Source organism: Rhincodon typus, chromosome 12 (genome assembly GCF_021869965.1).
Source record: "Rhincodon typus isolate 14 chromosome 12, sRhiTyp1.1, whole genome shotgun sequence".
Lineage (NCBI taxonomy): Eukaryota > Metazoa > Chordata > Chondrichthyes > Orectolobiformes > Rhincodontidae > Rhincodon > Rhincodon typus.
In genome coordinates this window covers 57721247-57793335 of record NC_063343.1, presented here as the reverse complement: position 1 = coordinate 57793335, position 72089 = coordinate 57721247, and the positions used below count along the sequence as shown (strand labels likewise).

At 40.4% G+C, this 72089-nt stretch overlaps 1 protein-coding gene across 5 annotated transcripts; it reads left to right on the top strand.

Annotated features, from left to right (window-relative positions):
* The first annotated feature begins 26967 nt into the window (after positions 1-26967).
* g3bp1 (GTPase activating protein (SH3 domain) binding protein 1) lies at positions 26968-57831 on the top strand. 5 transcript variants are annotated; one of them, XM_020512504.2, is made up of 12 exons: positions 26968-27074; positions 28894-29010; positions 30830-30911; positions 33290-33463; positions 35092-35182; positions 41740-41833; positions 44369-44549; positions 46808-46909; positions 49500-49602; positions 53811-53939; positions 56060-56178; positions 56661-57831. In XM_020512504.2, exons 2-12 carry the CDS (start codon positions 28916-28918, stop codon positions 56925-56927), a joined length of 1437 nt encoding a protein of 478 aa, XP_020368093.1. In that variant the 5' UTR covers positions 26968-27074; positions 28894-28915; the 3' UTR covers positions 56928-57831. The 5 variants fall into 5 exon arrangements, with proteins under 5 accessions (XP_020368093.1, XP_020368092.1, XP_020368091.1 ...); XM_020512503.2 differs by having other exon boundaries at positions 27033-27109; XM_020512502.2 differs by having other exon boundaries at positions 27037-27305.
* Positions 57832-72089: the final 14258 nt, after the last annotated feature.

The window sequence follows — 72089 nt, the reverse complement described above, 5'->3', positions numbered from 1 at the left end:
TCATCTCTGTTTTACATCTGATGCCCCCTAGCCTAAAACTATGACCTCCTGTTCTAAATGGCCCCATTACAGGAAACATCTGCTCTACGTCCACTTTTGTCAATCCCTTTAGGATGTTATATACCTTAATTAGATCTCCTTTCACTCTTCTAAACTCCAGTGATTGCAGGCTTGAACTAACAAAGAAGACATGCAAAGATACAACAAGGAATACGGCACAGGAACAGGCCCTTCGGCCTGCCAAAATTCACCAACATATGATGCCTTTCTAAATTGAAAACCTTTTGCCTCCATGAGGTCTATATCCCTCTATTCCTTGCCTACTCATATACTTGTCAAGATGCCTCTTAAACCTTGCTATTGTATCCGCCTCCATCACCTTCTCTGGCAGCACATTCCAGCACTTACCACCTCGTGTAAAAAACTTGCCCTTCACATCTCCTTCAAACTTAGCCCCTTTTACCTTAAACCTATGCTCCCTTGTAATTAGTTTTTTTCTACCCTGGGAAAAAGACTCTGACTGTCCATTTTATCCATGCTTCTCATAAATTTGTCAACCTCTATCAGGTCACTCCTTATCTTTTGACATTCAAGTTAAAACAAGCCAAGTTTTTCTAAACTCTCCTCAAAGCTAGTACCCTCCAAATCAGGCAACATCCTGGTACCCTCTTTAAAGCCTCCACATCCTTCTTGTAGAGTGGCAACAAGAACTGTACACAATATTCCAAATATGGCCTGACTAAAGTTCTATACAGCTGCAAAATGACTTTCTCAATGACTGCTCAATCTCTCCTCATAAGACAAGCCTTTCACCTTTTGGAATTAATCCAGTGAACTTTCTCTGAACTGGCTCCATTGCAATTACATCCTCCCTCAACTGAGGGACAAAAACTGTACACAGTACTTCAGATGTGGTCTCACCAATGCCTCTGTACAACTGCAACAACACTTCCCTACCTTTATACTTCATTCCTTTACCAATAAATGCTAAAAGTCCATTTGCCTTCCTTATTACCTGCTATACCTTTGAACCCCCTTATTTCTCTAGTTGACAGCATCTGATAGCACAGTGGCAGTTTCCACGAGTGTATTCGAGACACCCCAACTCTAATCACTAAATTTCTCAACATTTCCAATACCTCTAAATAGTAAGACAACTTTTCAACATCTAGCAACTATAAATTTCCTCCAACCAAATATTGAGAAGACCAAAATTACTTTCATCATTTTCTGTTATAAATGATTTTCCTTTGCCATAGATTTGATTCCTCTTTTCTGCAACTATCTGAGACTGAATTAGATAATTACCAACTCTGATATTGCAGTTAATCCTGTAATGAACTTCTGGTCACATATGGGCACCATCCTTAGTCCTCACCTGTTTCCACCTTACTTGATTTCAACACTGCTTCAGCTCATTTGCTGGAGAAAAACTCACCCATTCCTTTGTTCTCTCTAGACTTGACTGTTCTAATGGAATCTGGCTGGTACTCATTTTTTTATTATTTCACAAGAAGTTGAATCACATCTAAGGCCAATGTTTACTTCCCATCCCTGAGTGCCCTTGAGAGGATGGTGGTAAACTACACTCTTGAACCAATGCAGTCCATGTGGTGCACATACACCCACAGTACTGTTACGAAGGGAATTCCAAGCTTGTAATCCAGCCACAGTGAAGAAACTGCAATGTAGTTCGATGTCAGGATGGTGTGTGGCCTGGGGTCGGAGTTGCAGATAGTAATGTTTCTATGCATCAGCTGTCCTTGTCTTTCAAAAGAGCCTTTGTGAATTGCTGCAGTACATCTTGTTGATGGTATAGAGTTCTGCCACTGTCGGTTAGTGGTGGAGGGTGTGAATATTTAAGGTGATGGATGGAATTGATTGACACTTTGACCTAGATGCTGTTGAGCTGTTTCATTTTTTTAAGTTGCACTCATCCAGACCAGTGTGCTTCATCAGACTCCTGACTTTCACCTTGTAGGTGTTGGACAATATTTGGAGAGTCAGTAAACAAGTAACTCACCCTTGAATTCTCGACCTCTGACCTGCTCTTTTAGCCACTGCATTTCATGGCTGGGAGACAGCAAGAACTGCAGATGCTGGAAGTCTGAGTCGACACAGTGTGGGGCTGGAGGAACACAGCAAGTCAGGCAGCATTAGAGGAGCAGGAAAATCAACGTTTTGGGTCAGGACCCTTCATCACGAGGGTCCCAACCCGAAACGTCGACTTTCCTGCTCCTCTAATGTTGCCTGACTTGCTGTACTCCTCCAACTCCACACTGTATTTCATGGCTGGTTCAGTTACATTTCTAGTAAATGATAACCCCAGAATGTAATAGTGGAGGAATCAGTGATGGTAATGCCATTGAGTCTCAATGGGAAGTGGTTAGATTTTCTTTTGTTGGAGATGATCATTGCCTGATGCTTGTATGGGACAAATGTTACTTGCACCTTCCATACAGTTAAGTTCATCAAAAACGTTGCTGCTAACTCTAATGCAAATTTATGTCATCATTACCCATTATTCCTATGTTCTTTGATCTATGCTGATTCATGTTTAAGCAATGCCTCAGTATTAAAAATCTTCTGTTTTCCATGATCTTATAGCTCCCTATCTCTAACCTCCTCAAGCCTTAAAACCCTCTGGGATTATTGTGGTCCCCTAATTCTAAGCTCTTTTCAGAGTAAACTTTACAAGAAGGATGAAGTTCCCACCAAGTCCCTCCTGTATCCCCCTGGGAAAGTCAGGAGACAAACAAGTCTGCACTTGAAACCGGTTCACTCCAGAGCCATTTAATGATAGTCTGGCCTTATATTGGCATGACGTGGGTCATCTCCCCACACACACACCTGCAACCCACCCCCTCCGTTTGAGCAGTCCTTCCTCTCTTGTTGCAGCAGTTCCCACTGCTGAGAGTACAGTGGTTCCCTGAAGAAAAGAGACCAGGAGCTTAGAACAAGATGATTCCTGTGGCCAACTGGCAGCCCTGATAAGTAAAATTGGAGGGAGGCAGGGTGGGCAGGGAAACAGGAAGAGGTAACACAATGAGGGGGAAACCTTAGGAAAGGAACTCCAATAGATTTGTAAGTTCCTACTGAAGTCATACATCCAGGATTTATGGATTTAAACTGATGCGTTAAGACTACCAAAAATGCCAACTTTTCTTGCCTTTAAGGTTGCTATTTTATTTTGAAAATTAGTTGAGGGAACTCGAAATTGATGATGCATTTCTTCAAAGTGGTCTTGATACATTGCCAGATAGCAGACTGTTATCTCATTGTCAGGAAATCAGCATATCTGGTAATGCAACAAAAAATCTTAGTCCATAAAATGTACGAAGTTTCCCATCACCAGACCATGATCTCTCAGGATTCTGGCTTGCCTCCTCAAATGATGGACCCAATATGGGGACATTCCTGGTGGTATACTTTGAAATCGGCTCCTTGGGGTCCTGGAACATCTACAATAAATAAAGATCATAAGTTAACAGAAGTTATATTGAGAAAAGGAGGTTTGCTATTTGTTATAACAATGACTTCCGTCTGTTTCCATTTATAACAATCTGTTCCAGTTAGTTATTTGCCTAACAATATCCAAATGCAAGGAAGTGGAATGACAGTTAGTGCTACAACTGATTAATGGTAATTCTACATAATTGTCAACCTTGCGCCTTTGTTTTGCAAACTATACCACAGCACAGGCTATAAAACTAGACTTAGGCGAGTATCTTGCCAAAGAGGATATATTGAGGCCCACGCTCAGAGATCCTGCACTTCAACTTCACCATGGCAACAAAAAAATATACTGAGGCCCAGGATGGGGGCTCAGCATGTCAATTTCAACACAAAAGCCAAGAGGGGGCACAGAAAGAGCTTATATTGAGAGGGGAATTTTAGTTCAATAGCTACAGCTTCAAGTGACTGCTGACTGGGAAAAAAAATCAAAAAGTAATATCGCAGGGAAGTGGCGAGTTGATTGGCTTATGATTTTAAAAAGTGTTTTTTTTTAGAAGAAGGGATTAACTGAGAAACAACGGGAATAAGTGAAAGTCAGGACTAATACAAAGTAATATAAGGAAGCAAAGTAGGGCAAGGGAAGTCAAGTTAGCCTAAAGGAAGCAAGTTTATAGTATTCTCTACAAACATAGTTACTCCCTTCTTTAAAATGAAATTATTAAGGGAAGTCATGGCAGCAGAGCTTGCACCTGTGATATGCTTCTCCTGTGCTATGTAGCAAATCATGTAAACTTTAGTTGTGCACATGTGGTCACCAGGCACAAAGTATGTCCAGCTGCAACTACTGGTTATTCAGAACTGAAGGTGATGGTGAATTCATTGTGGAATATCAGCAACGCTGAGTATGTTGCGGATAGCATGTTTACTGAGGTGGTCACACTGCGGGTGAAGGCCGAATAGGCAAAAAGGGCATGGGTGACGACCAGACAGAGAAGAGGAAGGCAGGTAGTGCAGGAGTCTCTGCAGCTGTCCTCCTTCCAAACAGATATGCCATCTTTGATACTTTTGGGTGGGATGACTGTGCAGAGAAAACAGTGGGAGCAAACTTGGTGGTACCCTGGGTGGGTCTGCTACACAACAGGGGAGGAAGAAGAATGTCAGGGTTATAGCGGTAGGGGATTCAATTGTAAGGGGAACAGGTAGGCATTTCTGTGGCTGCAAAAGAGACTCCAGGATGGTATGTTGCCTCTCTGGTGCCAGGGTCAGGAATGTCACTGAATGGCTGCAGGTCAGTCTGAGGGACAAACTGACAGAGATTGTGGTACATATTGGTATCAATGACAATGGCAGAAAAGGGGATGAGGTCCTGTAAGGAGAATTTAGGGAGTTAGGAATTTGAGTAAAAAACAGGATCCAAAAGGTGGTAATTTCTGTACTACTTCCCGTGCCATGCAATTGTGAACACAGAAATATGAGGCTAGTCCAGATGAATGTGTGGCTGGAGAAATGGTGCAGGAGAAAGGACTTCAGATCTCTGCAACATTCAGACCATTTCTGGGGGTGGTGGGACCTGTACGAGGTGCACAGATTGCACCTGAACCAGAATGGATCAGCATACATGCAGGGAGGTTTGATGGTGCTGTTAGGGAGGGTCTAAACTAACTTGGTGGGGGATGATGAGTAGCATCCTGAGAGAAGGTTCAACAGGGAATATACAAGGCCAAAATAAGAAGAGACAGGAAGTGAGGCAGAAAGGTATAGAAATCATAAGCCAGTTAAAAAATAAGCACGTTTGGCAAGGGTGGATGATATTTATTTTAATGCAAGAAGTCTTGATGAACAAGACAGATGAGTTGAGGGTATAAATTAAAACATGGGGGTGTGATATTATTGCTTTCACAGAAACATGGTTGAGAAAGGGGCAGGATTGGCATCTGAATATTCAAAGATATAAAGTATTTAGGTGAGACACAGGAGGTAAAAGAAGGGGTGTCACAATATTGACCAGGGAATGAATTACAGTGCTAAGGTTGGGATGACAAACAATAAAACATAATAGAGCAGAGGACCAGGACCTTTGGGTCACCAAGCCTGTGCTGATTCCTAATCCTTATTAAAACCCGCTACATATTGTCCATATTCAGTTTTTTATCCGTCTGTTCACCTCTCGTTAATGTGTCTATTGAGAAATGCCTTAAATGTTGCTAACATGCCTGCTTCCACCAACTCTACTGGCAGTGCATTCCAGGCACCCACCACCCTCAGTGTGAAAGATTTTCCCCACACTTCTCCCCACGTTTCCCCTCCTACCTTGAACCATTTCCTGTTGTAGTTGACCTTTCCACCCTGGGAAAAAGCCTCTGACTATCCACCCTATCTATGTCTCTCATAATTTTGGAGACCTTTATCAGGTCGCCCCTCAGCCTCTGTCTTTCCAATGAAATGATCCGAGTTTATCCAACCTCTCCTCATAACTGAAACCCTCCAGACCAGGCAACATCCTATTAAACTTTCTCCGTACCCTGTCTAAAGCATCGCGTCCTTCTCGTGTGTGGTGACCAGAACTGTGTGCAATATTCCAAATATGGCCTAACTAAAGTTTAATGCAGCTGTAATATAATTTGCCAACTTTTATATTTGATGTCCTGGCCCATGAAGGCAAGCGTGCTGTATGCCTTCTTGACTACCTTATCCACCTGTGTTCCCACTTTCAGGAATCTGTGGGCTTGTACGCCCAGATCCCTCTGTATGTCAACGCTCCAAAGGGTTCTGCCATTCATGGTATAATTCGCATCTGAATTTGATCTTCCAAAATGCATCACTTCGCATTTGTCTGGATTAAACTCCATCTACTATTTCTCTGCCCAAATCTACAATCTATCTATACCCCATTGTATCCTATGACAATCTTCCTCACTATCTACAACTCCCCCAATTTTGGTCTCATCTGCAGACTTACTAATTAGACCACGTACATTTTCCTCCAGATCATTTATATATATTTAAAACAACAAAGGTCCCAGCACTGATCCCTGCAGAGCACCACTAGTTACTGATCTCCATTCTGAAAAGCATCCTTCCATTGTTACACTCTGTCTTCGTTGACCAAGTTTTGTATCCAACTAGTCAGCTCACCCCGGGTCCCAGAAGATTCTACCCTTTGAACTAGCCTGCCGTGAGATACCTTATCAAATGCCTTAGTAAAGTCCATGTAGACAACATCGACTGCCCTTCCCTCAATCATTCTTGTCATCGCCTCAAAAAACTCAATCAACTTAGTGAGACATGACCTTCCCTGCACAAAACCATGCTGGCTCGGTTCCAAATGTGAATAAATCTTTTCCCTCAGTAATTTCTCTAACAACCTCCCCACCACTGACATCAGGCTCACTGGCCTGTAACGATCTGGATTTCGCTTCTTAAACAAAGTATCAACATTGGCCAATCTCCAGTCCTCTGGAACTTCACCTGAAGCCAAAGAGGATGCAAAGATATCTGCTAAGGCCCCAGCTATTTCTGTGGCCTAAATTCAAGCCAATTTTGTATCCAGTTGGCTAGCTCCACCTGGATCCCGTGTGATCTAACCTTACTAACCAGTATACCAATCTAGAACCTTGTTGAATGCTTTGCTGAAGTGCATATAGACAACATTTACGGCTCTGCTTTCATCAATATACTTTGTCACGTCTTCAAAAAATTCATGTGTACATGAAACTCTTACTGAATATGTGGATGTACCTAGTAGACACGGAGCAATACTTGACCTTCTGTTGGGAAATAAGGCAGGTCAAGTGACGGAGGTGTCAGTGGGGGAGCACTTTGGGGCAAACAATCATAATTCTATTAGTTTTAAAGTAATTATGGAAATGGACAGAACTGATCAAAAAGTCAAAGTTCTATTTTGGAGTCATGTCAATTTTGATGATATTAGACAGGAACTTTCAAAGTTGATTGGGGGGAGGCTATTTGCAAGTAAAGGATGATTGGGAAGTGGGAGGCCTTTAAAAATGTAATAGCAAGAGTCCAGAGAGAGTATGTTCCTGTTATTGTGAAAGGCAAGGCTGGTAGGTGTAGAGAATGCTGGATTAGTAGAGAAATTGAGTCTCTGGTCAAGGAAAAGAAGGAAGCATATGTCAGGTATAGATAGCAGGGATCAAGCAAATCCCTATTAGACTATAAGGGTAGTAGGAATATACTTAAGAGGGAAATCAGAAGGCAAAAAAGGAGACATGATATAGCTTTGTCAAATTGAGTTAAGGAGAATCCAAAGAGATTCCATAAATACATTAACGGCAAAAGAGTAACTATGGAAAGAATATGACCCCTTAAAGATCAACATGGCTGTCTATGCATGGAAACACAGATGGGTGAAATACTTAACAGATATTTTGCATCAGTATTTACTGTGGAGAAGGTCATGGAAGCTAGGAAATTTGGGGAAATAAATAGTGATGTCTTGAAAAGAGTTTATGTTAGAGGAAATGCTGGAGGTCTTAAAATGCAAAAACGTAGATAAATCTGCAGGACCTGATCAGGTGTTTCCCAGAAATGCATTGGAAACTAGGGAAAAATTTGCCAGGCCCTTGCTGAGATATTTGTATCACCGATTGCCACGTATGAGGTACCGAAAGACTGGAGATTGGCTAATGTGGTGGCATTATTTGAGAAAGGCTGTAAGGAAAAGCTAGCAAACTATAGACTGCTGAGCCTTACATCAGTGAAGGGTAAGTTGCAGGAGGGGATTCTGAGGGACAGGGTTTACATGCATTTGGGAAGGCAAGGACTGATTAGGAATAGTCAGCATGGCTTTGTGCGTAGGAGCAAGAGGTAAGCCAGGAAACTACAGGCCAGTCGGTCTTAACCTGGTGGGGAAACTATTGAAAGCAATTCTCAGGAACAGAATTAATTTGCACTTGGAGAGGCAGGGATTAATCAAGAACAGTCAAACGGTTTTATTAAGGGGAGATCTCAGAGTCATACAGCATGGAAGCAGACCCTTCAGTCCAATTCATCCATGTCAATCAAGTTTCCCAAACTAAATTAGTCCCATTTGCCTGCACATGGCTCATATCATTCTAAACCTTTCCTATTCATGTACTTACCCAAATGTCTTTTAAATGTTTTAACTGTACCTGCATCTACCACTTCCTTTGGCAGTTCCTTACACATTTGAACCATCCTTTGTTTTGAAAAAGTTGCCCCTCAGGTCCCTTTTAAATTTATCTCCTCTCAAGTCAAAATTATACCCTCTAGTTTTGAATTCTCCAACCCTAGGGAAAAGACTTTTGCTATTCACCTTATCTATGCCCCTCATGATTTTATAAACCTCTATAAGGTCATCCCTCAACCTCTTATTATCAATTAAAGATGTCTCAGCTTATCCAACCTCTCCTTATAACTAAAACCATCCAGTCCCAGCAACATCCCTGTAAATCTTTTCTGCACTCTCTCCATTTAATATCTTTCCTACAGCAGGCCAAACAGTACTGTACACACTACTCCAAAAGTAGATTCACCAACGTCTTGTACAACCTCAACGTAATGCCCCAACTCCTAAATTCAATGGTCTGAACAATGCCCACTCTGTCTACCTGTGACACAACATTCAATGAACTATGTACCTGGACCCCTAGGTCTCTCTATTCTACAACTCTCCCCAGGGGACTACCAGGTCATGTCTATCAACTTGACAGAATTTTTTGAAGAGGTGACCAGGTGTTTAAATCATGAAAATAAATATGACTTAAACCAGTTAGACTTCAGCAAGGCTTTTGATAAAATCCCACATGGAGACTGATACTGAAGCTAAGAACCCACTGGATCCAAGGAAATTTGGCCAACTGGATCCAGAATTGCCTTTTTTCCCCTTGATGGAGGGATTAGTGAGTGGGGGGGCATAGATTTAAGATAAAGGGCAAAATGTTTACAGGGAATGTGAGAAACAGTTTCACTCAGAAGGCGATGCGAATCTGGAACTCACTGCCTGCAAGGTTGGCGGAGACAGAAACCCTCATAACTCTTAAGTATGTAGATGTGTACTTGCAATGCCAAGACATACAAGGCTGTGGGCCAAGTGAATGGCCTGCTCCTGTTCCTATATTTCTAGTTGCTGAAAATGGGTGGCTGACGACACAAAGCTGGGTGGAAGGGTGAGCTGTGAAGAGGATGCAATGTGATTTGGACAGGTTGAGTGAGTGGACAGATGCACAGAAGAAGCATTATAATGTGAATAAATGTGAGGTTATGGTAGAAAAATAGGAAGGCAGATTATTACTTGAATGGCTGTAAATTGAGAAAGGGGAATGTTCAATGAGACCTGGGTGTCCTCATGCACCAGCCGCATAAAGTAAATGCAGCATGCAGTAAAGAAAGCAAACTGTAGTTGGCCTTCATAGTGAGAGGATTCGAATACAGGAACAAGGATGCATTGCTGCAGTTAGGAAGGCCATTGATGAGGGCACATGTGGAATATTGTGTGAAGTTTTGATCTCTTTGTCTGAGAAAGCATGTTCTTGCCATAGAGAGAATGCAGCAAAATTTACCAAATTGATTCCTGGAATGGCAGGACAAACATACCAGGGAGTTTAGAAGAATGAGGGAGGATCTCACAGTAACTTATGAAAATCTAACAGAACTTGACAGATTAGATGCAGGAAGGCTGTTCCCGATGGTGGGGGAGCCTAAAACCAGGGTTTATAGTTTATAGTATAGTATAGATAAAGGCGTAAATCTATTAGGACTGAGATGAGGAGAAATTTCTTCATCCAGAGAGCAGTGAGCCTGTGGGATCATCAGCCGCCATTTCCGCCACCTCCAGCGAGATGCCACCACCAGACACATATTCCCCTCCCCTCCCTTATCTGCCTTCTGCAGGGACCGTTCCCTCTGGGACACCCTGGTCCACACTTGCTTCACCCCTAACACCTCCCCACAGCCCTACGGCACCTTCCCCTGGGCGAATGGGCGAAGGTGCAACACCTGCCCATTTACCTCCTCCCTCCCCAGTATCCAAGGGCCCAACCATACCTTCCAGGTGAAGTAACAATTCACCTGCACTTCTCAGAATCTAGTCTACTGTATTCATTGCTCACAATGTGGTCTCCTATACATTGGGGAAACAAAGCGTAGACTTGGCGACCACTTCGCAGAACATCTACGTTCTGCTCACAAAAAGACTCTGAACTGCCTGTTGCCTGCCACTTCAACACACCACCCTGCTCCCTGACCAACATCTCTGTCTCTGGCTTGCTGCAGTGTTCCAGTGAAGCCCAATGCAAGCTGGAGGAACAACATCTCATTTTCCGCTTGGGAACCGTATAGCCCTCTGGACTGAATATTGAGTTCAATAATTTTAGGGCCTAAACTCTCCCATGTCCCAGCCCCCTACCCCACACACCAGGCCTTGTTACCACATAGCCTGCCATTACACACCCCCTGTTGTTAGTCACTAACAGTCCCCATTAACAACTATTCACCCTCCCAGCCGGATCGTTAGCAACTCCTTCGTCAGTCCAACTGTCTTTCTCTTTCTTTGGGCTCTATCCCATCGTTTACTCCCTACCCCACCTACCTCCCTATTTTCTGCATATAAACTGATGTGTTCCCAGCCACCATCAGTTCTGAGGAAGGGTCACCGGACCCGAAATGTTAACTCTGTTTTTTCCTTCACAGATGCTGCTAGACCTGCTGAGCTTCTCCAGCAACTTTGTTTTTGTTCCTGATTTACAGCATCTGCAACTCTTTCGGTTTTTATGTAGTCTAAGCAGAGTTTTATACATCAACAATATACTGTTAACCCTTTGAAATAAATACCAATATTTCTTTTAAATTACTTTTTGTATGTGTCTGTTGGTTTGTTCTTTTGTTATTAAAGCTCTCTGCTCCTCCACAATATATAGTTACTCACAAATCAAAAGAAGTACACTGATTTATTTTTCTGAGTCCTAAGGATGACCTCACATTTGCCCACACTGAATTCCTTCCATCACAGGTTCGACATTCACTTGACCTATCAATGTTCCTCTTAAACTTTCTGCTCCATCTATATTTAATGTAATTAGTAAACTGCCATAAACAATGTCTTGACCTATATTAGGTAATTGATAGAGGTTGTCATGAAACTTTTAGCTTATTTAAATGCTTTGTCAGATATTTTTGAATGATGCGAGTCAGGTGAAATTCTGGACAGTATAAATTTATACTTGTGATCCTTCAACAAGTTATGGACCTATACAAACTTTCTTAGGGAGGATGACAAGGTGAAACTGACATACCTCCCTGAGGCAAGGGAGAATGGTTAAAAAATCAGACGCTTGGCCACTGTCGAGTTTCACAGATTGCTAGAACCAAGTAGAATGGAACAAGTACAGTCTTGAGAACAGGAAGCTACTACCTCTCCTCTTAGTTGGGGAAAGAGTAGTTGGGACCCAAAAATGGAAAAAATGTAACCTAATATTATACAGTACAGCAGGTAGGAAAAACTATAACGAATTCCTAATTTTAGCTTTAAAATCTATTCATATTGGTGTTCTTTATCTAATGATGTCTTAACTGCCCTCATTAAAATCATTTTATATGTCAATTTAATATTTAATATTTGTAGGGAAAAGGAACTTGTTAATATATATCCTTAGAAAACGTGTACAATGGTCCCGTTCCTCTTTATTGTTCCTGACCTAGCTTTGGTAGGGCTGAGAGGTGTCACTCTTCTTGAGCTTAGCTTTGTAGATCTGGTTGCACTGGACCCTGATGATCTTGACTTATCAGTACATTCCGAAGATTCTGAACTTATTGTGGATACTGAAGATTCTGTGCTTTTTTTGGATGCTGAAGACTTTGAAGCTTTTTTGGGCGCTGAAGATTTTGAACCTTTTTTGGCCGCTGAAGATTTTGCACATTCACAGGTCTCAGATTCTTTCTAAAATGAAAGGAATTCCTGAACAAAGAGAAGATATAGCAATGTTCTCCCTAGATCAAAAGGTTTATATGACAAATTGTTTCTACACAAAGATGTACAAATGAGAAAAAAAACACACACAAAGTCTATGCTATAATATTTTAACCTATAATTGCAGTAGATTTTGATCTTTAGTTATAACATATAGAAATAAATTACTTTCTTACCAATTTTTTTCTTACATATAAGTCCTATTCTGTGCTGACTGTCACTGCTTCAATTGAGAAATTGAAATGGAGTATCAGAGCACAGACAAGAATCCATGATCCATAAATGCAGAGCAGGAGGACTCGATTACAAGAGGAGAGGATAGTGGTAGGGACCTACAGGATTATTGTCTGAAGGAAATAGGAGCAGTTGAACAGGGAGGTCAAAGATCAGAGTCTGATCCTGAGTACTTACCTCTTAGCAGTACAAGATGTTGGTTAATGACCTCACATTAGCAGTTAAGGTCAATGAATGCATCTTCACAGGACTTCTTATAGCTACAAAACCAACCTCCAAAATTGCTCATTGCACTATACTCCAATCACTCATCCAACAGAACTCCCTAGTAGTCAGGTCTCAAACTTAATATTCGGATGCTTAACCTCACACATTTAATGAAGCCCACTGGAGCTCCGTGCATCTGGGGTCACAGGAGCATTGAGGATGATTGTATGTTCCTGCCTCCTGTCCCTTTTTGATTACTACCTCATTTTTATCCTGCTATATGACATGAAGTGCAAGCTGCAGAGTATATGATTATGGACCTTTTGTCTTGAGCAAAAGGAAACACCTCTCTCCCTCATCCTAATTTACCCTTCTCATTTTTTGTTTTCAGATTCCCATGAACTGTGACTATGCAGTAGCAGGAGGAAAAGATACTAGAACTGCGTGAATTTTAGAGGCTCATCTATAGTCAGCATCTCTATCTGATGAATCACAGGACATACATGACTGGATTGCACCCACAGCAGGGTAAAGACTAACTTGGCTGGCAATTCCCCAGAAAGTGAGGTCATTGACAGGTTCGTAGTCTCACCCTCACACATTTGACATTGCTGGAAACATCACATCTATGTCTCCCAAAGTATACATACTACCAGATAATCAGGGCGAGAACATGGTAAATTGGAAAGGTCATTGGACTAATAATCCAGAGGCCAAAGCAAATTCTCTGCAGGCATGTGGTCAAATCTCAACATGGCAGTAGGCATAAATTTAGAGTGGTTTCTTGTTTTCCTTGCTAGGATTAAGGACGTCTCTAAATGTTTCAAGCATATTGTTAAAGGTGAGATTGAGAAACCAGAAATTATTGTACACATTGGTAGGAATGAAATTTGCAGTGAAAAGATTAAAGCAGTACAGAGTGAATTTAAGAGGTTAGGTAGAAGATTAAACAATAGAACCTTAAAAGTGGTAATTTCTCGTTTATTCCCAATGCCAAACTCGAACAAGGGAAGGAACAAAAGGATAAAGGAGATAAATCAATGGTTGAAGAGTTGATGCATCGTTCAGGGATTCAGGTTTTTGGATAATTGGAATTTCTTTTGGGATAGAAAAGACCGATTCAAAAAAGATTGGTCTAATCTGAACTGGAAAGGGACATTTGCTTATTCCATTAAGGGAGACTTTATACTACAGAGAGAGGGAGTGGAGGAATTCCAAGTAGCGGTGTGAATATAAGGATCGATTGGAAAGGTACAAAATGTGAAGGAACACGTCAATTAGAAATGAAAGACAAGAAAGAGTAATTCTGAAGAACTAAACTGCATTTATTTCAATGCAAGGTGTCTTACAGGTGGGCCTGATGAACTCAGGTCATGTTTAAGAACATGGGATTAGGATGTCATAGCTACAGAAGCTTGGCTGAGAGATGGACAACACTGGCAGCTCAATGTTCTGGGTTTTAGATGCTATAGGAAGGATAGGACAGTAGGCCGGAAAGGTGGGGGAGTGGGGCATTTTTGATTAAGAAATACGTTACTGCTGTAACTAGAGAAGATGTTTTTGAAAAATTGTCCAGTGAAAACATATGGATAGAAATTAGAAATAAGAAAGGAAAATGGGCCCACCAATAATAAGAGGGAAATTGAGAAACAAATCTGTAGGGAGGTATATGTAAGCACAATAAGGTTGTAATAATGGGGGATTTTAATATTATAAACATTGACTGGAGCTAACATAGTGTTAAAGGTTTGGATGATGAAGAATTTGTCAAATGTGTTCAAAAAAACTTTCTTTATCAATATGTCGAGGCTCTGACTAGAGAAGGAGTAAAACTAGACCTTTTGGGCAAAAGACAGGGCAGGTAACTGAAGTAAAAGTGGGGGAACACTTTGCGTCTAGTGATCATAATTCAATTTGTTTCAAAATGGTTATGGAAAAGGATAAGTCTTCCATAAAAGTTAAAGATTTTAATTGGAGTAAGGCAAATTTTAATGGTATGAGACAAGAACTTCTAAAAGTTGATTGGAGTAGATTGTTCACAGGTAAAAGGACGTCTTACAAGTGGGAGGCATTCAAGAGTGTGACGACAAGAGTTCAGAGGCATTATGTTCCTGTTAGAGTGAAGGGTAAAGCAAGTAAGATTAAGGAACAATGGATGAATAAAGATAAATAAATTCTAGTCAATAATAAAAGAAAATCTTATTTTAGATATAGACAAGTTCGTTCAACTGAATCTCTTAATCAATATAAACATTAAGGGGCATTCTTAAGAAAGAAATCAGAAAAGCAAAGAGTGAATATGAGATAGTATTGGCAGATAAGGTTAAGGATAATCCAAACAGATTCCACAAATACATTCAAAGCAACTAGATAGAGGGTACAGCCTCTTAAAAATCACGGAGGCTGTCTTTGTGTTGAACTCCAGGAGATGGGAGAGATACTAAATGAATATTTCACGTCAGTTTTTACTTTGGAGAAAGAAATGGACTCCAGTGAATGCAGAGAAATAAACTTTGATTATTTTAAAAAAGTTCACATTACAGAAGGGGAAATTTGGGAGGGCTTAGAAAATACAAAGGTGGATAAATCTCCGGCACCTGTTCTAATGTATTGTAGAACGTTGTGAAAAGTAAGGGAGGAAATTGAGAGACCCCTTGTAGAAATATTTGCATCATCTATAACTACAGGTGAGGTACCTGATGACTGGAGGGTGGCTAATGTTGTACCTTTGTTTAAAAAAGATTGTAAGGAGAAACTGGGGAACTATGGGTCTGTGAGTTGGACTTCAGTTGTGGGTAAATTGTTGAAGGTGATTATAAAAGATAAGATTTACAGACATTTAGAGAGGCAGAAATTGATTATGGATAGTCAGCATTTCTGTGAGGAAAATCATGTCTCACAAACTTGATTGAGTTTTTTGAGGAAGTTACCAAAAAGATTGATAATGGCAAAGCAAGTAGATGTATTCTTTTTGGATTTTAGTAAAGCCTTTGACAAGATTCCGCATGGTGGACTTACATGGTAACTAACTTAGTTAAGTTAGGTCACATGAGATTCAGGGTGACCTTGCCAATTGGTTACACAATTGGTTTAACAGCAGGAGACAGACAGTGATGGTGGAGGGTTGATTTTTGGACTGGAAGCCTGTGACCAGTGGTGTTCCACAGGGATCGGTTCTGGGTCCTCTTTTGTTTGTCATTTATATAAATGATTCGGATGAATATACAAAGCATGGTTAGTAAGTTAGCGAACTAAAACTGGTGGCACAGACAGTGAAGAAGGTTTTCTTGGATTACAAAAGGATCTTGATCAAATGGGTCAATGGGCTAAAAAATGGCAGATGGAGTTCGATCTGGACAAATGTGAAGTATTGCATTTTGGGACAACAAACAAGGGTAGGATTTATACAATTAATGGTAGGGCCTTGGGTAGTGGTGTAGAAAAGACGGACCTAGGGGTGCAGGTGCATTATTCTTTGAAGTTTGTATCACATATACACCGGGTGGTTAAAAAGGCATTTGGCACACTTGCCTTCATTGATCAGTCCTTTGAATACAGGAGTTGGGAACTCATGTTGAGGTTGTACAGGACATTGGTGAAGTCTCTTCTGGAATACTGTGTCCAGTTCTGGTCGCCCACATATAGGAAGGATATCATCAAGCTGGAGATGGTTCCGAAGAGATTTACCAGGATGTTGCAGGGTATGGAAGGCTTGAGTTATAAAGAAAAGCTGGATAGGCTGAGACTATTCCACTGGAGCATAGCAGGTTGAGAGGCAACCTGATAAAAGTTCATAAAATAATGAGAGATATAGATAGAGTTAATGGTAGTTGTCTTTTCCCTAGGATGGGGGAATTCAAGACTAGGGTGCACATTTTTAAGGGGAGAGGAAAGAGATTTAAAAAAGATATGAGGTGTAATATTTTTACACATAGGGTGGTTTGCGTGTGGAATGAACTTCTTGAGGAAGTGGTGGATGAGGGTACAATTACAATGTTTAAAAGACATTTAGATAGGTGCATGAATAGGAGAGGTTTGGAGGGATATGGGCCAGGAGCGGACAGGTGATATTAGTTTCGTTTGGAATTATGTTCGGCATGGACATTGGACCGAAGGGTCTGTTTCTGTGCTGTCTGACTCTATTGGTCTATGAGAGCTGCCGAATTTGAATTCCATTAATAGATCTAAAATATAAAGCTAGTCTCCCAATAATAGTGATTGCGACAATTATCTCAATTGGCCTATCTGGTTCACTAATCTTTACCTTGCATGGCCCAGATTTGACTCCAAACCCAGACAGGATTTATATGCATTTGTAGAGGCAAGGAATGATTTGGAATAGTCAGTATGGATTTGTGCAAGGGAAATCGTGTCTCACAAACCTGATTGAGTTTTTTGAGGAAATAACCATGAAGATTGATGAGGGCAGAGTGGTAGACATTGTTTACTTGGACTTTAGTAAAGCCTTTGGTAAGATTTCAAATGGTAGACTAATTAGAAGAGTTAGATCACTTGGCAGTCAGTTCAAGGATAGTTAGGGATACTGTACAAATGGTGGCCATGCCAGCAATGTTCACAACTCAAAATAATAAGGGAAAAATACAATTACCGCCAAGTCACCTAGATCAAAGCTTCCCAAACTGTGGTTTGCAACACTCAGAGAGGTTGGTCGACAAAGTCCTGGGTTAATAATATCCAGTGCAACAATGGCAGCTGTGGAGCTCCAATGAAGTTCTAACAGCACTTTTTTAAACAGGTCTGTGACCTAACTGTCCAATCTTTTTGACCTAAGTCCTGTCCTGAAGAACTAAGTACATGCTTTTCAATTGAAAAGCTGATTGATAACACTGCTTTCCCTTATGTGGTTCTGGCAGGTTTCTCTCAGAATTCACCCTCTCACAAGTCTGGGGTCTTGGCAACACTTTAGCATCAAAATGGTGTCACAATGAGAAAACATTTGAAAGTGCTGACCTAGATAGCACAAGGTCAGAAATCACACAATACCAGGTTGTTGTGCAACAGGTTTATTTGAAAACACAAACTTTTGGAGCCTCACTCCTTAAAGAATGTATCCAACAAGTGCATAAACACATTGGAACTGCTAAAGTTGTAAAAGAGATGTGGCAGAATCTACATCTGGTAAGCACAAACATGAGTAGCCTGCAGCCAGGACAGGGGACAACAGTAGCACAGCTGTCAACTTGCCAGAAGGATATATCGTATACCAGATGTACTGCCCAGAGCTCAGACATTGTTGGGACAGCCTTCAGAAGAAAGCTGATGAGTACTGACAACAAAATGCTTAATGTAGATTCTGCCACTTAACTATCCTCCAAATCGTAACGTGTCAGTAGCTGACCTGCTGTCTGTGAGGGTGATTGCGAATGATGGCTCCAATTTTCATTCCCAGGCCAGGAGTTCAAGTGCAGGACATTTCTCAGTTTCACAAACCTGATTCTGGAAAAAGTGCTGTGGAAGGTTGGATTTTTATTTCAGGGCCATAGATTGCTTGGAAGGTGAACCAGATAACCCTGAAACAAGACTTGAAGTTCCGGTTGTGAATGCAAGCTGGATGCAAGCTCTAATGCTTAATGTAATGATGGGCTATCAGAATGGCTGCAGTAAATTTCATGAAGCATGGCAAAGACTGCAACTAGGGACAGGTCTTTGCATAGAACTTGTAGCTCATCCTTTCCAATGTGAAAGTAGCAGAGCTAACCAGGATGCATCATCTCTTGGCTGATGTCTCAGCTTCCATTATAGCACTATCAAAAGCCACCTAATGTCTGTGTGCTACAATGGAATGTCAGGATAAAGTGCCTCCTACCACTGTGACAGTACTTAGGATTTCTCAGCGAGACACTGACTTAGAGGATTGATGTGAAGGGGAACACAGCAGGGCGACTGATTAACATTTATATGCAACACGGCACGATTGATGTATAATTTTGGTGCAATATACTTATTTTGTGAGGATACTACTTTTGACACAAAATTCATCAGCACCCAACTGAAAGTAGTTGATAATCCTTTCAAATAGCACTGATTAGGGCATTCTGATCTGCTGAACAGATGTTCAGCTTTGTGACTTTAAGAGAGGTCATAACTAGAAACTCCAAATTGGCAGCATCAGTGTCAAATCAGCCTTGCACGTCTTCACCTAAACACCACCCAGGGAATCAAGAACCAAAGGTATGTGCATGTGCCATGGACACTATTTAGAGGCAAAATGGCACCTTGTAACAGCCAATAACAGGTCCTACAGATCTGAATTAATGCCTTGACTCTGCCACAAAAGTATTTGCTTTGTGAAAAAAAAGCTGATGCTGCTGCTTTAGCCCTGAAGCACTATTCTGTTTGACTGCGACTCAGAACAGAGCTGTTTAACTTGTGGTCCCCAAATCTAATAACTGGTGGGTCTGTGTTCTTGCTGTGTTTCAGTTCTGTCTTGTGGGCTGTAATAAATGAAAGCAATAAAAGAACTTGCATTTACATTGCATTTTTCATAACCTCAGGACATTCCAAGGCACTTCACAAGTAAGATTGAAACAAAGTGAAAGATCAGATAATCTGCTTACTAGCTTGACAGATATACTGAAATTTTAATAAAAGACCCATTTCTCCTTTCAGTGTTTTTGCTTTATTGTTCTAGTTGCCAAGGTTCCTAAGCTCTGGAATGTCCTCTGCAAACTTCTCTGACACTACCGCCCCCATTCCCGCTTAAAATCTATCTCTTCAACAAAGATTTTGGTCATGTGATATGTGAGTCACAATTGACTTATACTTGAAAATGCTCCCGTAGGTCATTTTAACAATGCTATATAAATGCAAGTTGTGGTTTTGTGATTGTTGTAGTTCAGTGACGGAGAAATGCAGCCCAGACACCAAAAAGAGCACTCTGCCTTTCTTTGGGTAGTGCTGTTCCCTGCATCTAGTTGAGATGTGTACATCCAAATAAATATTTAAAAAAAAACTACAGCATAATTAAGTGGCTTATTATGTCAAAATAATATGTTCTTTACCTTAATAATAATCTTTATCAGTTATATTTAATTTGGATTTTACTTTACAAGGCATTGTCTTACCACAACATTTTTACCTAAATACGACACCAGATTTACTTTGTTAAAATTTTAATCCATGACCTAGCATTTATTATTAGTTAATTAATCTGTGAAATACATTATCAACATTATTTACAATCTCGAATTCTGTTGAATTGTGACCACAATGTGCCCATGTAAAGTTAACAACAATGTTCAGTTAATAGTTATCAATACTGTAGTGATGTTTTATCATATATTATAGTTATTTTGGAACTTGGATTCTAAAGTAGAGATAAATGTTTTTTTTCATTTCTGTGAGTTACTTTTTCAAGGGTCAGAAACTCTGTTTATTTGGAAAGGGGCCCAACATCCGCAGTTCTTTTGGTTTTTATTTAGCATTTACAAGAAATCATGTGACTTAAGTAAGCTAAATAACCACACAAGCTACCTGGTGGGATAATTAAATTGAGATTTTATGATCAAGAGGATGCCAGAAATAGGGTCCATACAGTAGGAAAAGTCCAATGCAACAGAGGGTAGTTTAGTTTTAGGCAGCCTTCTGACCATTAAAGCTGGAAAGAAGTCTTAAGCTCTTATAGCAGTCTAAGTAGACAGGGCTGAAAAAGAGCTCTGAGCTTTTCTTAGAGTTCAGCTAGGTAAAATCAATGTGTCGATGTGTCTCAAGGAGAGGTGGTACAGAAGAAAATCACAGCTAGTGAACATGCAGAAACGTACTAAAAGTAAATGTTTGTGACCTTGTTAGTTGACCAAGAAACTGAACAGTAAAGACAGGTGTTATACTTCAGTAGGGGTGACTCTGAAGAATAGCAAGGTGAAGCATTTTGGGAGGTGTAATAGGGGAAGGGTCATACACTATGAATGTTAGGTGCCTAGGGAGTACTGAAGAACAAAGGGAGCTTGGTGTCACAAGTCCATAGATCCCAGAAGATGTCAGCACTGATAGACAGGGTGGAGAACAAGGCACATGGAGGCTTGCCTTCATTAACCAGGAATAGATTATAGAAGTAAATAAGTTTGTTACAAGTTTATAGAACATTGGTTAGGCCACAAATGGAGTAGTGTATGCAGTTATCATCACCATTCACCACATTATTGCCACTATTTTTGCATGGCACTGGGCGGACCTTGCAGAATCGTGGAATTACTTCTTGGTCAACATGCAAGGTGGTCTAGTGAAAATGGTCTTGGGTTCCCTGCACCATTGTTTTTGATGCAGGCAGTCTGCAACTTTTGTGCTGCCTATTAATTCAAATGATTGTAGGATGGAGCAACACAAAACTCAGCGCCCAATGGGTTCAATGTCATGTGAGGTTAGCATGAGTCACCATTAGCTTGCACTATTAAAAGCCAACCTGTATTATTTGCTCCAAGATGTTCTAAAGCTGGAATGGAGGCCTTTGTTTTGGAGAGCAGGAGGGATAACAAATGTCCTCAGGGGACCAGAAGCAATGGAATCAGTCAATCATGATGCTACTTTGTGTATATTTAAGGCTGAAATATGTTGATTCTTGATCAGTAGGGGTATCAAGGATCACAGGCAAAATGCAGGAAAGTGGTTATGTGGAATGTCAAGGGGTTGAATGGCCTACTCCTGTTTCCATTTCATATGGTTTTATGTTTTGAAGCCAGCAATTTAGCCCTAAGGAACTGGGTCTACCATCGCTAGTAGTTTTACCTAATGTAGTCTGAAAGGAAGCCCAAGACATAGTTCAATAAGGAAACAGATGATGAATATGTTAAGTAAGGGTTAATTGGTTATGAACTGGTTATGGAAACTATGGGAGCTAGTAATCAGTGGGGTAAGAGTTTTATGGAGTGTGGTTAACTGAAATAAAACTCTCATTAAAAGTGTAGATTTGAACTGATCAAAAACATTTGTCTTCTTCTGTATAACAGCAAGAATTTCAATGACCTCACAGGTTAGTCAAGTTTACTGAATATACCTTCAAATGCCACATCTCATGAACTATGCCACACACCCATCACTCACCAACGAATAATCTCCATCAATCATGATTCATATCTTAACATTCATAGTTGCATCTCACCCCCACACACTTGACATTGCTGGAAGCCTCACACCTACATTTCACAACGTGTAAATAACACCAGATAATCAGGGGGAGAAAGTAGTGAATTGGCAAAGTCATTGGACTAATAATGCAGAGGTCAAGGCAAATATTCTGTGGACATGGGGTCAAATTCCAACACAAGAGCTGCTGTATTTGAATTATATTAATAGATCTGGAATATAAAGCCAGTTTCCAAATAATAATGATTTTGACAACTATCTCAATTGGCCCATCTGATTCACTAATCATTAACCCTAATGGCATAGATTTGTCTCCAGACCCAGAACAATGTGGTTGACTCTGACTGTCCTCCAAAATGGTCAAGTTTGACACTCAGTTTAAGGACAATTAGTAATGCCAAACAAATGATGGCCATTGCCAGCAATGCTCACAACTCAAAGTAGTAAGGAAAATGTACCTTTACTACTACTTCATCTAGACACCTACCTCCCACGAGTGAATTAAAAATTTGTCAAGTACTCTGTGTAATTTGTACATTTCTTGTTTCTGCTATTATATGGTTCAGAGAAAAAAAAAGCTATACTTACTTCTAACTGTTCCATGGCTGCAATCTTTCTGTCTAGGAATCGCTGTTTCCTCAATGCTTCTGTGTGGTATAATGCCATGCTCCGATATCTATAGGCTCAAGTAGATCTGGTCATCAGCAAAGATGATGTGGAATTTTAAGTTTACACTGCTAATTATTATCCAGTTATTTCTATAATAGTTATTTTCTGTTTTGTAGTATCTCTTAGAAGCTTCTCAGTTTAAACGACTCTCTAGTGTTTGTTTATTAATTCACTGGCTATTGGGGATTATCATCACTAAATTTTTAAATCAGATAATTGAACTAAATAGAACAGGAGGTGGCTATTCAGCTGACAGTGTCTCCTTCGAAGAGCATCTCACACCCAGACTCATCTCCCTACTGTATAGCTGTAATCCTACATTTCCCTAGCCTGCACATCCCTTGGACACTGGGCAATTTAGCATGGCCAATCCACCTAACTTGTACATCTTTGGAAGAAGGGTCACAGATGTTGCCAAACCTGCTGAGTTTTCCTGGCAATTTCTGTTTTTGTTTCTGATTTCTAGCATTCACAGTTCTTTGGTCGTTTTTGCTGGCTGTTATAGCCGCCTTGATTATACTTCCTTCCACTAGTCCACCCTGCTTCCTTTAAGAACTCTATTTAATTTCCTTAGTTTTTCTGACTCCATTGAATTTTTTCTGATGATACCAAATTACATCCAATCCTGCTGATATGGCTTCCTTTCTCTTCTAACAAGGATTCCCTTTCACCATATGTGAAAGAGGCCCTCTATTAAGTCCATTCCACAATCCCACATTTGTGGTCTCACTCTTGCCTTCTCTGTCAGGGTCAAATTCGGGTTCCTTTATTCAAACCTACAATAACAACATTCATATTCCATCAGATCATCCCTGGACATTTGTTGTCTCCAGCATGTTGCCTCCATCAAGCAAACCTCTCACACACACAATTCTGAAGGGATTGTTTAATCATGACATCAATCTGCTTTCCTGGGTGCCTATCAATGAGGAAGTGAAGATTCAATGCTGTATTTCATCTCCTCCTGCCTTCATCTTCCAATATAGTGTTCTGTCAAACACACCCAAGATGTCTTCCCAATTTAAAATCTTCAAAGGTTGAGAAAAGCTGTATCATAACAAGAACCTTCTGCCAAGGATTGCTAGGTAGAACTGATAGACTAGCTGCAGTAATTGAACATTTATTCGGATGGGAAGATGACAAGTTTAAATTCCATCCTGAATGACTGCTTAAAATTGCCTGTTCCTCTGGTCAGCTTCCCAAATCCTGGAAAGTAAGTTTCTCTCCAGAACCAAATGGGCTTCCATTAACCATGGCAAAATCCACTGTAGCAGCAATATAGTCTGGCAAAATCAAAATCACTATATTTCACCTTCCCCCAATCCATCAAACTTGGGGAATAAAATTTCTCTTAACTCTGTTTTCCTCTCCTATTTGATGTCTGACCTGCTGTGTATTTCCAGCATTTTCTTTTTTATTACAATAGAAAAGACTGATGCACATCAAAATGTTCAGGCATCAACATGGATAGACATTGAACATAAAAAGAAATTGTACTATTTGAGGGATTTTACTGCACACTTGCTTTCTTAAAAAAAAGATATTGGTGATAAGTTGACTACCACGAGAGTATTGATTGTTCCAGAGTAAAGAATCCCACCTAAACAATCTTTCCATATGGGGGCTGATCTTTATAAAACACGAATTAGACCACAGCTAAAGTATTTAGAAAATTGTTGTTGTTCTTAATAAGGCAAAGAGATCATAAGACCATAAGATATTAGAGCATAAGTAGACCAATCAGCCCATTAATTCTGCTCCAGCATTTGATTATGGCTGGAATGTTTCTCAATTCCATTCATACATATTCTCCCTGTAACCCTTGATTCTCTTACCAACCAGGAACCTATCTATGTCTGTCTTAAATACACTCAATGAGTGGCCTCCACAGCCCTGTGCGGTAATGGGTTTCACAGATTAACCATGCTCTGGCTGAAGAAATTCCTCCTCATCTCAGTTCTAAAGGGTTATCCCTTCACTCTGAGGTTGTGCTAGTGTCTTCGTGTCTCTCCTACTAGTGGAAACATCTTCTCCACATCCATTCATTAGGAAGGAAGTTATGATGAACCTTTCTGAAAAAAAATAGCTCAGCCTCAACTATTTTGTCCAATTCTGGACACCACGTTATAAGAAGGCTGTTGGAGCTGATGGGCTTCAAAGATTATTGTTTGACAACTTATTCTCCTAAAATAGAGATAATAAAGAAAGGTAAATGATTCAGAGGTAAATCATATGAAGGTGAAGAAAGGTCAGGAATATAAATAAAGATGAGTATTTCAGAGAGGGTTTAGAAAGAAAATTATGAGAAGGTTTCAGGGATCAGGAGATTTCAGTCACTTGGATGGATGGAGAAGTTTTCCTTAGGTAAACAACGTTCGGAGCTGTTCAAAATCACAACGGGTCTGGACAGAGTGGACAGTGAAGATTGAGAACCAGAGGACACAAATTTATAGTGAATGGCAAAAGAACCAATTGCGACAAAAGGTTTTTTTTAATGCAGTACATGGTTAAGGTCTGTAATGCATCACGAGAGCATGTAGTGGAAATGGATTCAATTGTCACTTTCAAAAAGGAAGAGAAAAAAAATGCTGTGCTTCGGGAAAAGGGCGGAGGAGTGGGACTGGCTGAGTTGCTCTTGCAGTGAAATGAAATGCACATAAAGGGTAGAATGGCTTTCTTCTGTGTTGTAATCATTCGAGAATTCTACAAGTGCAGTTCTGGTTGCTGCATTACATGAAGGATGTGATTTAGAGAAATAGAGAGAATACAGAGGAGATTTTTGGTAATACTGGAGAATTCACCCATATGGAAAGATTGTTTAGTTGGGATTCTTTACTCTGGAACAGAGAAAACTGAAGAAAGGTGAAAGAAATATTTTATTTTTTCATGTGATGTGGATGTTGCTGTCATTCCAAATTCTCGAGTGGATTGGCAAGCCATTTCAGAGGGCAATTAACAGTCAATCCATATTCCTGTGGTGCTGAAGTCACATGTAGATTAAAATAACTCTAGTTTTTATTACAATCATAGCACAATTATTATTATTGAGCATCTAATTCCAAAATTTTGTAGAATTCAACTGAATTCTACTGAAATGGGATTCCAACCCATGTCCCAAAACATTTTCCCAAAGCAATGTTCAGTAGACATTATCACTACATCCACACCATGGATTTGGAGTTTTTCCACAGAAACTAGACGATTGAGAGGTGATTTCACTGTATATTATAAAATTCTTGAGATGCTGATAGAGTGGATGATTTGAGAAGTTGCACTCAATCTTCAAATTAAACCTTTGAATTTTCTATCTCATGGGACTGTGAAAGGTCTGTGGTTCATTATACTTAAACAAAAGAGCTAACTAGATTTCTGGATTCAAATCAAGTTAAAGGATATGGAGAGAGTGGAAAAATGTTGATTTAAAGTAATGAATCAGTAATGATCATAATGATGCTGGGAAGGCAGAATGGCCATTTTTAAACAAAAAATCAACATGAATAGAGCACCCTGTGGACTGAAAACCAGCAATGGGAGGGAACAGTAGCAAGTACCTTCAAGACTAAAACAAAATTAAAGCAAGCGAACATATGGAGCCCGCCAGAAACTGGCAGAGACGGTATGTTAGGCTACACCACGCAACAAACTAACTTGTTATGATCCATTACCTTATAGAATGAATCGCTCTTCTAACCCACGTGAAGAGAACGTAGCAAATACTTTTGACTCCGCAGTCACAGCAATGTTAAATCGTCCAATATTGAGAGTTATGTGTGAAATGATTCATCAGTGACGCCGTGCTTGCCTGATGAACCGCTTTTGTGACATAACGAACCACCTCAGCTAAGAAATGTAAAACAAACGGCAGGCTTCTTTTGGGGAGGGGGGGGTGAAGTTTAACGCTTGCTTCAACCCTACTTTATAACTACATTCACTTCAAAAGCCTTCACAGATCCTTCTGTATTGAAAAGTATTAATTTTAGAAAATGTTTTAAACTTTAAATTATTACATTGAATATATTTCAAAATGCATGTTAATATAAAGAATGAGAACACAATTCCAGGATTTTGCAGAATTCAAATTTCACCGTCTACTGTTGGTGGGGTGGGGAGATGTGTTACTGATTTGGGCTCCAAGCTCTCCCTATCTTTATTCCCACTCTGGCCCCTTCCTCCTCCAAGTTTGCACCCAGTCCTTTCACGGCGACCGCCTTCACAGGCAGAACCCGCCCTCAGAGCTGTCAGTCAGGACCAGCTGCCAAAGCGATTGGTCAGTACGGCGGGCCGCGCCGCCCCCTCTACGGGGTCTCCCCGCGGCTCCTGCAGCCGGTGCCGGTCCACCGAACGTGCTGGCGGCGCAGGCCCCGCCCCCTTACCGACCTCCCCATTGGCTTGGCTGGTGGATTCCCCCCACCCCCATTGATGGTCGGTGCTGTCAATCAGACCTTCCTTCTCTGCCCAGCAGGTCGGTGTGTGATTCAGCCGGCGCTCTCCTTGGCGGTGCGGGTATTTTTGTAATTTTTTTTCACCCAAAATATTCCGACCCCGCCCCTTCCCCCCCCCAAGAAAAGAAATTATTTCAATTGCGCGGATTGAGAAAGGTGAGGAGGGTTTCAGCCTTCCTGTTTTTGCTCGAAGCTCCCGGTTCGGCCTCCCCTACGCTTCTCACTCACTCACTCCTCCCCGGATTCCTGCGGTGAGTGAGTTGAGCGACTCGGGGGGAAGCCGAAGCCGGCGGCGGGGCCTGGGGTGGGAGAGAGTGGAAGAGAAAAGACAGTGAGGGAAGGGAAGGGAAGGCCAGGCCAGGCCGCCGCCATTTTAAACACAGGCCGCGGCGGCGACACGAGGGGTTGGGGGGGTAGGCGGGGAAGAGGGAGACCCGGTGATTTCCTCCAAGCGCGCGCTCTCTGTCTCTGACCCCACTCGCCGAGGTAGGGTGGGGGGAGAGAGAGGTTGTTGGTCTGGTCGCGGCCTGTAGTGTCGTTGGGGGGGGGGTAGGTCTGGCCTTTGTTCCTGTCTCGGGTGGCGGGTAATGGCGTAAGGGAGGGAGTGGGGGGTAAGCAGAAAGGGACTGGGACCCTCTTTTTCTTCAGTCTTTCGTCGACGAAGCGGCCTCTGTGCCTTGATCAACCCCCAGCCGCTCGCACGTGGTTGCCACCCGATATTCCCGCGTCGTTAAAGCCGCCCTACCCCCTCTCTCCATACCTCGAGGCCTTTACTTGTCCCCTACAGCTCCACGTGTTGTGGAGCTCAGCCTTGCCTCTGCCTGCCCTGTGCAATCCGATCATTTTTATGTACATGTCGCAGGGCGGGAAGGGTGTTCAGGGGCCAGGCATTGTCTGGCTCGTCTCCCCCCCCCCCCCCCAATTTGAGAACACTCGTGTCTCTTCTCTCCTGTCACGTAAGATTATTTCAAGTGTGCTGGAGTCTTCTCTTGTGCGAGTGAATCCTACGCAAATACTGGATCAAGTAGAAAGGGAGAACAATACCATTCTTTTTGCTATTCAGCTTTTTTTTTCAAGAAAATGCCTCGCCCTTGTTACACGGAATAGCCAAATTTCTCCGTTTACATTTCCTTGGGTGGCAGGTTCAAGCGGAGGGCGCCCTCATTGTAATCCTTTATAAATTAAGTTAATTTGGTTGTGCGTGAAGCACAAAGTTGCAACGTTTGATAGTTGTAATTTGACGCAAGACGTTAGAAATCCACTGTCCCCAATCCCTTTAGTATTTGTAGAATTGTCCGGGGTGAAGTTAGAGATTGAGAAGACCTGTTCTTGTCTGTCAGTAATTAATCTGTGGAGTGAGGAAAACAAAAGAAAACCAGAGTGCTGCAACGGTTTTGAGCTCTGGTCGTGTTTATTTTCTGATGGAGCCACATAACTGCAATTATTTTTCAAAATTGGAACTCCATATTGGACAGTTATGATGTTTCTTGTTAATCTGGCTGTATCAATTTTAACTTTTTTTTAAGTATTTGCCCAGGTAATAATTCTCTAAGCAAAAGGATAAGGGACACTCAGGATATGTTGAGCACTTCAACCTTACATAGTCAAATGCAAAACAAAACTTAGTTCACTCTATAAGAACCCAAATAAAACACCAGTATACCATGTTTTACAATCCTTATGACTTTTGAGTTAAATCTTTGAATTCTTACCTCAAAACTTTAATTTGTACTTGGATAGTTTTGACTTGATCAATTTGAGCTCACCTTAGTTGAGCTGGACGGCTTGTATAATCATAATAAGGTAGTTCTGTTTACTTTGGTTTTTTTTCTTGTATAGCAATTCTCAGTTGACCAAAGAGATGGTGATGGAGAAGCCAAGTCCCCTGCTTGTAGGGCGGGAATTTGTGAGGCAGTATTACACACTGTTGAACCAGGCCCCTGACTATTTACACAGGTAAGTTGGCATTTTTTTCTGCAGCCATCTACTTTTTTGTATGATTGAAGGCAAGGCCCAATCTGTGTGACTGGATCAACTAAAGACTGGATTGCTTGGTCAATTTGGTTTGGAAGTTATAGCAAGAGACTTAAAAAGATGTACAAGTGAATGGCCATTTTCAGACTGCATTCAATGTTTTGAATAAGCTGTTTTTGCTAACTCCAAAGTGTATCAGTTACTGTAGCTAATACTTGTTCATTTTGGTCGTGCTTCTTTCATTCTGAAGCTTAAATTTGAATTAATAGTGTATGTTAGTTCTCCTCAGGTGCCACCTTGCTATAGATTGATAGTTATTGCTTTACTAATCTGTCAGGTCTGTGCAGAATTAAACTTTATAGAAAGTACTAGCTCAGAAGGTAACAAACCTATGAAGTGATATTTTGCAAAGGACTTAAAAGGTGTTAATAGATTTATCACTATTACTTTTCATCAGGTTTTTCTAACTGGTAGTGTAGTGTATAAACGTTAGTCCAGTATAATCATTATTGATGCAAATTTTCAGTATGGTATACTCAATTACCTGATGTTTTCTTGTAAGTAACAGCTGAGTCGAATTGCACACTAATTTCAAACTAAAATATTACATTGTAAAATATTTACTTTTAAACTTGTATGCTTTTTTGAGACCGGCTAATCCATCTGTCAGTTGAGCCAGTAATGATACTTTTTATATACTCATTTCAATGCTGTTTGAGTGGTGTTATTTCCATTGCATGTGTTTTTGGTGTCTCTACAATTCTGTAAAGAAACTGTAATAAGAGTTGCTATAATATGGCTTCTGGTACCTCATCAGTGCTTTGTCAATCTGTATAAGTTCTAAAATGTGCTGCCGTCTTTCACGTGACAAATTGCTGGTGGGCAGTGCTACCCATTTTTGATTAGGATTACTGGTGAGCAAAAATACCGATGCTGGCATTTGGAGTCACACAGATGACTAATCATGGAATCCTAAACAGAAAGAAGTCATTCAATTCCATGTGACTGCCAAAACTTTGAATTGGAGCTATCCAGTCAGTTCACTGATCTTTCCAATAGCCCTGAAATTATTTTTCCTTTTTGGTAAGTCTCCTTCTCTTCAGAAAGTTGTTACTCAAGTACCTTCCACCGCTCTTTATGCAGAGCTTGAGAATCATCACTCAACAGCTAACAGGTCTGTTCATTTCCACTTGGGCTGTGATTAAATTTACCCTTTACTATTTTTATTTGAAATTAGCCACATTTGAGTTTTCCCATATCAGTCCATAATGTTTTGAAAACTTTACCATTTAGCAAGAGTTTTATCTTTATGGATATCAGCGACCATCATTAGACCTAAAATTCTGTTAGTCCTCTCATGGATAGTTTTGAGTATGTGGGAAGCTTCTGGGATAGTCTTTTTTTTTTGAGCAGAACTGATGTTCTTCTATCCTACCTGATTTCTTAAGTGACTATAAGATTGTAAAATCAAAACCCAAAATATTCGTACTATTTGTGTATTTATCCATGGGATGTGAGTGCCATTGGCTAGATCAGTATTTGTTCTTCATCGTAGATGTCTTTTAGAAGGTGGTGCTGAGCTGAGTCCTTGAATTGTTGCAGTTCTTAGAGTGTGGGTGCTCTCAGTATTTTTGACTTGGTGTAAATGAGGTACATTTCTTGCATTTAACAATTCTACAGTAATGTGCTGCAATTTATAATCTTTCATGCAGAAAGATTTATCTGCTCATAGTCTTGTGCATTTTGTCTCCAATATACAAAGATAAGGATGTTCCACTAAATCAAAAATTTTGTATTGTAGGTTTTATGGAAAAAATTCTTCATATGTTCATGGTGGTTTGACTTCAAATGGAGATCCAGCGGAAGCAGTATATGGACAAGCGGTAATGGTCTGTCTTATATATATACACAAATGTATAAAGTTGTCTACAAAAGCATCTAGTGAGTCCAACTATTTCTGAGATTTGCAGCTGCTTGCTATAATTCTGGATTAAGCCAGAGTGTGCTCAGCATTTGGTTGCTATTCAAGGGGCGGTTGCGATTTGAGACTTGCTACGTGAAACAAGACTCTTCCCATTGTGGCAGTTTGGATTCAGTGCTATAAATGCCTTGGCAGACTGTTCAGTCTGATCTGCTTTGAGCCTCTGTTACTGGATTACTTAAGTACGTTCGTGTATATAGCTGAGAGTTTGATATTTCATTACCTGATAATCCTGCTGCTAGAGTCAGCTTCTTCCAATTGTCTTGCTATTCCTTTTAGTATTTGCACTTCTTCCTAGTTAGCAATAAGGTAGTTTGAGCTAGTCGTTCTTACTTCAAGGCTGGTTTTAATTTGATAATTGATTATTGATTTCTTCAAAGTTTCCAACTTGTTTTTCTTTGGCAGTATTAGGTTAAGTAATAGAATTTCCCTTTGAGCTTCTTAAGACTGAGTAGGCTGTGCTAACGTCACAGTCAATTCTTCTAAATCTGTACCATGTATACACTTAAAACTCAAACTCATCAGGGTCCCACGTTGAAATGCAGATTGTACTCCGCTTCTGCATCTGTACATGAATAATATGTTGTAAGCACCTGAACTATAAAGCACAAAGTGAGAAATGACTTCTCCATGCAGTTTACTTGCTGTTGGAAAGTATTTTGAGTAAATGTTCTGTAAGGACAAAGTTAGACTCAATTACTGAGTTATGTTCACTATCCACATACTAGTATTCACTTAAGTTGGATGGTTATTGATTTCCAGAATATGAAGAAAGAATGAGAAGGCCATTTGAGCCTATTCTTTCATTTAATAACATCAGAGCCGACCTAAGATAGGAGACAGAGGTTGGTGATGAAGGGTTGCTGGTCAGAATGGAAGCCTGTGGCCAGTGGTGAGCCGCAAGGATTGGTGCTGGGTCCACTGCTTTTTGTCATTTTACATAAATGATTTGGATGTGAACTTGGGTAAGAATAGTAAGTTTGCAGATGACACCAAAATTAGTGATGTAATGGACAGTGAAAAAGATTACTTTAGACTACATTGGGACCTTGATCAGACGGGCTGAGGAATGGCAGATGGAGTTTAATCTAGATAAATGCCAGGTGCTACTTTTTTTTTGTAGGGCATATCAAGGCAGGACTTAAAATGTTAGTGGTAAGGTCCTAGGGAGTATTGGTGAACAAAGAGACCTTGGAGTGCAGGTTTGTAGTTCCTTGAAAGTGGAGTCCCAGGTAAACAGGACAGTGAAGAAGACATTTGTTATGCTGGCCGTTATTGGTCAGTGCAATGGGTTTAGGAGTTGAGAGATCATGTTGTGGCTGTACAGGATATTGGTTAGGCCATTTTTTTTGGAATGCTGCATTCAGTTCTCCTTTCCCTGCTATAGGAAAGATGTTAAACTTGAAATGGTTCAGAAAAGATTTACAAGAATGTTGCCAGGGTTGGAGGGTTTGAGCTGTAATGAGAGGCTAAATAGGTTGGGGTTATGTTCCCTGGAGCATTAGAGGCAGACGGGTGACCTCAAGTTTATAAAATCAAGAGGGGCATGGGTAGGGTGAATAGTCAGGTCTTTTTCCCCGAGGTAGGAAAGTCCAAAACTAGAGGGCATAAGATTAAGGTGAGAAGGGAAAAGGTTTAAAAGGGACCAAAGGGGCAACTTTTTCATCCAGAAGGTGGTGTGTTAAAGGAATGAGCTGCCAGAGGAAGTGGTGGAGGCTGGTACAATTACAACATTTAAAAGGCATTTGGGTGGCTGCATGTTTGAAAGCGTTTAGAAGGATATGGGCCAAATGCTGGCAAATGGGATTCAATTAATTTGGGATGGACTAGTTTGACCGAAGGGTCCATTTCTGTGCTACACATCTCTTTGACTCTGTAACTTAGCTGAATTCCTAGCAAGTGAAAAGCCAAGTAACGTTTATGCTGCTAATCCAATGCAAAGTATGAAAATGAAGCAGGTCACTCGGCATCTATAGAGAAAAACAACCTATGGATGTGACTGACCTTTGCCCTATATTCTGTTTTTAGTCAATTCACATTGTCACAATGTCTTAATGTGTCATTTACAGTATGAAGTACAATGGCTTGAGCAGAAATCTGCAAGATGCTCACTGTTTCACAAATCAAACATAAATGTCAAAATTGATTTCTATTATATCTATCTGATCGATCTTTGTTTGAAGTAACAACAAAAATGTTTTTTTAAATTGTGCTCGGAGTTTAAAATATTAGGATCTTTTATTATATGAAAGCTTCAGTTTAGATTTTTTCTTTCTATAGGAAATCCATAAGAAAGTTATGTCTCTTCAGTTCCGTGACTGCCACACAAAGATCAAGCATGTGGATGCTCACGCTACATTGAATGATGGAGTAGTAGTACAGGTCATGGGTGAGCTGTCAAACAACAGACAGCCAATGAGACGCTTCATGCAAACGTTTGTTCTAGCTCCGGAGGTATGAGAACTGGCTGTATAATGTCTTAAGCCTTAGTCCCTCTTTTGAAGTATGAGACTTCTGATTAGAGAGACTGTTTCATTGTACTGACTGACTGAAGCTTATTACTTGTGTTTTATTATATTTCTATAAATGGAAGATAATTAAACGAATTGAATATATTGGCAGAAATTGCTGGAAAAGTTTCGCAGGTCTGGCAGCATCTACTGAGAAAAAGCAGAGTTAACGCTTCGCGTCCAGTGACCCTTTGTTAGAACTGATTTGTAGATATGAAAACGTTGGTATATGTGCTGAAGCTAGGGTTGGGGGAGGACTACATGATAAGTGGAGATGGAGGCAAGAGAAAGAGTAGTTAGGAAGACAAAGGAATGGGTAAAAGTCAGCCTGGAAGAATCAGTAGCTGCTAATGGGGAACATTAATGGCTGACAGCGGGTTAGTTGTGGTAGCAGCCCATGTGATGACAAGCCTGGTGTGTGTGGGGATAGGGGTTAGGACATGGGAGAAGATGCTCAATCCTTGCGCCACGTTCTGAGATCCACACTCAATGCCATGCATCGCTACATGCACACTCTTGACCTCTCTTAGGCCTGCTGAATTTTCCAGCAGTTTTTGTTTTTGATTTCCAGCATCCCCAGTTCTTTGGTTTGTTTTTAAGTATGTTGGCCCCTACTCTGTCATTCCATAATATCATAACTAACTTCACTATGGCCTTAACTCCTATTTTTTTTGCTGGTCTGCCATAACTTCAATGCCCTGGTAGCTTACAGGTCCATCTAGCTCATCTTTCATATATCTACTGATCAGGCTTCACTTGTTAATAACCTCTGGAGGAGAAAATCCCTTCTGTGCTTTGGACAAGGGGTAGCTTCTAAACTTTTTGAGCATTCCAAATTCCCCCATGACATGGAACATATGCTTGGCGTTTACTCTGTCGAGTGTCCCCAGTTAGTTAACCAGTACTCTAACGATGCTACTTTATTACCCCAACATCATGGGCTCTTGTGTAGAAACCTTTCTATGTGACACCATGTCAACTCCTACATTTATAAACCACAATTTCCCTTTCTTAAAACTATGAATAATGCATGCCACTTATTTGATAAGCTTAGTTACTCAATTGTGATGCCATTGCATCTTTTGCACTGTCCAGTTACCATATTTTCTTGCCTTACTAATGATATTCTTAGGCTGTGTTCGTGTTTCTGATGTGCAGTGAAGTCAATGTTCAGTAGTTTCACGGTGTGAGGAGGTTGTGGGGGGGGGAAATCCCAGCTTGACTCTTGATTTCTGTAGTTAGTGTGCTGTGACTTGCTGTTGTGGCTGGTCTATGGAAATTGGCCACTTGGTGAGGTGGTGGTGGGTACCTGTGAATGCAGTTCCACCAAGGAATCAATCTTTTGAAAATGGGGCATGGACAGAAACAAAAGAAGTTAAGCCAATCTAATCTAATTTTATTTTATTTTTCTCAGGCCCCTCTTCAGTCTTTCCAGTTATACGATACTGCCCACATATTTAACCTGTGATGCTAACATTGAGCATAGTACAGAGTGAGATACACGATATAAGGAGGAAGAAAATATTCATTGATATTTACTTTTATTTGTTGTCCCATCTTTGTTTCTATCAGGGTTCTGTTGCAAACAAGTTTTATGTCCACAATGATATTTTCCGCTATCAAGATGAAGTCTTTGGGGATTCAGACACCGAGCCTCCAGAAGGTGAGAAAATACATGTTTGTAATCTCTGAAATTAGCAATGTGCAACAGCCACATTATTTACTCATGAGTTTCATGCCATGTTAAAATTGATTTTAAACAATGGGTAACTTGGTTGTCTGCAATATTGTTCAGTAGCATAGTAAGCATAAACATAAGGCATCAATCATAAATATTTAGTGAGGAATATTAAATTAATATTTAATTTTATTAACTTGGGAAAGTTTTAAAGTGCAGGTTGCAGGTATCCACAGACTATTCTAACAAGCTTACTTATGAATTGGTTTTTAATACTAACCATTGGTATATTTCAAATATTTTCAATACCTTTTGGTTTCTGTCTTCCTTCGATAAGTGTTTTCATAGTTATTGTTATCATTTGGACTGTGAAGTGCAAATTATCTTGTCTAGTATTTGATGATAGGGCTGCAACAAAATCTTTTCTCAGAAACTTTGTTTGGCTTGTGATCTCTTGGAGCTTAAAGGTTAAATTCTCATCTTGTTTTTATTTCTTCCCCTTGTCTCGTTTCTTCTTCCCTACGTCTGTAACCTTCAACATCTGTCCATTCTTTGTTCCGCTGATTCTGACTCCTTGTCCTGGAAGTAGTTTCTGGAACGTTGCTTATCAAACTTAATACTCTACGTAACTAGACTAACTGACCCTGATGTCTAACCCAAATAGCTGACACAAGATTTTTACTTATTATTTGAAATTGGTGATGTTTTCAAGATTTCTAAATTGATGCCAATTACTTGTGTGTTTATGTTGAATGCTAATCAATTCTATATGCCCTTTCTAAGCCAAAATATATACTAGTTATAAATATTTCAAGCCCTTAAAATCTCTCAAGATTAGTGGGCTATATAGCTTGATATCATGTAACAGTAAGATTCACTAAAAGCATATGATCATGGACTAATTTAACTGCTTGCAGCTGGAGTTCTAAAAATCAACTCTGGCCATGATGTTTAATTGGATCAGTGTATATGAAATCTTTTTAAAACAAAAACTGGTGGTAGTGTTCAAGTAAAGGCTGAATTTTCAATTAAGCTTTCAATGTACAATCTTTTCATGTGATAGTATGTTGGACATTAAAAACCACATACACCCTAATTTCCTTCTAAAGGATGTGGACTGTAGTGAAAATACAATCCAAAGGGCACTTCTAAAGGCATGTTGGCCCTTTCTGTCAAGATCCCTATCCTACTATAGTACTGAAATGGGTCTTGTCGAGAAATCCATTCTTTGACAGTAGCCAAGGTGAATGATCCCTCTTCTACATTCTTGACCTGTCTGTAGCTTTTGGCATCATTAATGACACCATTTAAAAATGACTGCTGTTGTCCAACTGGTGAGGCTGGTTTTGCCTAATCCCACTTTTTGATCTATCCAGATGTGGCCCAAATATTCATAATGTTCGTATGCCCCAAGCACCAACTTCAGTGGTTTCTCTTCTTCTGCAACATTGCCTTTTGCTGTCTTCTAATGATCCAGGTGTGACATGACCTACTTCACATAAATATCTTTTTTGAAGCAAGATCATCTGAAAATACAAGGTTGGAGTTTATGGAGAGTAACAGTCTCCCCGGCAACTGTGCGAAGCTGAACTGGAAGGTTCTCAAACGTAGGCCATGTTTGGCCCTAAGATAAACTGCTGACTAAAGGCTCCCCAACCCACTACTACCAGCACCACCTACCCCCTAGACATCTAGAGTACTCCAGTGCACTTGGCCTTCCATGTAAACTTGAAAATTTCAGATCCTCTGTGTCCTAATCAATGTTAAATCTTGTTCACCCATCCACCTCTGTTTTCTGAGCTAACTTGTAGTTAAGAAATGCCTAATGGTTGTTCTTAAACCGAGACGAGAATTTTAACGCTTGCTATCTGACGTCCTCCAGCCCTAGAAATATTTGTGCTGATTCAGGTCTCCACATTTTCAGTGATCCATATCAGTGACCATGCATTAATTCCTCTTCCAAAGAATTTTCTCTGTGAACCTTTATGCAGTCTGTCTGTTTTAAGACCCATTGAAATTTGCCGTTGCCACCAAGCATTTGGTCATCTGCCCTAAAATGGGGGAGCCAAGCACATCAGTGCACAAGACCTTGCAGAAACGTTTGGAACAATCATCAGCCAGAAATTCCGATTGGATAGTCAATCTTGGCTTCGAGCTTCCCAGATCACAAGCAGCACTTATTGAGCCATTTTGATTCGTTCTAAGTGATATCAAGAGACTATGAAGGCACAGGTTATTGTGAGGTTATGGGTACAGAGAACATTTCGGCAATAGTACGGAGGGTTATTGTGCTCCAGAACTAGCCAGGCTATTCAATATGGTTATAACACTGGCATCCACCTAGAAATGTGGAAGATTGCCCAATTATAACCCGTGCACATAGCAAGACCAATCCAACTCTGTCATTTATCATCACTTCAGTCTACCCATAATTGTCAGCCAAGTGATGTAAGCTGGTGTTGACTAACAGTGTCATCAGGTGGCACTCAACAATAATCTACTTGCTGCTCAGTTTGAAATCTGCTTGAAACCTGCCTTTATTTCTTAGCCAAAGCTGAATTCGAGGAGAAGTAGAGTGCAGACTTTGAGTGGAGCATTACGGAGACCTAGCAGAACTGGAATCAATAGGGGAGGTAATAGCCTAGTGGTATTATTGCTGGACTGTTAATCCAGAGACCAGACAACATTCTAGGGACCTGGTTCAAATCCTGCCACAGCAGATGGTGGAACTTGAATTCAATAAATATCTGGAATTGAGAATCTAATAATGACTGTGAATCCATTGTTGATTGTCAGAAAAACCCAGCTGGTTCACTAATGTCCTTTAGGGAAGGAAACTGCCATCCTTACCTGGTCTGGCCTACATGTGACTCCATACGCACAGCAATGTGGTTGACTCTTAACTGCCCTCTGGGCAATTAGGGATGGGCAATAAATGCTGCCTAGCGAGTGACTCCATCATCCCGAGAATGAATAAAGGAAATGGGAATCTGAGATACAACTCCTGGAGCCATATCTGGCACAAAGGAAGATGGTTGTGGTTGTTGGGTGTTAATAATCTAAGCCAGAGGATATTACTGCAGATGTTCTTCAAGATAGTATCCTAGGCTCAACTTCAGTTGCTTGTCAATTACTTTTACTTTAACTCTGTCATAATGTCAGAAGTCTTGATGTGTGCTGATTGTGTGCAATGTCTGGCCCCATTTGCTACTCCTACTACAGTGATCCAATTCCAGGGTGGACAACATGAGAATTCAGCCATTAAGTGACAAGTACATACGTACAAAGGAGCAGTAGTCTTTTAATGTCTGTTCTGTCATTAAGCAAGCTCATGGCTGATCTGATTACTTCACATTGCTGCCTGTCTCCACTATCCTTGTGCCTGTTTGCATGTCAAGAAACTGCCGTTAAAAATATTCAAAGACTGCTTCCATTTCCTTTTCAGGAAGAGTTTTGAATATTGGCAACACTTTGAGGAATTTCTGTTCATTTTCATCTTGAATGAGGAACCCATTTAATTTTAAAGTGACCCCTAGTTTTAGATTCTTCTGTAAAAAGAAATATTTATTCTAGGTCCATCCTGTTGAGACCACTTGTGTTTCATTGTCTTGTGTTTTAAAAACATTTCTTATTCTTCTAAACCAGATTAAGGTCTAGCCTGTGCAACCTTTCCTGATAAAACAACTTTCAATTTCGGGTAATAGTCCAGTTGTCCTCAACTGTTTCCAATGAGCTTATACCGTTTCTTAAATAAGCTGACCAACACTGTACACAGTGTCACCAAGAGTATCACCAATCCCCTGCATAACTGAGGCATGACCTCCCTACTTTGTATTCAGTTCCCCTCTGAATAAAAGTTAACATTCTTCAGTGTTTTTGGTATGTGTTGTACCCACATTCATTTACTAGGGCACCCGAGTTCCTCTGCATCTCTGAGCCTTGCAATCTACCACCATTTAGGCAAGGTGCTTTTTTGTTTTTCTTGTCAAAATAGTTGATTTTACACTTTCCCACATTGTACTTCCACTTGCCAGATCTCTTTTGACTCACTTAACCAATCTTTTTAGCTTGCTTATGTCCTGTTCGTAACTTGCCTTGCTACCTATCTTTGTGTCATGAGCAAATCAAAATCTTGGCACACCACTTTCTGATACCTTGTCAATCAGAAAGTGAACTGTTTATCTACTGTTGTGTCTGTTAGCTATTGCATTTTACATCCATGCCAAATGTTACTCACTGTGAGGTTTTATTTTTCCCAGTAACCTGTGAGATACCTGAGTGCAGTACAGTGCATCCACTGGTTTCCCCTTATGCACAGAATGTTGCCACCACAAACAACTCCAATGAATTGATCAAATGTGATTTCCCATCTATAGGACTCTGCCTGATGGCCTTGAATTTTTGAGTGCTATGCTATAATGCCATTGATAACTTCTAGCGTCTTCCCCATGACAGATGTAAAGCAAATTGGCCTATAGTTTCCTGCTTTTTCTGTCACGGTGAAGTCTGTCAGGTGCTGGGGACTTGTCAGTGTGCTGACTTTAATAGTTTACTCGGTACCTGGTGATTGTAATTTTCATGACTTCCTCCCATTTACAGCTAGTTCTGTGACATTACTACTGCTAGTGTAGACCAATGCAAATATTTGTTCAATTCAACTGCAGCTCCTTTATTTTCCATTAATTTCACAGTATATTGTATGACAATGCTCAATTGGCTAAAATTTTTTTAACATATCTAAAATTCTTACCATTGTTTTTAACTTGCAGACTCACTTTCATATTTAATTTTCCCTCCTTAATGATTTTCTGGTCGTTCTTTGTCTTTATTTTCTTTCTATTCCTTCACCTTTCACCTATTTCTGTGTAATTAAATGCTTTTAAATTTGATATTTAACATTTTCACTCGACCACGGGGCCTTCCCTTGGAATATTTACTGTTTGTTGGAATGTCTTCATTCCTTGTACGGGGGTTTTGAATTTACGAACTCGATCTCACGTAGGAATGCAATTTTAAGAACCTGATGTACAAGTGTTTCCTAAACTTGCGTACAGCTCCTTTATATTGTCCTGTATTGTGTTCCGACTTGCTTACATGTAGACTTGCAAGCAGAGCCCAGAAAGGAATGTGTTCGCAACTTGGGAACTGCCTGTATTTTGAAATTTCCTCTTAAATGTCCTGTCGTTGCATCTTCCAGTTCATTAACCTAGTACTTTTTTCCCTTCACTTCTGTTAGTTCTGCATTCATGTTATCATAATTGCCCTCAATTAAATTCAAAGTGCTAGTCTTGAATACAATCTTCTCTCCCTCAAACTGATTGTAAAATTCAGTTCTACAGATGCTGTCACAAAGGTCAATTAATCGTATGTTATCTAATCTTAGACACTGCCACATCCGGTATAGCCTATTATCTGGCTGACCCCAGAACATGCTGTATTAAGATACTGCCTGAAAAAAAATCTAAGAACTCTGTATATAGGCTAATTATGCCCATTTGATTTTTCAGTATATTTATGGGGGAAAGAAAACATGAGAATTATCACCATACCTTTCTGACAAATTCCCATTGTTTATCCCTTTATATCATCCTACAATGGTTGCTGTAAATGTGTCTATATGCCACACACACACGTAACTTGCCTTTATCATTTCTCATCTCTACCCAAGCTGCTACTACGTCCTGTTTTCATGAAGTTAGTTAATCCCTCTATTATGCTCATACCGTAATTACGTAAAAGTCTCACCATTTCAATTAACCTTGGTATCACACTAGTACCAGACAGTGACTATCTCTGAGAAAATCAAGCCATCACCCAGATATATTCAGTGGCATTGCCATTGCTGAATCCTGCAATATTATCATTCTGGGCATTACTGTTGGCTGGAAACTGAGCCATATAAAAGCAGGTCAGAGTCTGGGATTTCTGTGTTGAGTAACTCCATCTGACCCCAAGACCTGCCACTGCAGTTTAGAACTATCCAGGAAAAATGTACCTTAATGTTTACTCCCCCGTCACTGTCGTGTAGTGGTAGCAGTCTATATATCTGTTAAATGCACTGCAGCAACTAAAGGCTTTTTAGACAGCACCTTCCAAATCTGCAACCTCGACCACCCAGCAGAACAAGAGCAGCAGATGCATGAGAATACTACCACCTTCAAATTCCCCTCCAAGCGATACGTAATGTTGACTTGGAACAATATTACTGTTCCTTTAGTGTTGCTGGGTCAAGATCTTAGAACACACTCCCTAACAGCATTGTGGGTTACCTACGCCAAATGGAGTACAGCACTTCAAAAAATTAGTTGACCACCTCGTGCTGAGGGCAGTTAGGCAAAGGCAATAAATGCTGTCCTAGCTAATAATATTTGTACCTGCCCGTAAGGGAATAAAATTTGTATGAACGCAGGCGGTTTTTGTTTAATGAATGTGGTTCAGAAAGGCATATCTGGGCATTGTACAAACATCTGGGATCATGTTGCCTCTTTGGGCAATAGTATAAGCTTATGAAAGTGAGTTGATTATTGCCTGATTTATTGCAGAGTCCGAGGAAGAAGTAGAGGAACCTGAAGAGCGTCAGCCATCACCAGAAGCTGTGCAAGATGATAGTGGAGTTTACTATGATCCAGCTGTGAGGTAATATTCTTTGTTTTTGCTTGATATTTTTCATTTTAATATCTTCATTTTAATATCTAGAAACTCACATTTAGTGGTTTTCCTATAAATGCTTTATGCTATATGCTTGAGTTTCCTGTTAAGACTTTTGCTGACTTTGCATTGTTTTCCCCTTGTGAAGAACCATTCTGTGTCTGCCTTTCAATATTTCAAAACCATCACTAATTTAAGACCCCTATTAGATCACCCCTCAGCTTTATTTTTCAAGTGAGAATAGATTCATCCAGCATAGTGACAGACCCTTCGGTCAAACACATGCATTCCGACCAATTTTCTCAAACTAAACTAGTCCCATTTGGCCTGTGCTCCTCTAATCGTTTCCTATTCATGTACCTCTCCAAGTGTCTTTTAAAAATGTTGTAAGTGAACTTGCATCTACCACTTCCTCTGACAGTTCATTCCACGTATGGAGCACTCTGTGGAAAAGTTGTTCCTCGGGTGCCTTTTTATGAATCTTTCTCTCTTCAAGATTATGCCCTCTAGCTTTGAACTCCCCAGTCCTAGGGAAAAGATTCATCTCATCTGTGCCCCTGATGATTTTAACAATCTCTATGCAGTCACCCCTCAACCTCGTACCCTCCAGTGGAAAAGACTTAGCTTATCCAGTCTCTCCTTATAACTCAAATCTTCCAGTCCCAGTGACATTCTTGTAAATCTTTCCTGCATCCTCTCCAATTATATTTCTGCCATTTCTTTATTGTTGCCTGTGGTATTATCCAGTCCATCCCTTAACATACCTATTACCCTTTAACCTTCCTTTTATTGATGTGTCTGTAAAAGATTTGTTTTTTTTGTTGATGATATATTTCATTGTTCCTCTTTGCCTTCCTGTTTAATAGCTACTAGATAGTTACTAGTTACAAGATTGAATTACAGCGTGTAGTTCGAACAATAGTACACCATAGGAATTGGTGTCTGAGTAGATGGATTGAATCATGATTGCTCTTAAAATTTAAATAATACAAATTAATGGCCTTTAGAACTCTAGCTGTTGGGACCATTTACTTGAAATTAATTTTGATGGATACTAACAGTATTTTGCAGTGTAGTTGATAATGAAACCACTTTCACTTGGTTAGACAATAATAGGGTTAGTCTAGATTTTTACATGTTTTCAGCGGTAGTGATAGTGCTGAAGTGATGTGCTGTTGGTGTACCTATGTTCTGCAGAGGGTTCTTAGTCTCTAATCTTTTTCACTCAGTACTTTTTTATTCAGTTGTGGGATGTGGGTGTCACTAGCTAGGCCAGCATTTATTGCCTGTCCTTAATTGCCCTTGAGAAGGTGGTATGAGCTGCTGTCTTGAACCCCCTGCCGTCCATGTGCTGTAGGTATACCCACAATGCCATTAGGGAGGACATTCAGGATTTTGATTGGGCAACACTGGAGGAACGGTGATATATTTCCAAGTCAGGATAGTCATTGACTTGGTCAGGAACTTGCGTGTGGTGGTATTATGTATATATGGTGTCTTTGTGCTTCTTGATTATGGTAGCTGTGGGTTTGAAAAGTGCTATCTGGGGTGTCATGGTGAATTTCTACACTGCATCTTGTAAATAGTACATGCTACTATGACAGAGTGGTGGTGGAGGAAGTGGGAAGGGTAAAGTATTCCACCATACTCCTGCCATGTGCATTATAGGTGGTGGACAGACTTTAAGCAGTAAGTTGAGTTACTCGCTGCAGGATTCCTAGTCTCTGACCTGCTCTTGTAGCAACAGTATATGGGTCGGCCCAGTTCACTTTTACATTTGTGCTTCCAAGGTATAGAAGTCTTGTAGCCAAGTGTTGGAAATTGGGTTAAGATAATTAGTGTTTTTTGACTGGTGTAGACGTGATGGGCCAAAGGGTCTCTTTCTCTGCTGTAGCCCTTTATGACTCTATGGTTATCCTGAACAGATTTCTTCTCATCTCACTGAAGCTAGCCTTTTTCAATCTTGATGGTCTACATTCAATTTCCTTCAGCTTCTCCATCACTATTCAAAACCTTATCATTATTGACTAAATACTCCCTACAGTACACTCGATCCACCTGAACTATATAAACTGCTAGTTATAGCAACATGCTACAGATGTCAGAAATTCCTCCCCCTTCCTTTCACTCCATTTCTTCATTATTTCAATTACTATTTAGGTAATTTAGGTCCCCACAGTCACTACTGGATAGGTTTTGCACGTCTATGATTTCCCTGAAGAAGTGTTCATTAATCGCTCACTATTTTAAGGCCTTTACAGTATTACAAATGTGACTGAGAAAGGCATAACTTTGTTCTTAGTCCTGTTTATTCCCCGTAGCATGCTCATTATCGAAAGGCATTAGGACGATTTTAGGGAAGACAAACATGCCTTGTTCATAATGAAACTGCATGTCCACCAGGCACTTCTTGACTGATGGTAGGAAATTAATGATGCTGATACTTGGATTGCTGGACAATAGTTAATTAATTGATTTATTTAATCTGGATACACTACCTCTTCTTTCACCATCCAAATACAGTAATGGATTGGAGGAACCTTTAGAAGAACACATTGTTGCATCAGAACCGGAACCAGAGCCACCTGTGGAGGAGGTAAAGCCTGAGCCTGTGTTGGAGGAGGAAGTTGCTGAGGACCCTGTAGTAAAATCTCCATCCCCACCACCTGCAGATCCAGCACCTGTTGTAGCTGAAGATTCCAGGGTATGAATATTTATCTTTGATTTGCTGTAGGTATTGTGATCTTAATTTTATGTATTCATGTATGGATGTGAGTGTCACTGGCTAGGCCGGCATTTATTGCCAATCTCTTAAGTACCCTGCAGAAGGTGGTGGTAAGTTTTTTTTTTTTTTTTTTAAACCATTGCAGTTATTGGGATGTAGGTTCATCCAGAGTGCTGTTAGGAAGGCAGTTTGAGTATTTTTCCCCAACCACAGTAGAATGCATAGCAATAAAGTTATGTTTCATGGTGTGTGCTTTGGAGGGGATCTTGCAGGCTTTGTTCCCCAGAATCTGCTGCCCTTGTCCTTCTATGTGGCAGATATCATGGATTTGGAAGCTGCAATTGAAGGAGCATTAGTGGGTTTCTTATGGTACACCTTGTGGATGGTGTAGTTTGCTGCAGTGTCAGTGGTAAAGGGAGTGCATATTGTTGGTGGTTGGGGTGCCTGTCAAGCAGGTTTTTTTTCCTGGTCAAGCTTATTGAGTGCTGTTGGAGTTACATTCATCCAGGCAAAAATAGACTGTTCCATTGCATTCCAGTTTGGGCCCACTGGATGGGAGCCAGGAGGTGTGTTTCTTGCTGCAGAATTCCCATCTTCTGACCTGTTTTAGGCATGCGATTTATGTGGCTGAACTAGTTCTAGTCAGTGGTAACCTTCACAGGATATTGATGTTGGGGGATTCCACGTTGTTAATGCCATTGACTCTCAGGGAGATGGTGAGATTCTGACGGAGTTGATCAGTGCCTGCCACTTGCATGGCATGAATGTTAGTTTGCCACCATTCAGCACAAGCTCAATGCTGCCTGGGTCTTACAGCTGGTAGCCAAGGCTGCATCAGTACCTGAGGAGTCATGAATGGTACTTAAAATTGTGCAATCATCAGCAAACATCCCCACGTCTGACCCTGTGAAGAAAGGGTTGTTGATGAAGCAGCTGAAAAGTTGTGCTGTGGACATTACCCAGTTGCACTCGGACAGTTTTGACTTGACACTGAGATGACTGATCTTCAAAAATCATAATCATTTTTCTTTTTGTGTTAGTATGTCTTGAAGCAGCAGAGGAGTTTTCCCCTGCTTTCCATTGACTCCGGTTCAGCTGGAGTACCTAGATGTCAAGTGAAGACACTCTCTTGACTTGCCTCTGGAGTTTGATTCTTTCATCTTTAGACCAAACTGTAATGAGTTAGAAGCCAAAGTACAGCCCACACTGAACACTAGCGAGTAGGTTGTTGCTGAATGTGTCACTAGGTAGAACTGTAGTTGACCCCATTATCACTTTGACTGAGAGCAGTCTGACGTAGCAGTGATTAGCCAAGTTATATCTGCTATCTGACTTGTAAATATATGACATAACAGAATTGTTTTCCACATTGATGGAACAGCTTAGCAAGGCATGACAAGTTCTGGAGCACATGTATTCAGAACTATTGCAGGATTGTTGTGAATTACTTTGTCATAAACAGTAATTCATCAGGCAAATAGATCCAATTGGTGATTTAATTGGGTCGTTGCACATTTGTGAAGGCCTTTGATATAGTCAGGCTCTATTATTGCAAGTCTTCCCTATTAAGTTGTGATAACATGGAGTAAACTAAATTGGTTGAAGATAGAAATCTGTTATGCTAGGGACCTCAGGAAGAGGTTAAGGTGGATTGTCCACTTGTCACCTTTAGTTAAAGACAGATGCAAATACTTCAACCTGGCCTTGTGCACTGGTGTGTTGACTTTCCCCATCACTGAGAATAGGGCTATCTGTGGAGCTGTCGTCTCCTACTCCTAGTTTAATTATCCTCCACTATTTGTGACTGGATGTTGGAGCTTAGATCTGACAGTTGAGATTCCGTAGCTCTGTGACCTGCTTTTGCTATTTGTCATGTCAGTAGTTTTGTGTTGTAACTTCACTAGATTGACACCTTTTTAGGTATGCCTGGTGCTGCTTTTGGTGTCCTGTCAACTCTGTTCATTGAACCTCTTTCAAACAGTGGTCTTTTAATGGGTTGCCCCCATCCTTGATCGTGAATTTATTGTTTATACATGGAGTCTAGTTATAACCAATTGAAAACCTGCTCACTTGCACGGAGTTATAACCGGTACAGAGTATTGAATAGTTTAATTTTTGGCCTGTTTCAGTTTCTGAAGATCCTGAGTAAAGTATGTTATTTATGACATTTTTGGCATTTATTGTAAACTGCTAATTGGTTCTTAGTTTCTGACGATCTTCACTGATTTTCTCTCCAGACGTTCTCCTGGGCTTCAGTAACCAGCAAGAACCTTCCCCCTAGTGGCATTGTCCCTACCACTGGAATTCCACCTCATGTTGTCAAAGCGCCAACGCCACAGGTAATGCATTAAATCATTAATGTTGGAGCTGCGGTCCAATTTATTAAATTCATTCCAATTTCCTTCTCCCATTACCTTTCCCAATGACTGCTAGAGGTGCAGCTCACTTGATGTCAGATGCTGTTTTCTTCTTTACCAAAACAGCTACTGATCATCTGCAAGTCCAATACCACCATCTGTTAACATGTGCTTGCTGAATAGTGATCAAGGACCCTGGGATATGTTTTCCTCCTTGCTAAATGCACAGCCACTGGAGTTGATTGTGTACCTCCAGCTAATTGCCACCTAATCCTGACCAATGAATCAGTACCTCTCCATGTAGTGCACCACTTGGAGGAAGCACTGACCTTGGCAAGGCCACTGAATGGATTCTCAATGAGAAACTTCAATGCCTGTTGCCAAGAATGGCTAAGCAGGATCACTACTGACCAAGCTGGCTGAATCCTTAAGTGTGTAGTTATTTGATGTTGAGGCTTCCTCCATCTTGTTCTTTGGCATTGACACTGCGCTAAATGAGACAGACTTCAAACAGATTGAGCAAACCAAAACTGGGCAACCATGACATGATGTGGGCCATCAGAATTTGATTAAACCACAGTCTGTAACCTCCCAGCCTGGCATACGTCCACTCTACTATTAGCATCAGACTGGGAGACCATCCCCTGGTGCAATGAAGAGTGCAGGAGGGTGTGCCAGAAGCAGCAGCATGCATACCTTAAAAATGAAATGTTAACCTGGTGAAGCTGCATTTTCAATGTTGGTCGAGGCTCTAAGCTTCAGAGGTGTCTATCTTGAACCAATTTGATTCACTCCGCATGACATCAAGAAGTGATTGCACGCACTGGATACTCCATACGTTAGGCTCTGACAACATGAAATAGTAATATGATCTGTGCTCCAGAACTAGCTGCGTCCTAGTCCAGCTATTAAAGTACAGTTACAGCACTGGCATATACCTAACAATGTGGACATTTGCCCAGCTGTATCAAGTGCACAAAAAGCAGGGCGAACCAACTCTGCCGATTGCTGTCCTATTAGTCTGCTCTTGATCATCAACCAAATAATGGCAGAGGACATTGTTGGAGCTATCAAGTTGCACTTGCAAAGGAATAAACTGCTAACTGGCGCTCGGTTTGGGTTCTATCGTGGATCCACTGCTCATTACGGCCTTGGTCCAAACGTGAACAGAAAGCTGAACTCGAGGCGATGCAAGAGTGACTACCTTTAATGTCAAGGCAACATTTGACTGCATAAGGCATCAAGGAGCCTGAGCAAAACTGAAGTCAATGAGACTCTTGACTTGGAGTCATACCTAGTGCAAAAGGAGTTGGTTATGGTTTTTGGGGTCATTGTAGGGGTTCCTCAGGGTAGGGTCATAGGCAGAGCTATCAACAGCTGCTTCATCGGTAATCTTCTGTCCATAAAATCGAAAGTTAGGATGTTTGCTGATTGCTGAATATTGCACAACATTTGTGACTCTTCAGGTACTGGTACAGCTTGTGCCCGTGTGCAGCAAGACCTGGACTGTACCCAGACTTGGGCCGACATCCAGATGCCAGGCAATTAACCATCTCTATCAAGAGAATCGCACCATCAGCCTTTGGCATTTAAATGGATGACCATCACTGGATCTTCCAAATATCAACATACTGCAAAGGTTACCATTGACCAGAAGTTGAGCTGGATCAGCCAGTTCATATGAAAAATATGGCTACAAGAATAAAGCAGATGCTTTGAATTCTTTGAATATGTAGCCTCCAGTGTCCACTACCTTTTCACCCTTTAGAGATAGGAACCAGTGAGCATTTAAAACACCGTAGCTTGCAAAATATGGGCCAGGTGCTGGAATCCCAGTTACTATAGTGCAGAGGGAGGCTGTTAGGCCCATCATGTCTGTGTCATCTGCAGTGCTCGTATCCTGGGATAGGGAATTGGGGGGGAAAAGTCAGAATAGAATAAATAGATGCTTGATGATTGGCATAGACATGATGGAGCAAATGGCCTTTTTCTGCACTGATTAAAAAAACACAACAAAATCATGTGGTGAAATATTTAGCTATAAGGAGAGGTTTGTTTTCAGTTGAGCATCAAAGGATGAGGGGCGACTTGATAGAAATTTTAAAAATGGAAGGGTATGAATAGTCGGAGTTTCTCTCCCAATGTAGAAATGTCAATTACTAAATGACATAGGCTTAACATTAACGTTAGGGGTAAATTAAAAGAACATGAGTTTTTTAAACCGTGGGTAATGTTTGTTTGAAATGTGCTGCCAGCGGGAGTCGGGGAGACAGATACGATAGTAACGTTTAAGAGGTATCTTGACAGATATATGAATAGGCAGGGAATAGAGGGATACCCGACTGCATAGAGGTAAAACGTTTTTAGCTTAGAAAGCCATCATGTGTGGTGCAGTCTTGGTGGGCCAAAGAACCTGGTCCTAGTGCTGTACTGTTCTTTGTTTCACACCCTGTTGCATTGGTTTCAAATACTGAATCCTCGACATGTAACCTTGCATTTGCAGCATTTTTGTGAATTTTATTGCTTGGATTTTTCTTGAAATCTGAGCAGAGTTCTTTTTGCTTATTTATAGCCCCGACCAGAGACAAAACCAGAAATACAGATTCCACCACCAAGGCCTCGTGATCAGCGCATTAGGGAACGGCAGGGTGTGCCACCTCGGGGCCCCAGACCAGGTAACGTGCTGTTATGCAAGAAATTATGGTGGCAGTACTGTTTTTAGCAGTAGTTGGATACCTGCCACTTACTGTATAAGCATGTATGGCAGACATACAACTGTATGACAGGTAGTTAGAAAATAAACATGAGCATACCGGCTTGAACTTCTTGCGTGGATGTAAATTTACAGGAGTATTTGTAGAAGAGTACACACAGACCAGTTCTCATGTTCAATTTCACAATGCTAGGTGGATTGACGAAGAACTGATTCAGCAACTCAAGGCATGGGTGTTATGAGATGCTATGGGCTGTCAATTGCAGCAGAATTATGCAGCGCCACAATCTATCAATTTATGGTTAAGACTGAACAATAAATTTATTTTACACAAAACGATTATGCTAAATTTCATTTCACAGTAAATCTTGTTCTTAAGATGAAATTGAAACACTGACCTTTTGTTTGTTACCGCAGTCTTTAAGGACAGATTATGTTTATGCTCAAATTTTATTTTATTATACTAAATTGGAGATTCAGAATTGTTGTTTTTGGAACCATAGCTCCTTTTATCCTGGCTGTAAAACATTAAAATTTTTCTTTAAGTTGAGGCATATGATGTCTTATTAGTGATTTGGTAATGGAAACAGAGCCTTTGAGGAGGTGACCTTTCAACTAAACTCAAAATACAGCAGTTAAAGTAGGTTGGCATCTGGAAAGATTACCTGTACTGTGCATTTTGAGTGACTGGTGCCATCTTAATGATTTAGCTGTGAATGGTTTCGTGTTAATTTTCATGAGCGCTGTAAACATTTGATCTTGGCCTGAAGGCACGTGAACTACAGTTTTATCTTTTAATAGCATGAACATTCACATTCCAAACAGCCACGTCATGACTAAGCGTTCCTCTGTTATCACCATCCAGTCAGTTAGCAAGTTTTGCTTCTGTGAGGGAATAGTAGAGGAACGTGTTGGGGGTAGTACCAGGTGTTTGACAGGTTTGTATCAACTCTGAATCTACACTAAATGACTTAAAAGATGCTAAAAAGAAAAAGCACCAGGCTGTAAACAGATAAGTATTATATAATCAGCACACCACCTCAATGGTTTACTGCAAATTAAGGAAATTTGTGAAAGGAGGTAGCTCCATCACCATAATGCTCAATGGTGATGAAGCGCACTGTGTGAGGGCAAACAACTTAGGCTGAATTATTTTCATCAATCTTTGACTAAATGTCTGCAGAGGGTAATCCTTTGTGATTCTGCTGGGCTCCTGATCGCTAGTCATGCCAGTTTTCAGCCTTTAACTTGTAATCAACAGTGTTATTTTATGTCTGAGTGTACTGGTCACGGCCAAAGTTACTGATTATTCTAACTACAGTGCTGAAGATTACTGCTTCCGAACTCTTTGTTAAACTGATCCAGCACAACTGTGACACTGGCATATACTGGTGATATGCTGGATTGCCTGTGTATATCCTATACAGAAAGTATAACAAATGAATGACCAATTGCCCGACTCCTATTCATCAACATAGTGATGGAAGGAGTCATCTATAGTGCTGTCAGGAGGACTTGGTGTGTGCTTGTTGATAACACGATTTACTGATGCTCAGTTTGTGTACTGCCACAACCACTGGCTGCTGAGCCTGTTAAAGCTGCTGTCCAATCATAGGATTTTTTTTTAAACATGCACACCAGAAATCAAGTGAAATGTTTTGACCAGGGTGGGAGTTCTAAAGTTTTGAGCTACTAACACCACTAAAGGATATATTTCCAAGCCAGACTAGTGAGTGGCTTGGAAGGAAAATTTCAGGTGGTGATGTTCCCTTGTATTTGCAACTCTTCTACCTTCTACATGGCAGGATGAACATGGGTTTGGAAAGTGCTGTCTAAGGAGCTGTGGCAAATTTCTGCAACATATCTTACAAATGATATACATTACTGTGAGTGGTAGTACGGGAAGTGGATGTGCCAGTCAAGTAGCTTTGTCCTCCAAGGTGTCAAACCTTGTGTGTTGGAGCTGCAGGCAAGTGGCAAGTATCCCATCACATTCTTGACTTGTAAATAGTGGGGAGGCTTTGGGGAGACAGTGAGTTACTGAAGAATTTGTTGCCTCTGACCTGCTGTTGTAGCCACAGTGTTTAAGTGGCTAGTCCAGTTCAGTTTCTGGTCACTGGTAATCCCCAGGACGTTTATACAGGGGGGAATTCAGTGAAGGTAATGCCATCACTGAATGTGGTTAGATTATGGCTGATGTTCTATCCCTACGCTATAGTCCCCTCTTTCCATTCCCCTTGACATCTTTTTCAGGTTCTAGACACCTATCTATCTTCAAAAAGATTTTGTTTATTGGCCTCCACAGCCTCTAAGTAGAGAATTCCACAGGTTTGCCATCCACTGAAGAAATTCCCCTCCCACCAACTGAGTCTAAAATGGCCTACTGCATACCCTGAGATTGCGATCCCTTGTTAGAGTTCCCCTGTTCAGCCCTGTCAGATGTTCTATGCGTTTGAATGAGATCCCTTCTCGTTCAGTTAAACTTGAGTTAGTACAGGGTCTGTAGACTCAATCTACCTAGTTCTGTGATGTCAGCAAACTTCTGCCATAAAAAGGAGCTGAACCCTACCTTGACGTTCAATGGAATTAGCATTTCTTGAGTCATCTCTCAAATCTGTGATTTACTGTTGACCAGAATTTCAGCTCTGCCAGCTACAGCAGATCAGATTCTGGGTGTTCTTTAATGGGTCCCTCACATCTAATGCCATCAAAAGCAAGAACTGAACAGAATTTGGTCCGTTTTCTTGGATAGGTGCAGTTGCAGTCATAGTTAAGAGGTTGGACACTACCCTGGCAAAAGCAGTATGCTTCACTAATGCCTATTCTGTTAACCTAAATGTTAATTACCTTGCATCCACATGCTGCAAGATGCATAGTGGCAACCTCCTCTATCTATATAAAGGGCAACAGCTAAATGGAAATATTACTTTAAACTTGGTCTCCAGACAGACCCAGTTGAGTTCCTTCTTCACCCCTAGTGGGTTGTAAGATGAAATTTTTGGGTTGCGATATTTGGAGCAGCAGTGTCCACTTATGGGCATAGACTGATTTTTGAGAGGCTCCTTCAAAAGCTGAATGTTTTATGGGTGTGGCCTAATGGATTGGTGCTGTTGTAAAAAGGAAAACAATAGCTTTATTTTTGAGAAATTCCCTCAGTGTGCAACATCTAGTTTCCCCACATTCCCAGTCAAAGCTTTACCTCAAAAAAAAACTGACCCTCTCTTCCCCAGCCTTTTACAGTATCTGAGCCCACTCCAGCTACTACTCAGCAGCTCCCACAGTGCTCCCCCACAATTTTAACTTTGGGCTGAAGAGAAGTCTGAAGCATTAAAGTGAGTCATGTGTGGAAAAAGGTTTGGTAAGTGCAGTCCTACACCTTGAGAATTGATTACAATAATAAATCAAAAAGCTGTAGGATTTCTACTTGCCATGTGCGTATTGCACAATACTGACTGACTTGAATCCAGAGTGTTTAGGAACAAGTAGAAGGATCCATGGATAGACTGTACAGCTTGTTGTAGCTGCCTGGGGATTCCTTCCTGTTTGGGCCTACAAGATATGCCTCCGGGCTGTTGTACAAGTTGAAGATCAGAATTCCCTAGGTTTATGACTTCAGTCTGAATTGTTCTGAAATGATTATCTTGAGGCAGTTTTTAAAATAAAATTTTGTCATTTATTACAGAAGTATACACTTTTTAACAGTGGGGAATAGGTAAAGGAATAAAGAAGTAGCTGAGTTGTAAGTGTTGGCAGAGTTGATCAGAGAGATAACAGTTGAGTTTTTCCCCAAAGAGTTTTAGCTAGTTGTTTGGGGGTGTTCTGTATTTGTGTGGAAAAACAAGGCCTTGGATAATCTGAAATAAACCACTGTTCGGTAAAGTATTGTTGGAGTTGGTTCAAAAGCAAACAATTATATGTTATATTTTCCTAGTTGGTTATATGTAGATAGTGCATTTTATCATTTCAGATCTTAGTTTGGTGAAGTGGACTTTGTTCACAGACCTTTCTATATGAGAGAAATGCAAGCAGATTGTACAGGTTTGCAATCTTCATCAGATATTTGTAGGAGCTTTAAGAACATGCTGATCACTACTTTTTGATTTAAATGCTTTTGAACTTGGTGTTCAAGGATATGCTAGAGGATCTTGAAAGTAGGTTTCTTTGTTTCAGGTCGGAGTGAAAATGAACCAGGGGATACGGAAACACGACGCACAATCCGATACCCAGACAGTCATCAGTTATTTGTCGGGAACCTGCCTCATGATATTGATGAAACGGAGCTGAAAGAATTTTTCACAGGTCTGTTGAATCCATTTTATTCTAGTTTACCGCAATGTGTTCAGAAGTATGACTTGCTAAAAATCTCCCCTTTTTTAGCCTTTTTGTAATGTGTACAATGTTGTATTCAGAGCATTCACATTAGATTGCATTCTTCAATAATGGTGCGTGAATTCATTTTTCCTAGTTTTGAGTTTCCTTTAGATACACTATTACTAAGTTATATTGTGCCACTCACCTTAATTCTGTACTTAGTTGGCTGTTCTTCAAATGTAAATTTAGTCATTGCTACCCAGCTACTTGTAAGGACATTGTATTGAGGCTGATCCTGGCCTTATCAGACTTTTCAGGATCCGAGTATGCAGGGCACCCATCACTGCAGCTGGGAGATAGCAAGCACTGCACGTGCTGGAGTCAGGTAACAGTGTGGAGCTGGAGGAACACAGCAGGCCAGGCAGCATCAGAGGAGCAGGAAAGTTGATTTTTTTTTTAAATTTTCCGGGTTGGGACCCTTCTGAAGAAGGGTCCCGAACTGAAACATCAACTTTCCTGCTCCTCTGCTGCCTGGCCTGCTGTGTTCCTCCAGCTTCACAATGTGTTATCACTGCAACTGTTGTACTAACTGAGATTAACTAAAACGACATATACTGAAGGCAGTATCTGGAGCCTTCTAGTCCATTTGGTTTAACACAATATGCTTGAGTCCAATGACTCCTGAGTAATGAGTGTTGACTGTTTGGTATGTGGTGCATTACTGTAAGGCCACCAATGAAACCACTTTATAGAGAGCTCTTATGATTTTTGTTTTCCTAAAGAAATCAAAGTGGATTTGAATCACTTTGAAACTTTAACTTTGCCTGTCTTTCCACAGATGCTTCCAGACCTGCCGAGTTTCTCCAGCACTTTGTTTTTGTTTAAATTCCAGCATTCATAAGATTTTGCTTTTATTTGCTTCAGTTTTTATTATTTCTTAAATTATTGTCTGGGCACTGTTAGCCTCTTTGGAAATATGTGCTTGTGCTCTTCTGTACATTATGCAAGAGTTACAAAATAAGAAGCATGCATTTTAGAACTGATTGAATCGGGGAAAAATCCATGTTCATTATGCTATAGTTTGATAAGTGTTGATTTTGTATGTGACTACTTCAGGTATAAAATTGTTCATTGCTGATATTTAAAGTGTAGGTTATCAGTACTAACCTCAGGGAAGCTTATGGAAAAAAAAAATCGGTCTCTAATTCTTAAATAGTGGTAAAATATACATTTGATTGAGATATGCCTGGGATGGTAGGATTGCCATGTGATAGTGTGTCAACGAGGCCTGCATTCATTGACATTTAGAGGAATGAGAGGTGATCTTATTGAGCCAAATCAATAAAGGATGACAGGGCTGGACAGACTGGATGCAAGTCAGGGATTGTTCTCTTTTGAGTTGTCTAGCACAAGGGCCAGACATTTCGGACAGTTGAGGAAAAATGTCTTCATTCACAGGGTGGTGAACCTGTGGAATTCTATACCTGAAGGTGTGGAGGTCAAGTCACTGAATATACTTAAGAAAGAAATAGACACCTAAAGGTGTCAATGGGTATGGGGTGATAGCAGGAGTATGGCATTAGGTTAGAGGATCAGCTGTGATTGTATTGAATGGGAGAACAGGCTGGATGAGCTGAAAAGCCTACTCCTGTTGTTTTCTGTTTTCATGAGTCTTGGAAAATAAATTTCTGAAGGGGATAGCTTCACTATTATTTTTGTTGTTTTAACTTTACATTGTTTAGAATTTCAACAAAAAAACTTGTTTACATCTAAAGGAACAAAATAGTAATATTTTTGCACTACAAACTTGTTTTTGAGTGATTCTACCATCTTTAAACTGTAATACTTCCTGCATTTAGGTTGTTTCCCATGAAACAAAACATCTTGATAGAATGTGCAGAACAAAATGCTCTGCAGACAGTTTAAAGCTGAAGTCTGTTTGTTCAAGGCTGTAAACAGTTGCTTGGAGAAATCTAATTGTTAATTTTCACCACCTACGGGGAGTGTAGGACATCAGCTAGTTGGAAATGCACTTGCTGAATTCTGACATGCATAAGAGAGTACAAACTGTATTGGGCATCAGTAGCATAATTCCCTGTCTCTTGCAGGATACGGCAATGTGGTGGAACTTCGCATTAACACCAAGAGTAGTGGTGGAAAGCTGCCCAACTTTGGATTTGTGGTTTTTGATGATCCAGAGCCGGTTCAGAAGATCCTGAGCAGCAAGGTAATGTATAATAGAGAACACTGTTTTTTGTTCTCGGGAAGGAAAGCCGTTTGTTCATTCTATTTATTTTTTCATATCTTTATGATTGATGTGGCTTGAGGTGTTTCTTCCCTCAATATGCTACTAGTACACAGTTTTTAAATTTTTTAATTATCGTTCCTCATGAAATATTAGATATAATTGAGGGGAACATCTCCCATTATGATAAGTTAAGACTTTGATTTCAGAATGGGAATATAACTTTGCTTATTAAAACCCAGAAAATCTGGTTTTAATTTCTAAGAAATTGATTAGAAAGTACATGGTTATTCTGAAACCTATGTCTACACTGCTGCACTGAGTTGGATTGAAGATTCAGTATTTCGTGGTTGAATAAGAATGTGTGTTTTTTTTTTTGTTTAAATTCAAGAGCTAAATATGTACAAAAGGGACTGTGAAGCATTTTTCTCAAATCTACTTCTTTGCCCTCTCCTTCCCTACAGCCCATTAAGTTCAGAGGAGAGCTCCGACTAAATGTGGAGGAGAAGAAAACACGGCCTATTCGTGAAGGTGAGCGTAGGGGCGATGACCGCCGAGAAAATAGACCAAGAGGACCTGGTGGACCCCGTGGTGGGCTTGGCGGTGGAATGATGCGTGATCGGGAGGGCCGGGGTGGTCTGTCCAGAGGAGGACTTACGCAGAAGCCAGGACCAGGAGCTGGAAGAGGAGGTGGACAAGGAGAGCCTCGGTTCTCGGGGCCACGCCACTGAAAGTACCCTCACTGGCTATTGGTGTGAGCTGATGGTACAGATGTTCTCTCTCATGCTCTTGTGATTCAGCTTTGTTTTTGGAATGTGATTTCGACCTGTACAGATTATCATTTTTTCAGTACAGAAAATGGCCTTTTCTTTTGTTCTCGACTTGTGTAGTAGTCGTCGTCCCACGAAACATCCTGTCTGAAATGTTTATTTGTTTAAGGAAAACGGATTTTAAAACCAGAATCTTGATTTGAAGACAGATTCTGACTCCAATGGATTGGGGTGACTAACAGCTATGAACTGGATTTTAGTACCTGCTGCCTCCCAGCTGCTCCAGGAACGTGTTGACCCTTGAAATTTGGTGCAGATTTTTTAAATTGGAAACCAGGTTGCTTTTTGTTTTGCACAGACATCCATCTTTGGAAAAACTTGTAATGTAGCACTCGGCAATTTTTAAAGCACTCTGTCTACTTGGCACAGTGTTCCCCTATTCGATATGGGGAACACAGTGCTATCTGTATTTGGAACGGAACCTGTGTGATCACTAAATGGTTGATGATAAGCTGCAATGCTGTAAACTGGAGCAAGTTATCAGTTCCTGTGCAGAACTGCTGTGCTATTAAGATCAGGAGTGGACTAATACAATAGATGTAAGTCTTCAACTTTTTTCTTTTAATTTTTTTTGTTTTTATCATTGGAAGAATCTCTTTTACTGTGGGACTTTTTAAAAACATTCAACTCTGGCATACTTGACATCAAGACACGTTTCCTCTGGAATTGTGAATTTTTTTTAAACTGTAAATTGAAAACTTTTCTGGTTTAGTTTGTATTGTAAAGCGTATGGTTGTGCCTTCTATTTATCTCTCATTCCAATCTTGGCAAAGTTGTACAAATAAATGTAGATTGCTTTATTCAATATGCACGACTTTGTGGTGTTTGTTCAGGGAAGAAGGCCATTTGGGGTGGGTGTTTGAGTAAAATTGTACTGAAAATACTTAATGGTTAAATTTTATTTTAAGTAGTCTTAAACTGGGCTACATTGGTTCATAATTCAGTTCAGGTACATGTTATGTGCAGTCTGGAGTTCCTTACAACCTTAAAGCTTAAATGGTTTGCATTTAAAACGCAACTGTTACAAAATAAACCTAGTTTACGAATGTTATTTAGTTAAAAACACTGGAATAGCAAGCACAGGTGATCTACATGAAACACAAGTTATGTAGCAACATTTAGCTCTCGGATATGTTGATTTGGCAGATTTTCATTATTGTTATTTCTTACAGAACAATTATGGCTGATGAGCAACGTGCATGGGTTGTGGCTCATCCATTTTTTTATTTGTAGGAGCTTACTCCACACATGCATTGTATGTTGTTTTTGTTTCATTTGCTAGCGAAGCAATGTCTGTTCGCTTCTTTTAATAAAATGGAATCTATACCATTTTTTCAACTGGAGTTTCAGCTGAGTTTGCTTTTAGAATATGAAACGTTCATTGCGAATTAGTTATACTTGGCAGTTTTCAATTTGTTGAGCATGAATTGGTCTGCTGAATTTACTTCTGTTAAAAACATTGTATTTCATTTTTAATGTACCATTTGTTATAGTGCCAGGATCACAAATGTTGAAGACTTCTTTTGTGGTACTTTAATCTATGTTTCCTAATTGAGGTAGCCAGAAACAAGAATCAAAATAGAACAGAAGCTAACTGACAAGTTACTTCCTTCACCTAAAGTGGTTTTCAGTGTTTTGTAATAGAGATAATAAGGATTACTCAAATGTTTCAGACTTACTTTAAAATAATGGCATTTGGGGTGCAAACATCTCAAACTGAAAGGTGCTTTGGAATTTAAAATTTGAGGGATTCTTGATGTGATTTGTAGGGGGGATATATTTTCTCATGGATTAGAGAGTTGTAAAGTGCAGAACTTAAAATCAGTCTAAAAAAGAGGGGAGATGATTTACTTGAGGGTTATTAGGACATGGAATGCTCAACCAGAATTAAGTGGCAAATGATAAAATCTGTAATAGATTCCATAAGGGATAATGTATAAATATTTGGCAGCCCTTTTTAAATGTAACCAGATAAGAGCAGAGGAATTGTAATGGATAGAAACTGTTTTAGAGCCACCACATGCATGCTAGATTACCAGATGATCTCCCAGTGGTGTAAAGTTCTGTGTTGAGCGAATGTAGATTCCTATATAACTATACAAATAAAATTTAGATTTGAGTCTACTGATGACTCTTTGTAATACTAGCGGGTGATTGAAAATGTGAGCCAGAAAACAGTGTAGAATATAGTTTCTTACCTAGTCCTTTAAGTGAACCTGTAAAAGGTGGGACAATAATAGGTGCTTTTGGTTGCAAAGAATAGAAAAGTTGGAGAAAAGCTTGACAAATTCTCAAATGACCTTTAAGCACAGCCAGTCCTGCATGATCCTATGGACATTGAGTTTATTGTTTGACTTTTTCACCTCCAGAGCCAAAGAATTTGTCCGTACTTGTAGATAGCAAGTTGTATGTTGGAATCCTCTTTGCCACCTACATCTATTGTCACTTCATGTATACCTTCACCTGTTCATGTTTGCTGAAAAACAATTGCTTCACTTTGAAAGTATCAACTAATGACCAAATATCTCTCCAGTTTAATTTTGATCTTCCAGTTTAGATGGTTAATTTCTTCAGTTGAAAACAAATAAAATTTTAGTTATAAGTGTAGCTAGGGCAGGAGAGTCAACTATTCTGAAATCCAGTGACTATTTCAGTATCAAATTATGTACCATTTAGTGTAATTCTATATGTGCTGCAAAATTGAGTTACATGTACAATTCCCATTTGAAGTTGAACGCAGATTTTGCCATCACGATCTATGTTAAAGGATCATTTATAAATTTTGATAGACTTCCCTGCATGTAATGTAATGGTGTGCAGGTGGGTAGTAGCAGTTGACCAAAATGAGAATTATCAAAATGTGAAAGTTTCAGAAATATAGTAGCAAATTGGATACATTCCATTTGGGTTTTTCCATATAAGCAAACTAATGTCAGCTAGATGTTGCAGTGTTCAGTGCACTATAAGCCTGAAAATGGAGTCTGAAGGACCTTTTTGAGTTAAAATGAGTGAAAAATGGGAAAATATTGATGATGAATCTTCCATTTTTGACAGTCTGTCTCAAGATGGTTCAGTGGTTAGCACTGCAGCCTCTGCCGGGGAACTGAGATGGATTCCAGCCTTTGGTGACTGTGGCGTTTGCACAGTCTCAGTGTCAGTGTGGGTTTCCGTCATGTGCTCCCACAGTCCAAACTTGTGCAGATCCAAGTGGATTAGCCATGTAAATTGCCCCATAGTGTCCAGGAAAATATCCAGGCAAGGTGAATTAGCTATGGTAAATGCAGGGTTATGGGGCTGGGTCTGTGCAGACTCTATGTTCTGAATGGCCTCTTTCTGTACTGTATGGATTGTGTTTCTGTTTGTCAGCTAAATGCTATTGAGCATTGCTGTTAGTGTGACTGATTTGGCAACATGAGGAAAAAGTTATATTTCTTGGTTGTTAGAGGCAACTGTCACAATGTGATTGTGAGGTAACCACTATGTGCTTGCTAGATGTAGATTCCTTACCATGAGATTTTCTGCCATGTGTGATGGAATATGCCCAATTATTTAATACTGTTTATGATTTTGTTATTGTTTTGTCTTTTGTCTAAATGTTTGATCAAAGCAAGAAATCAAACTGCTTAAAAAATATATTGATCTGGGCTCACCTGTCACTAAGTGTACTACACTTGTACAAGTATAAATACAGCTGCCAATGCAAGTTTGTAATTAATGCAAAGCAATATTGGGATCTTTGCCTGAAGTATGGAGTATTAGCTCAAGGATGTGGAAAGAATTCAATACATGAAAGTTTAAGAAGGCTGGAGAGGAGAAGATTGTAGATAATCTGAAATCTGCTCAGTAGGCTGCAAGGACAAGCTGAACAAACCAAGATTAATAAGTGCATGAATGATCAATTTGGGCAATATGGATAGGATCGTGCTTTGTCATTTGGGAAGTTGTTGATAAATTTGCCAAGTTTGATAGCCCATAAGGAAACCTACAGCTGGGTGGAATGATCTACATCCTGCCAAAGGATGCCTGAAGGTGAGGAAAGTAAAATTTACATTTAGAGTTGGACCAGTGACGGGTGTGCATTGAATTTCAACGGTGGATGATAACCTGATGTGACTGGCTCAGTTATTACAGGCAATCATCAAATTGAGCTTCCTCAGTTAACTGAAAGATGCAAACACATTGACACAGAAAATTTAAAAAATTATAGTATTTCATTTATGTTAATGCTAATGGCAATAGTTATACTGAAGAAAAACTTTCCCCCCTGCCCGTCCCCATAGTTGAAGTTGGTAAAGTATATTGCATTCATCCAGAAGCATTCTCTTATTTTCATAGTATTGATAGTGCCAAGGATACAGTGTGAGACGTAACACCTATGATAACATTATCTTGTAAAGATCAGCCAGGGGCTGATTTGTTTCCCTTCTAAGTTAGCAGTAATAATTCTTAATACTAATAATTTAGTAGGTGTACACTGGGGGAAAAGCAGTGCTTGCTCACAAAGGAGAAGCTAATCTGTATACTGTCATTTTGATGATTGTTCTATTTTACAAAATCATCCGAGAAGTCTAGTACATCACACTTGAAAAATGTAACTGTACCTTTATCATTTGGAATACCAGTTAATTAACCTAAAATTACATAGCAACACAAATTCGGTCCTTATCTATTTATATGGCTAATTTGTTGCTTAATCCATACAAGATTCGGGGTGCCTTGGCAGGATGGATGTGAAAATGTTCCCTTTTGTGGGTGAATCTACAACTAGGCAACAATTTAAAAATGCAGGGTCACCCATGTAAGACAGGTGAGAAGTTTTTGGGAACTATTTTATAACCGGGTTGAGCGTCTTTGGAATTCAATTTAGTGCTTTTTTTAAGCACCTGAACACAATTAGTTGCAGGGAATTGGGGGGCTCTTGTGACGTAGTGGAAGTGTCCCTACCACTGGACCAAAAGGCCTGGGTTCAAGTCCTAACTGCTCTAGAGGTGTGTATTAGCATTGCTGAACAGGTTTATCAGACAAATGGGTTAAATACTTTTTTAAAATGCATGGAATAGGGCAAGGAGTTGAGATCAGCTGAGAAGTAATGTGGGCTTAATGGGTCAAATGGCATGCTTTGATACAATAAGTTTCAATTATCAAGATAATTCTGCTATAAAGTCACCACTAGCTATCCAATAAGCTATCATGTTTGCAACATAAGCTTTTGTTTTTTGAAGGCAACTACATGAGATTCATTATCTTCGGTCTTCTTGATGTGTTGTGGTCTCAACTGCACTAATGTCAGCTTTATGAATAAAGTAGTAAATGTTATATTTTGTAAATGCTACTTCTGTCTTACTTGGCAAAGTATCCGGTACCATGTTTTGAAGTCAAATTGTATGATTTGTTGTGCTTGGTACAACAGATGGTACAGACTTTTCCAAAACCTTATACTACCCTACCAATATTGCAGTGTTACTCAAGCATAAAGAATATTGAACATTCTTCAGAGTCTCGCACCTGCATTGCTTTGTGCCTTTTGAACAATAAAAGGATTGAGCCACTACTATGATAAATAAGATCAGTATTTTTGCACAATATCATCTATCAGCTTTGGATTTATGCAGTCTTGTATGTTTAGACCAATGTCTACTAACCTTAAACAAATAGGTGAAAAGTGGTCTTTTCGAAAAGATCTTCACTGATTAGCGTTGACATCATTGTTTGTCTGAGCAGGACCTGTTCCTGGAATTATAACACCACTGTAAGTTGTAAGCATAAAGCTGCTTCACTCAGCCCAATGACATTGAATACTTCAATGGGAAGAAAAATTGCAGTGGCATTATTTCTTTACAAAGTTGGTCCTATCTTTATCAGTGAATCACGGTATTCTTCAAAGCATTGTAGGTCAAGTGGATTAGCCATGGGGAATGCAGGGTTACTGAGATAGGGTAGAGTGGGTCTGGGTGGGATGCTCTTCAGAGGGTTGGTGTGCGTTCAATGGGCCGAAGGGACTGCTTCCACACTAGGGATTCTATGATTTGGTCACTGAGACAATGGAGTATTGAATTTCCGTTATCGTCTTATCACAGCTATACCTTTTAAAGTTACTGTTAAGACATAAAAGTTATGCAAGATTAAAATTGAATATTGCCTAACACATCTAGATTAAAGACTATTGACTCACTTGTCATAAGCATCTAGACTATAGGTTATAACTATAATGATGTTGGGTTGGAGTGCTTACACTTCTACAATATGAGAGTTCCTTACTGTAAAACAATTTTTAAATGGGACTGTGAATGGAGGCTTCTAAATTCAGTAGTTTTATAATTGTTCATTTGTGGGATATAGGCATCACTGGCTAAGCCAGCATTTATTGCCCATCCCTAGTTTCCCAGAGAGCAGTGAAGAGTAAACCACATTGCTGTGGGATTGGAGTCACAGGTAGACCAGATCAGGTAAAGACGGTGGTTTACTTCCCTAATGGGCATTCGTGAACCAGGTGGTTTTTCCTAATAATCAACCATAGTTTCCTGACAAATCTGTTAGATGACTTTGAAGCTAATGTGCAAGTTAGCCAAAGGAGAAGCAGTGACTGTGATCTATTTGGATTTCCAAAAGGCCTTTGACAAGGTCCCGCACAAGAGACTAAGTAAGATGAACCCGTGGTTTTAGAAGCATAGTACTGGCACGGATAGAGGATTGGCTGACTAGCAGAATGCAAAGAGTAGAAATGTTAGTATTTCTTTTGTAAAGGGAGTGCAAGCAGAGTATAAGCATTTTTTCAAGGCAGGTGGATGGATTCTTTGTAAGCAAGGAGTTGACGAGTTATCAGAGCTAGGCAGGAATATGGATTTAAGGTTGCAAGAAGATCATTCAGGATTGCATTGCAGAGCAGATCAAGTGGCTGAGTAGCCTACTCCTCGCTAAAACACTTGTGTGTTTTATGGGAGAATATCGAGTAGGACAGAGGCAAGGGACTGCTGTGGGAATCCAGAGATTACTGACCAGGCTGCTTGTGGCACAGTGATTTTAAAAATAGGATTGGTCAAAATTGGAGATGTGCAGAGATCTGACTCAAACTTAGACAGTTTCCATGTAGATTGTTGAAGTTAGTGGCTTAGAAATAAAGTTTGCAATGTGGATTGAAGACAACATCTAGTCACCATCTTAAAATATGAAAATCTCAAGCCTGTCCTAAATGTTCCCTGTAATGTGTAGAGGCCAGTTTATATTAGCACTACGAATTTGTAGATACCAAACAAAAGATTCACATCGTTGCACACATTGGTTTATTTCATTCAGCAAATGAGGAGTTGGATGAACCAACCTGATGTAGATTCAAGCCCAGGCCTTGTTTCCTCAGAGGCTGATAAGATTCCAGAATCTGTCATTCTGTAACTACCTCATGCATTCTGCTTTTTCCATCTCCTCCTATCGTGATGTCTCACAAACCAAGAATAGAGAAAAAGTTGAGGCGCAAACCCAAAGGAATATTAGCTAATCACAGTTATTTTAAAATGGTTTTAACCTTGGATTACTGCCAAGTGGTTATCTCGTTAGGATGCAATTGCATTGTAGAGGCAGCAAATAAGATAACTCTTCCTTTAAAATCTCATCTGATTTAGTTATGAACACAAATCTTTTTGTAATACCAGGCCATGATTAGTTGGAAAACTGAACTTTGCTGTTTTTTATTATATCATCGGATGTGGTGTCATTGCCAAGGCTAACATTTATTGCCATTCTTCATTACCCTTGAGGGTGATAGTGAACTGCCTTACCAAACCCTACCACCTGTTTGACTATGCCTATGGTGCTGTTGGGAAGGGATTTCCAGGACTTTTGACATAGCAATAAGTGAAGGAATGGCAATATGGTTCAAATATAGGATGGTGTGTAACTTTAGACGCACCATATGTTTGCTGTCCTTGTATCTCTGGATGTTAGAGGTCACTAATTTGCAAGGTGCTGTTGAAGGGTTTGGCAAGTTGTTGTAGTGCATCTTGTTGATAGTATACCCTGCCACTGAGGTGGGAGTGGAAGTTAAAGTTTTAGGTAGTGGTTGAATGTCAATCAAGTGAATTGCACTGTCTCATAGTATAGACATCCATGAGTGTTATTGGAGCTCCATGTATCCAAGAAAGTTGTGTTCTGTCAAAATCCTGGCTTGTGCCTCATGGACTTTGGCTTGGCTTTGGAATCATGAGGTGAGTTACTTGCACAGAATTCCCAGATTCTGGCATCCTTTTGTAGGCATCTTTTTTTATAAACAAAACTTAGTTACTTAAGGTATAGATAAGGTGAATGGCAGGTGTCTTTTCCCTAGGGTGGGGTATTTCCGGTTTGGGAGCATATGTCTAAGGGGAGAGGAGAATGACTTTCTTGAAAATCTGTTATAGAGTCATACAGCATAGAAACAGACCCTTTGGGCCAACTCGTCCATGCCAACCACATAGCCTGTATAAATCTAGTCCCAATTGCCAGCGTTTGGCCCATCTCCCCCTCAGTCCTTCCTGTTTGTATACCCATCCAGAAGCCTTTTTAAATGTTGTAATCGTACCATGAGGAGCAATTTTTTTAAACAGTATGTCGTGTGTGGAATGAACCTCCAGAGGAAGTTGATGTGTGTACAATTACAACATTTTAAAAAAAGCATTCAGATAAGGTTGTGCACAAGAAATGTTTGAAGGGATATGGGCCAAGCACAGGCAGGTGGGACTAGTTTAGTTTGAGATTATGGTCGGCATGGACCATGGACTAGTTGGACCGACGGGTCTGTTTCCGTGCTGTATGACTGTGACTCTAACTTTCTGGTAAATGGTTATGTGCAAATTGTTGTATATTGGGTATGTACTGAGGATGATGCCTTTGAATGTTGAGGGAAGATTGTTAAATTTTCTCAGTTTTAAGATGGATATTTCTTGTCACTTGTGTATAATAAGCCCACAAACATATAATTAGGAGGAACAGTCAGCCATTCAGCCCCTTGAACCTGCTCCACCATTCAGTAAGATCATGGCTTATGTAATTGTAATTCCAAATTTTCATTCCCACCCACAGCCTGTCATTTCAAGAATCTACCTTGCTCTGTCTTAAAAGAAAATGAAGGACATTGGAATTCTCTTCCTGAAGAGATGGTAGAAGTAAAGATTTGTGGCCTTCTAAGAGAGAGGTTAATGAACTGTGAACTGTAGTCCTATGTTTTCCCAAAAGATGAAATATTCCTCTCCATATCTACTCTGTCAAGAGGCCTTGTAACTTTTATGTTTCAATTAATTTAAATGTCTGTGGTCATTTATTGATTTTTTTTTAATAGAAAATTGTCCAATAAATAAATTCTGATATGTGATCTTCAGGACTTACTGCTGTTGCTGTTGTTATTGCTTTTGGTGGGCATTCAGGGACTCCATTCAAATTACATTCTGTAAGTTTGCAACCCTCAATGCTGTTTCCAGTTTGTTTCTTTCATTTTGGGATGTGGATGTTGCTGGCTGGGCCACCCACCACTTAGTGTCCATGACACTTGATGCCATGACAGTGGCATTCACATTTAATGTTGATGACTTCAAGGGTCGTTCTGTTGTGTTTCTAGCATCTCTGGCAGGTCAGTTCTATTGTGGGACAGTATGAAGCAAGGGATAGTGATGGATGTGTCTGTGACATTAGCTGCAAAGTCTGACAATGTCAGGCTGTTACTTGATTAGTCTGTTGGGCACCGCTCCCAGTTTTGTGACAGGTCCCCTGATGCTAATGAGAAGGACTTTGTCATTTCGGATTATGGTGGAAAGATTTATAAAGGCCCCAGCCAGGGAACTTTATTTAAAAAGTGTAGGGGGAGAAAAAAATGCTTGGTGTTTCTGACCACGAAGGGCAGAAAAATCTGTTTTACTCCATTAGAAGTGGAAAAACTCCACCTTGGCTGCAGAATGTAGAAAATCCCTGGAATTAGTCAGAAGCCACCATTTTGATTATTGGAAATGATTGCAAAGGTCTTGAAAGGTTTTAAAAAAGCCCCAGTCAGCAATACAGAAATGCACTGGTTACAAAGAAACAAGTTTAAAAAGCTTGGTGGATTCAATGTACAGAATAGCCAATACATTAGTAAATGTAATCTAGTTTATTGAAGATTTCAATACAAAAGAAATAAAATTTAAAAGACTTCAAATAAAAATACATTGCTGTGAAACAGATTCTAGTTTTAATTCAAATTAGAACTAACTTGTGCTGGAACTAATCAGAGCTAATGTAACACCCCTGTTTGAGAAGGGAGGGAGACAGAAGATAGGAAACTATAGGCTGGTTAGCCCCAACTTGGCCTTGGTAAGATTTTAGAGGTTGTTTTTAAGAATCAGATTGCAGAATACTTGGAAGTGTGTGGTAAATTAGGGCTGAGTCAGCATAGCTTCATCAAGGGGGGAGCTCCTGCCTGAAAAATCTATTAGAATTCTTTTGAAGGAGATAATGAGCAAGTTAGACAAAGGAGAAGTGGTGGATGTAGTCTATTTGGATTTCCAGAATGCCTTTGACAAGATGCTACACAGGAGGGTGCTAAATAAGATAAGAGCCCATGGTATTGGGTGTATGGTACCGGCATGGATAGAGTTTTGGCTTATTAGCAGAAGGTGGATAGTAGTGATAAAGGGATTTTTTTTCAGTATGGCAGTGGGTGACTAGAGTCACTGGGACCATAACTATTTACATTATGCATTAACAATCTGGACAAAAGAACTGAGGGCATTCTTAAGTTCTATGATCTAAATTTGCAAAGATAGATGAAGGGGCACCTAGTGATGAAGCAGGGAAGCTGTAGAAGGACTTGGACAGGCTAGGAGAGTGGACAACGAAGTGGCTGTTGGAAAACTGGCAAGTGTGAGGTTAGACACTATAGTAGGAAGGAGAGGTCTAGACTATTTTCTAAACAGGAAAGGCTTCAGAAATCTGAAACACAAGCAGACTTAGAATCCCCAACTAGGACTCCTTAAAGTCAACATGAATGTTCAGTTGGCAGTTAGGAAGGCAAATACAATGTTAGCATTCATTTCAAGAGAGCAAGACTACAAGAGCAGAGATGTACTGCTGAGGTTTTGGTCAGACTGCACTTGAATACTGTGAGCATTTTTTTTGGATCTTGTATCTAAGGAAGGATACTGGCCTTGGTAGGGGTCCAGAGGATGTTTACAAGAATGATCCTGGGGATGAAGGGCTTGTCATCAGAGGAGTGGTTGAGGACTCTGGGTCTTTAGTCTAATTTAGAGAGATGAGGGGTGATCTGATGGAAACTTAAGTCCTGGATACAGCGGACGTGGAGAAGATGTTTCCACTAGTGGGAGAGACTAAGTACGAGGGCACAGTCTGAGTGAAGGGACAACTCAGAACTGAGATGAGGAATTCCTTCAGCCAGGGGCTGGTGAATCAGTGGAGGCCAATTTATTGAGTGGATTTAAGAAGAGATTCTTGATTAGTAAGGGGATCGAGGGTTACGTGAAGAAAATTTGAGGGGCAGAGATGAGATATATAGCCAAGGTCTTTGCTACCCTGGGAAAGAGTCCAAAACTAGGTTTAAGGTGAAAAGGGAAGATTTAAAGGGGACCTGAGGGGCAATGTTTTCAGAGGGTGGTGCATGTATGGAATGTGCTGCCAGAGGAAATAGTAAGGGTGACTTTAGTGGGATTATGGGCTGAACACCGGCAAATGGGACTAGTTCAGTTTTGGATATGTGGTCTGTGCAGATGAGTTGGATTGGAGGGTCTGTTTCTGTGCTGTATGATTCTATGCCTACATAATAGGGTTAAGGAACATATCGGTCATGACTGGCTGAATTCTGCTCCTGTGTTTTATGGTCTTATTGGACTTCCCAGACACATGGCAGAACCCAAACAGAAGGAGGAATCAAGTGAGAAGTTATGTTAGAGTCGTTTAACGTTATCAGCATAGAAAGTCAGACTTCATAGTGAAAATGTTCAATCCTCTGTTGTCCAAAACAGTCAATGCTTGGGACAGAGAGTACTGAGTGAGAAGCAATTTTCTGGTAACATGGCCACAAGTCTGAAAGAGTTGCTTCACTAATCTAACTACAGTTGATGATTGAAGGTGTACAGCCTGATCAACAACTGAGAGGAGTAAGCATTGTTAGCAGTTGAGGACAAAACATTGAAAGTTTTCGAGATGGTGTTTGTTAGAGTTCTAAGGGATAAAGTGATCAGAGAGAATGAGAAGAAAGCAAGAAGAGGGCACTGAGTTGGATGATCAGCCATGATTATATTGAATGGTGGAACAGGGTTGAAGGGCCGAATGGCTTACTCCTCCTATTTTCTATGTCTCCAGATGACTATGAGAAGCAGGCAAATGCTCAAATCCAGGACAAGGAATTGCCTTTTATACATTCATTCATAAAATCCCTACAGTGTGGAAACAGGCCCTTTGGCCCAATAAGTCCACAACAACCCTTGGAACAACCTGCCCAGACGAATCCCCCTATAACCCACCTAATCTAGGCATCCCTGAACACTACGGGGCAATTTAGCATGGCTAATCCACCTAATCTGCACATCTTTGGACTGCCGGAGGAAACCCACGCAGACATGGAGAGAATGCGCAAACTCTACACAGACAGTTGTGCGAGGCTGGGATCAAACACTGGTCTCTGGCACTGAGGCAGCAGTGCAGACCCTGAACCACTGTCCTAATCTAGGATACTTATTGTGTGCCTGTACGAATCACAAGAATTTTGGCTGGTACAGAAATCTAGAATATGATGGAGAAAGTGACTGTTTCCACACTGCAACTGCACCTTCCATGGTGGACATTCATGTGGTAACGGACAATATTTACTATGTGAAGGAAAGTCCAGAGATTAGGGTCCATCAGATAAGGTAATGGACCAACAATGACATCCACAAATAATGACGTCCTCTGTGAAGGATATCCAAGAAATAAAAATTCCCCACCAGATCAGAACCAGGGTCAACAATCCTCAGATAAAAGGCATATCTACCCCTCTTCTAAGCCTGAAAACAGTGCATTCTGAGGACTTCTGTTGTTACATACGGTCTGAGAGTGGAGATAAGGAGTTCTACTTGGCTTTAAGAGGAAGCAGGTGTAACTATAGCAAGCTCTGTAAGGCCTGAGTAAGTAAGCCTGACCAAATGTGGCTGTATTTATTTCTATCATGTAATAGACTTTCTTTTTATCTCAGAACAGTGCCTCGCCTGTTGATACTCTGCAGTGGTATACTCACCCACTAATCACCACATAGGCTTTAGACGAAGCAGAGGCCAAGGACGATTGGTGAAGTAAACTATGTCAAGCAACCTTACCCTGTGCCACACCTTGGTAGAGGTAGCAAATATCACAATATACCAGGTCAGTTCAGAAAATACTACAGAAAATTGACAATGAATGAAATTTCTTTCTAGTTGGGTGTTTTTAGGTACTCCATGTGCATTATCCCCTGTACGAAGGCAATTTACCTTCAATTGGAAAATAAAAAAGTTAATCAAATGTTCAAGATATGGAATTCACACCATACTTCAGTGAAAGATTGTCCCAAACTATATTCTAATCATCCACGAAGTTCCAAGTGAATTTCTAATATTCTCTGTTTCTCTTTCAGTTTTATGTAGCAGAATGAATGCCTGAAAAATAATTCTTAAAACTCTGAAGCAGCATCAAAAAATAATTGATATACCTTTCGGGTGTATGGTTAGAACACTTTCATGCAGCCCTCTTGACATATCTCAGTGGAGATTGCATGTCTTGCCCCAGACAAAGGGCTCTCACTAACTGTTGTTATAAAACTGTCATTAACAAGAAACTTATAGATTGGGTCTTGAAATAAATTTACAGAGGCTGGTATCCTGTCATCAAGTCACCCTTTATTCATCCATGCATATTACTTGACACTGGCCTGGCTTCTTCAGGGCCAGTTGTCAGAGTGAATAGAACCTCTGACACTCCTGTTTATATCTGCCAGCCAGGACTCCCTGATTGGGGATGTTTACCTAATCCATTCAGGGAACTCATTTTCTATAGGGTTCACCTGGCGGACTTCTATGCACTAGCTATGAAGAGAGGTTGAGTAGATTAGAATTATTTACATTAGAAAGACAGAGGTTGAGGGGGGACCTGATTGAGGTCTACAAAATCATGAGAGGTATAGACAGGGTGGATAGCAAGAAGCTTTTTCCCAGAGTGGGGGACTCAGTTACAAGAGGTCACAATTTCAAGGTGAGAGGGGAAAAGTTTGAGAGATATGCGTGGAAAGTTTTTTACGCAGAGGGTGGTGGGTGCCTGGAACGTGTTGCCAGTGGAGGTGGTAGAGGTGGGCACGATACCGTCATTTAAGATGTATCTAGACAGATACATGAATGGGCAGGGAGCAGAGGGATACAAATCCTTGGAAAATAGGCGACCGGTTTAGATAGAGGATCTGGATCGGCGCAGTCTTGGAGGGCTGAAGGGCCTGTTCCTGTGCTGTAATTTTCTTTGTTCGTTGTACGTTGTTCTTTGTTCATTGCAATCACTACATCCCTCCAGCACTCTGTCTGGGACCGGAGGTCTGCTCTTCTTGTAAGCCTGTCCTGGGGCGTTTCTGCACCAGGTCTGGTTCGTCCAACTCTGCCTCAGATACTGGTGGTGTGTGCTGGACCATAGTCTGCCTCCTCCACCCAGAGCGTTTGTGAACAAGTGCATCCTTTACAGGTGGTAAAGGCATTGAGGCTGCGACATCCACCATGTCCATCTCGGACTCCGAGGTTTCATTGACACCAGATGGAGGGGAAGAACCCAAGGGTTCTCTCAGTCTTTCCAGCTTTTCTGAAGAGCCGAGTACGTTTTGCTCGTCAGTTTGCGAGTTTGCAGCTTTCATGTGGTCTACTTACTTGTTCAGGACTGCCTCACCTACCAAACTTTGTACATCATGGGACCTGACCTCACGTTGACCATGTCTCTTGCCCACGCAGGGCCAGTCCCGTGGTTTTGGCACCAAGCTTCATCCCCGAAGTAAACTGTCTTTCTTGCTTCGTCGAGTCTTGTGTAAAGCATTGGCATTCTTGATACCATTTAGTCCTCCCT

What these genes read in the sequence shown, in the direction of transcription:
- g3bp1 (XM_020512504.2), top strand. Translation starts at nt 28,916, where the DNA reads ATGGTGATGGAGAAGCCAAGTCCCCTGCTTGTAGGGCGGGAATTTGTG. An exon ending in GCCCCTGACTATTTACACAG is followed by an intron (nt 29,011 to 30,829) that starts GTAAGTTGGCAT and finishes TTTGTATTGTAG; the next exon opens with GTTTTATGGAAAAAATTCTT. An exon ending in AAGCAGTATATGGACAAGCG is followed by an intron (nt 30,912 to 33,289) that starts GTAATGGTCTGT and finishes TTCTTTCTATAG; the next exon opens with GAAATCCATAAGAAAGTTAT.